General features: G+C 32.4%; 3 protein-coding genes across 6 annotated transcripts in view; 1 reads left to right on the forward strand and 2 right to left on the reverse strand.

Annotated features, from left to right (window-relative positions):
• The first annotated feature begins 21,137 nt into the window (after positions 1 to 21,137).
• Positions 21,138 to 41,353, forward strand: LOC114177863 (protein CHROMATIN REMODELING 4). 4 transcript variants are annotated; one of them, XM_028063447.1, is made up of 13 exons: positions 21,138 to 21,559; positions 22,247 to 22,295; positions 22,625 to 22,684; positions 23,850 to 24,099; positions 28,738 to 28,839; positions 28,942 to 29,712; positions 30,421 to 30,528; positions 30,650 to 33,427; positions 34,204 to 34,361; positions 37,028 to 37,142; positions 37,583 to 37,665; positions 38,411 to 39,044; positions 39,152 to 41,353. In XM_028063447.1, exons 4-13 carry the CDS (start codon positions 23,866 to 23,868, stop codon positions 41,177 to 41,179), a joined length of 7,011 nt encoding a protein of 2,336 aa, XP_027919248.1. In that variant the 5' UTR covers positions 21,138 to 21,559; positions 22,247 to 22,295; positions 22,625 to 22,684; positions 23,850 to 23,865; the 3' UTR covers positions 41,180 to 41,353. The 4 variants fall into 4 exon arrangements, with proteins under 4 accessions (XP_027919248.1, XP_027919249.1, XP_027919250.1 ...); XM_028063448.1 differs by lacking the exon at positions 22,625 to 22,684; XM_028063449.1 differs by lacking the exon at positions 22,247 to 22,295.
• A 17,790-nt stretch (positions 41,354 to 59,143) lies between these two features.
• LOC114179896 lies at positions 59,144 to 59,782 on the reverse strand. Its single transcript, XM_028066386.1, has one exon. It carries the CDS (start codon positions 59,680 to 59,682, stop codon positions 59,275 to 59,277), a length of 408 nt encoding a protein of 135 aa, XP_027922187.1. The 5' UTR covers positions 59,683 to 59,782; the 3' UTR covers positions 59,144 to 59,274.
• Positions 59,783 to 71,820: 12,038 nt separating this feature from the next.
• LOC114177968 (potassium transporter 10-like) overlaps positions 71,821 to 72,089 on the reverse strand; it is a 13,990-nt gene continuing 13,721 nt past the window's right edge. The window contains exon 9 of the mRNA XM_028063595.1: positions 71,821 to 72,089. This exon is cut by the window's right edge and continues 918 nt beyond it. Coding sequence (XP_027919396.1) covers positions 71,965 to 72,089 — 125 coding nt within the window. The 3' untranslated portion in view covers positions 71,821 to 71,964.

Consider the following 72,089-nt stretch of genomic DNA (forward strand, 5'->3'; position numbering starts at 1 on the left):
CCAAGATTTGTGGTTTCCTTTCAAAATTCTCCTCAGAATAGTAGAAAAAGACCTATTAACAACTTCAGTTTTCCTATTAGTTTGTGGGTGACATGAAATAGAAAAATTAAGTTTAGTTCCCAACCTTGACCAAAGAGTTTTCCAAAAGTAGTTAAGGAACTTAGTATCTCGATTAGAAACTATGGTGTGTGGTATACCATGAAGCTTGACCATATCTCTAAAGAAAAGCCTATTGATGTTGCTAGTATCATCCACTATGTGGCAGGACATAAAATATGCCATTTTTCTTAAACGATCCACCACCATGAAAATGGAATCAAAACCCCTTGGAGTTCTTAGGAGTCCTAAGACAAAATCCATACTTATATCCTCCCAAGGGGTTGACTTAACATGCAAGGGGGTGTACAATCATGAGGCATTGTCATAGATTTTTATTATAAATATGAAATACATCTATGACAATGTCTTTGGACATCCTTCCTCATATTGGGCCAAAATAATTTTTCTTTAAAGAGATCTAAGGTTTTCTCTACCCCAAAATAACACCTTAATCCCCCTTCATGTGTTTCTTGAATGATGAGTTTTCTATGTGAACCTTGGGGTATACAAATTCTTCCTTCTTTAAACAAATAATCATTATTCACATAGAAACCCCCTTGTGCTCTTTCTAAACACTCAACATAAGCGGAGGAAAACTCAGAATCTTGTTCATATTTAGGATGTGATCAAATCCAAGAATTTGGGCTCCAAATTTTGAAAATAAGGTGTGCCTTCAAGACTAGGCATCAACCACTACATTACTTTTGCCATTCTTATATTTTATCACATACATAAAAATTGTTCTAAGAATTACATCCACTTAGCATGTGTTTTGTTGATCTTATGTTGACTCTTCAAGTATTTAAGTGACTCATGATCATAATGAATGACAAACTCCTTGGACACTAGATAGTGTTCCCAAGTTTGAAGGGTCCTAACTAAAGCATCTAATTCCTTATCATAGGTGGGATAGTTGAGGGGGGCACCATTGAGTTTTTCACTAAAGTAAGCAATGAGATGCCCTCCTTGCAACAACATAACACCTAAACCAACATCAGATGCATCACATTCTAACTCAAAAGTTTTTGAAAAGTCAGGTAGCGTTAGAAGGGGAACATTGGTAAGTTTTTCATTGAGTTGCTGGAAAATCACATCTTTCTTGACCAATTCATTGAGGGGTGAGGCCAAACTATAGAAGCTAGGAACAAATATCCTATAAAAGCTTGTCAAATTATGAAAGCTCCTAACTTCTCCAACATTTTTAGGGGTAGGCCATTCTTGGATGGCCATGATTTTCTCAGGGTCAACATGAACCCAATTTTTATTAACAATAAAACCTAAAAACACTACATTTTCCATACAAAAAGTGCATTTGTCAACACTTGATGTCGAAATAACAACTACATCTTTCAAAGTTGAAATAACAACTCTAAGTGCTTGATGTGATCATGCAAATCATGACTATACACTAAAATATCATCAAAATAAACAACGAAAAACTTTCCTATACAATCCTCTAGAGTATGATCCATAAGCCTCATGAATGTCCTAGGTGCACTAGTATGGCCAAAAGGGTGTCACCAACCATTCATACAATCCAAATTTGGTCTTAAAAGCGATTTTCCACACATCACCTTCTCTGATTCGAATTTGGTGATAATCACTCTTTAGATCAATCTTAGAAAATATGGTGGACCCATGCAACTCATCAAACATATCATGAAGTCTAGGAATTGGGTGCCTATACTTAATAGTAATATTATTGATGACTCTGCAATCACAACTCATTCTCCACTTTCCATCTTTCTTAGGTACTAAGAGGACAAACACAATACAAGGACTAAGACTCTTCTGAACCCAACCCTTCTCCAATAACTTTTTAAATTAAGACTCTATCTCTTTAGTTTATTGGGGATTATTCCTATAGGTTGGTCTATTGGGAATACTTGCCCCAAACAATAGATCAAATTGATGCTCTATTCCACTCAGAGGTGAAAGTCCTTTTTGGCCTTCCTTGAGAAAAACATCTTCAAATTCTTTCAAAAAATTTTCTAACTTGGGAGATAGTTTCTTTGGTTCTAGAGATGTGAAAATGCATGTGAGTGTTCCTTTACACTGTTGGAGGTGTGGAGGTTGTTCAACTAAGAGAATTCTTTACAAAATTTTATGATTCAAAATGTTTTCCTTATGAATGACCGTGGGGGAAGGAACACCAAGCTCTCACACCTCATTTTCACTTTTATCTATTTATAGGAGAGATTGAGGACTTTTTTATCCTCTTTTCTCTATTCTTTCAATTCTTTTCTCATTTGAATTTGATCCTCTACCACTTGAGATGGTGATAAAGGATGCGAAACAAATTTCCTATCCTTATAGGTGAAGGTGATTTCATTGGTAAGACTATTGTGCATGGTTTTCTTATCAAATTGTTAATGTCTTCACAAAAAAAACATGCAAACTTCCATAGATACTACATCACATAACACACTATCTTCATACTTCTATATAGAAAGCTTGACCTTCACTTGATGTTTGACTGCCAAATCCCCATTTTTATTAAGCAAATGTAATTTGTAAGGTTTTGGATGGAGAATGACAATCAAAGTCAACTTGTCAACCAACTTGGTATTATAGTAGTTGCAACATAGACCACTATCAACAATGAGAGAACAAGTATTTTCTAAAATTTTACATCTTCTATGAAAGATGATCTTTCTTCATGTTGGCTCTTTTGGACTGGGTTGGTTGTTAAGAATCCTTCTAAACATGAGAAGCTCTCCTTCACAAAGGTAGGTAATTTCCTTAGACTCATCATTAGACTCCTCACTACAAGTCTCACTCTCACTTTCTTACTCATTTTATCTACTATATTGCTAAACACCCTTCAAGATCATGGTCTTTTTAGTGGGGCATTGGGATGCAATGTGACCACTACCAAGACATTTAAAGCATTTAATATCACTAGTGCGAGTGTGTGTGTGTAGATGTGTCTTCCCTTGGTTTTTCATTTTCTTTTTCTTTCAAACTTTTGGAGGGTCCATCTTTCACTTGTTTACCCTCCCTCTTAAAATCTTTCTTGGCATAAGGGCTAAAGTAGTCATTTCAAAAACTTGTCCTTAAAATTTGTTACTTTACCTTTATGCAAAGTTGAACAAGTCATTAAGATATTGGTAGGGCAACAATTCTACTCTATCTCTTATCTCAAGATTTAAGCCATTAAGAAACCTTGCAATGTTTGTATCCTCAGACTCCTTAATCCCAACCCTCATCATGTTCAACTCCATATTTTGCATACATTCTTCCACTTTCATTTTATTTTGATGGTGTCTTTGGAGCTTGTCCATTAGCTCCGTATGATAATAGGAGGGAATATGTCTCCTCCTAAGAGCACTTTTAAGTTCATTCCAATATTTGACTTCGAGAGAATTATTGATTCTCCTTTCCTTTTATAGGGTAGCCCACCAATACATAACATTGCTTTGGAAGCTAAGGATACTTTTCTCTCCTCACTTATTTAATGGCAAGGAAAGAGTTGTTCAACCTTCATTTACCAATCTAAATAATCTTCAACATCTTTGTTTCCATAGAAGTGAAAGAGGTCTAATCTAATTATTCTTGGTTCCCTATGCTCTCTTCTTTCTCTTCTTAATGGAGGAGGTTGGTAGAAGTTATCCACTAGTCTATTATCTTCTTCTTCTTCATACTGTGTGACTAGTGTATGAGTACGGGAGTGCATGTGATGACTCCTATCACTCATTCTTTCATGTAACATCTCTATATGCCTTGTTCCTCTCCTTTCCTTCTCTAGAATTTGATAATACTTATCTCTTTCTTGTTTTTCTCTTTCTCTAGCAAGTATCTAATCTTCTTTCCAATGTAAAAGTCTTTTCATATAAAAAGTAAGTTGTTTCCAATTTATTTCCTCTTCTCTTGAAACACCAATACCTTGGAAAGAAGAAGGTTGAGACATTTTGTTTTTGATTTTGGTCTTTCAAAAGAATATCAAAGAAGAAGTGGATAACAAAAGACTTTAGTTATCTTCTAGGAAAGAGAGGTGAATCACTTGGATTGCTTAAATACCAAGCCTTTACTAGCCAAGGAAACTTGAAGCTTTTGTACAAAACTTCTTGGATGAAATTAGATCAAAGACTTTTAAGACTCGCACTAAACTATAAAGCAATAAATAAAGCAAGAAAATAGAAGACTATATTCCGCCTAATGGTATAATTAAAAGAAACTTGGAACCTTCAAAACTCCACCAAATAAAAGCATTTCACTATTGTATAAAAGTGGTTCTAATTAGGAGATGAGATTGAGTACCAAAGCCTCCCCCAAGACACCTAATTAGGTTGCGAGAACAAGAAGAAAAACATTACAATTTTACAACTCAAAGTAAATACAATTAAAATCTACTAAAAATAAATTGCGTCAAGTCTTTGCTCCCTTTTTTGCTTTTAGTTTTGGTCCTCAGAGGGTGCATCAGTCTTGCATTTTCTCTTGTGGATTTCACCAAAAAGAAGACTCCTTTTACAGCTAGATACTTCCACTTTATAGGATGCTACCTTGAGAAGTTAGATCACCTAAAAAATAAAGTATTCACCAAGTATAGTAACCAAACCAAAAAGAGGACATGAAATTAAAGTAAGAAAAGCACAAAATTAAGAATGCTAAACTCAAAAATAGTGAATCTATGACATACTCAAATGAATACCAAGGAATTTACAAACTAGAAATAAGCTAAACAAACTAGATAAGCACTCAAAAGAACTACCTAAAGAATGACAATAGAATGGATTAAAATAAATAAATAAATAAACTAGAATCAAACTTGAGTACTTCTTGTCTTTACAAGCTTATGAGCCTATGGTGCGCTAGGCAACTCATTTAGCATTAAGCTAAGACATATGAAGCCTCCAACATTGGCACAAATAATAGCCCAATTTATGCAAGAAGAAGTAATTCAAACAATAAAACTTTCAAAACTCAAGTGATAGTATTGATTCTAGTGTACTTCTTTTCCCACTTTCTTTTGATATTTTCTTGTGATTCTTTTTGGCACTTTCTTATACTCTTTTTATGCTTTTTTTTTCTTTTTTATATGAATTTTACAACAACACTCTTTCCACCCAAATCAAAATCACCACTACACTAGGCTTGATCATATGCATTTTTAATGAAAACAAGAAGCACAAGTGAGAAGGAAACTTAAAGAATCAAAAGGAGATTATGAAACTCAATGAGACACAAAAGAAACTTAAGACTAGGATGTTGCTAAGATCTAACTAGCACACAAAACTCAATGGAAGAAATTAAAAAGCAAATAAAGCTCAAACTATTATGGTGATGTTAAATAATCACAAAGAAAATTCGTACTGGAAATTAAGATAAACAAGGTTATCTAGATATGCAGATGCATTTTTAAAGCTCTAAGAGAGAAGAGAGATTCAATTTTAAGCATTAAATCTGCAAATTTATGCACACATCATCATACCAATGATAACAACACAACTTTAAAGCAAAATAAAAGCTAAACAAAGAAGTAATGAAATTGATGGTCTAAACATGACTCTAGACACAACATATGGATCGCAAAATTAAAATAGAATCAAATACAAGAAGAAATAACCGAACAACAACATAAAATACTCAAGAAAATTGAAAATAAATTCAGTAGAACTCAAAAAGAACACATAAGCACTCAAATAAGGTTCAAGATGAAGCAAATGGAGTTAAACCAAAAGAAGAAGACATGAATAATCAAATCAATCGGTACAAACTCACAAGAACAAGTAAAACAAGTGATGAAAACTCAAAAATGTGAAGAAATGAAGAAGAAGCACTTATCTCTTGTTGAACCGAGAGCAACCAAGGCAAATGATACCATATGATGGATTCTCCTTTACTCCAATGAAGGTGACGCTTTGAATGAAGACTCCATAGAGGAAGAATGGACGCGAAAGCATGAAGGATGAAGGCTTGAAGTGTTTGGTTTAGTATAGGTGATGAGATCTTAAGAGAGGTGAGGTCAACTTTCAAGGAAGGAAGCTAGAGAAGACTAGCAAGGAGACTACTCTAGAGTGAGCTCAAGTAAGAGAGAATGTGCACACGTGTTGACAGTAATTCACTACTAAATTTTAAGCTGAAAAAATGCATTCATTAACCCTTCTATTTGTAGGCTAAAAGGAAAGTTATGAGTCTTTAAAAAGAGGAGGGAAAAAGGAGTTTAGAAAGTTGAAAATTGGAGCCAAAAAGAAGCTTGTAGGAGGTGTGACTTACCACCTAAGCAAGTTACACTTGTCATGCTTGGAGGCATTAACTCTCATCCTTGGTGAGCAAGCTTGTGAAGCTTTTAGAGTGCTCTAGTTTATGCGCTCCACTCTGCTCAAATTATGCCTAACTCCCTTTTTGGTCCAAAATGTTTCTAAAGTGCAATTTCCTCAAAGGCAAAATACATGGCCCAAATAAAACCCTATTCTAATGGGCCAAAAATACAAAGCCCAAAATTAAAACCTAATCTAGTTTTTACAATTAAAGTGCCTTAGGCTAGGTCTTCACATCCTCCTTGGCCCATGTGAATGTCATGTTAGGCCTTCCATGCTTAGAGAGGCTCAATCTTCTCGTATCCTCCTAGCCATAACTCTTGTTGTAGGTTCCTTGGCTAGAGGTATCTCATCAACAGAGGTTAGTGAAATACTAAAAAAAAGGATCCCAATTTTTAAAGAGTTTCTATATGTGTTCTAGAGGAGGTGCTAGGACTACCCCGTAGAAGAAGTTCATTATTGACTTGATTTTTAAAGCATGATTAGTGTTAATAGCTCCTTATAGGATGGCTCCTATCGAGTTGGTGTAGTTGAAGAGGTAGGTAGAGAAGCTATTAGAGAAACAATTGTATGTCAAGTTATTAAAGTGTGAGTTTGGCTAAAAGAGGTGCAATTCTTAGGACATGAGGTTTATGATGAGTGAAGGTAGTGTTGATGGGAGAGTCCTAAGGCTATCACTGAAAAGAAAAGTTTTAGGGGTCTTGATGGTTACTATAGAAGGTTGGGGGAGAGTTTCTCAATGTGGTATCTTCTTTGACACAATTTACACAAAAGGATTATTCCTTTATGTGGATATAGAGGTGTGAAGAAAGTTTTAGGAAGTGGAAGAAGAGGTTGATCAACATTAAAGCGCTAATTATACCTGATACAGGGAAGCCTTTTGAGGTTTACAATGACACATCACATCTTAGGTTGGGGAGTGTGTTAATGTTGGAGAAAAAGGTGGTGGCTTACGCTTCTCAGCATTTGAAAGTTCATGAGAAAATTTATCCTACTCTTGAGCTTGAGCTTGTTGCAATAGTGTTTTCTTTAAAACAATGGAAGCATTTTATTTACCGTGCTCAATTTAAGGTGTTTAATGATCATAAAGAGCTTGAAGTATTTGATTGAATTGAGGATGTTAGGCATAAGGCAAGGGAGGTGAATAGATTTCCTTAAATACTTTGACTCCAAGATATTGTGTTTCCTTATAAATGAAAATAAGGTAATAGATGCTTTAAGAAAAAAGAGTGTTCAAGTTGCAGGTTTGGTGATGAAGGAGTTCAAAATTTCTGTAGAGAAGTTCAAAGGGATGATTTTAGGGGTGAATCTAGGGAGGACTCACATTAGTTGTAATTGTTTGACTATATGAGTTCCTTAAAATGGTTAAGGAAAGGAAATCAAAGGATCCTAGTTAGGTATTAATCAAGATTAGTAATTTCCAGTTAAAGGAAGATGGAGTTTTCAGGTTCAAGGGAAGAGTTATGTTTTTATGGATGATGAGTTAAAAAAAGATGTTGTTGAGTTATGGTTACATGTTCATGTGCCAAAAAGTGAAGATGAAGCATTAGAAATTGAGTAGTTGTTGCAGCAGTTGGAGGTTCTAGTTGGAAGTGGGATAACATTTCTAAGAATGTTATTACTTTCTTGTCCAGGACAGTTTAGGGGGAGACATAATGTCATATGGATGATCATGTGGAAAGAAGCATCCAAACTCTAAAGGTAAAGTTGAGGAATTGTTCGTTGAAGTAGGGGCTAGGCCATTTTAACTGATCAATCCTAGACCACATAGCACAAAGGCAAATATTTAAGTTGGTTAGGGTGTAGGGAATGGTAGGTCGAATGAATCTAGGTCAAAATTGTAATAGGAAATGAGGAAAATGTATCCTTATCTTTCTATATATATATATATATATATATATATATATATATATATATATATATATATATATATATATATATATATAAGGTTACTTAATAGACTGTAATTATTTTAATAATTTAAATGGGAACAAGGATATGACAAGGATAGGTATTTTGGAAGGTATGGAAACGAGGACGGGTGGATATGTACATCCCCATCCTCATGTTCATACCCAATTGAAAAAGTTGGGCACTGGGTTTGACTTCATTTATGCAAAGAAAGGTTTCCCAAACATAAGTCTAAACATATCCCCCGAGAAGATGGTCTCTTTCAAGTCCTTAGGAGAGTCTATAATAATGCATATCAGTTGGACTTACTTGAGGATTACAAAGTACATACCACCTTGAATGTAACTAACCTTATTCCTTTTGTTGTAGGTGGTTCAAAGGAAGAGTTAGACCCTCTAGATTTGGGGTCAAATCCTTCTCAAAAGGAAAAGGGTGATGACTTATGCGCAACTAGAATCCCAACCAAAGGTCCTATCACTAGATGCATGGTAAGGAAGATCCAAGAAGGTTGGGAAGACATTGAGGCAAACAAGCCTAATGGGCCTTGTAATGAATAAATTGGGCTTGTAATTAGGTTTGGATCATATGAGATTACCTAAGGTTTTAATTAGGTTTCCAAGGTCCAGTTACACCTTAGGTTGTCCATTTTAGCCAAAGGAGCTCTCACATTTAACATAATTTGCACATGTTGCAAAGCTTGTAAAGTGAGTGCCACGTGGCATTTAATCCACGAAGTGCAGAACTTGATTAAAAGCACATGGGAGAATTCAATTTGAATTCTCCCTCCCTTTTTACTCGCCCAAATGGAGCTCTTTCTCCTTTAAACTAGACCCTCACCCCTTGTAAATTCACTCTTGAATGCTTAATGAAACTCTTTCATATCACCCCATAAATTTCTTCTTTGAGAGCCACCTATCTAGAGCTACTCCTAGAGCTTCCTCTAACCCCCTTCCTCTAGAATTGGCCTAACCTTTCTAGAGAAACTTCACCATATACCATTCCAAAAACCAACACTAAATCATCTCTTTCTTTTCTTCCGTTGATCCATCCCCTACCATTCCATGAAGCATATAGAGTCATCATGAGTGAGGAAAGAAAAGTGTCATTGGCCACCCTTAAATTTCAAGGATACGTCGTGTATGAATGGACATCCATAGAAAGTGAGAGAAGAATCAACAATACTTCCTTTATGCAATTTTGGAATGATCTTAAAAGTGTTCTCAAGAGGAGACACATTCCCTCCTACTATCAAAGGGGGCTTACACTACGCCAAAATTGTCAATAGACGGTGCTTTTTTTGTTCATAGATAACGCTTTTTAAGCGCTCTCTATTGGAGCGGTATCTATTAATAGAGAGCGCTTACAAAAAAGCGTTATCTAATGACATTCAATAGACAACGCTTTTCTAAATAAGCGCTTTGTATGTGTATTTCAATAGATAGTGCTTTGATCAACAAACGCTCTCTAGTGGTTGCGTTTTTTTTATATAATTTATTTTAATTTTCATTCATTCCTTCTTATTTTAGTGTTATATCTGCATAAAATTTCTATGGCAGTTATCACAATCAATCAAAAGTCTAACAAAATGTGATTCATAAAAATATGCATGCATTGCTAGGCAAGTTTTCCTTTCAAGATAGTAAACAAACTACTATAATAAACTTATACAAAAAATGCCTAGCAACCAATATCAAATCAAACATCTAACCCAAATAACCAACCAATATCAAACCACAAAAGTAACAAAATTTATACAAGCTTGACCTAACACACTAATTCCATGGTATAAATGAACCTAAGTCTTGGAATATTCCACAACCAATTGATCCTGCAATAAAAAAAGTTATACTTATCACCAACTAGATACAATATTAAAATGAAATGTACAAATTCAAATTAAATCATAGTCTTATAAGGATACAAACATAACATACCAACCTATAATAAGTATTGACTAATGAGATAAATACATCAATCTTCCTAACATCAATAATTTGATTGTTAAAATATTGTTGACATCTGCAACTAGGAAAATACTACAACAAAGAAAAATAAAATCAAATTAGCCAATTAAAACTACACTACAAATATATATATATATATATATATATATATATATATATATAATCAAGATAAAGATAAATTATTTCCATTAGAATTATTCCTCTTTCACAATATGTGATAAGTTTACATTGTTATAATTGGAGGCAGAGAATTCTCTTCAGGGAATCAATCATAAAATCAACCTTCCATGAAAATGGAGCTCCAACAGAATATAACCTAAATAAAATTCATCATTTCAATGCACCAAAGAACAACACAACTAAATAGGGAGAAACGAAAAGGCTTCAAGGAGATGAAAGGTGAAAACGAAAACAATGCAAAAACTTAACAATACTTCAATAAAATAATACCCAAGTTGTTCTAATGTGCAGAAATATCAAAATCCCCTAGTGGTACTACTTTAAAGTGTGGAAAAATGTAAAAGAGGAGTGGGTGCCTCTATGGTCACCGTACAAGCTTTCAAAACGTGAAAACAACTAAGAGGGGAAGAAGAGGGGCTACCATAAGAAAATGAAACTTAAATATTATGGTCACATGAATTCTACCACTCAATATTACAAAAATGCCATTATTGCTTTAGAATTACAAAAATGCCACTTTGGGCTCAAAATGTTGGCCCAATGACATGGACAAGCTAATTGACATGACATAGATGTGACAATGATGTGAGAATGACGTGAAAACTCTCTCTTCATCTCAAGATTTATGTCCAAGTTTCAAAATTGCTTTACCCAAAATATCTAAAAATAATTACAAGCAAAAATTAGACCAAATAATCCCAAATTAATTAAAATTCGGAATAGTGGCCCAATAAAACCCAATAGATGAAAATGCATTAAATATAGACAATTAAGCACTAAACATCCAACAAGTTGGGCACAAAAAAGGTAGAAAAATAAAGGAAAATAATGACTCATCATGAACTATAATCTTATAGGAAAAAGACTTATGTATTAGTTAAGATGAAAAGCAAGACTGAAATGAATCTTGTATTGAGAAAGAAAGGCACTTCAAGAAACAACCTAAGGCAAACGCAACATGACCAATGAAAATGGTTGTTACGGAGAGTCATGCAGATTTAAGGATAGATCCTTTTTAAGAGGGAAGGGATAATGGCAAACACCCTATCCATGACCAAGTGAATACATAAAGATTGGTCTTTGATTGAGTTGAGTGGGGTGAAGCTTTTATTATCATGGGCTAAGACCAATTGTAAGCAATTAGAACAAGTTTATTTTTGGGCCTTATATTTAGGCCAAGTAGTGTGGGATGTTTGGGCCTTGCTTTGGGCTTTGAGCTTAGTAGTGTAATTTTAGACTTGAGAGTTTAGGCCGAAAGTGTGTCTAGGTTAAAGTAATTTGCTTAGGGTTTCAATTGGGATAATTTAGGCCAAGAGAAACCCTAGGCCAAATGTTTAGAGTAGAAGACGTGCTCTCGCTCTCATTTTGCACATGTTGCAATGAAAAAAGCACGAGTGTGCCATATGGCAAGTCACCCTTGAGGCATGGCTCCTTTGAAGCCAATTTTAAAAAGTTCAAATTTGAATTCTCCCTTTCCTTTTTACATCCCTAGTTTTAGTTCCTAGGCCTATAAATAAAGACATCCACCTCTTGTAAATGGACTTTGAGAATAAGAAATGTTGTCAAATTGTCCACTTACTTGTCTTGAAGGTCACCTTAGGTTAGTCTTCTCTTTCTATACTACTCTAAGCTTTCTTCCTTAGGAGTTGGTGTGACCTCAGTCTAGGAAAACACTAAATCACTAAACCATATCCTTCGTTCTCTCATTTTTACTTCATGCTTCCATAATTCCAGAGCACTTCATCATCATCCATGCAAGGACCAACTAAAAGAAGGATATCACATCATAAATTCACAAGCACATGAGAAATTTAACACAAATCTAATGAGGCACATAATTTATTATAATCCTTTTAAACATCAATAAAGGAAGCTTCACTATGAAAAATAGATTAAGGATTATGTGTCTTGAAAAAAAAAATTACGGTTGCTAAACCAATAAGGTGGTGAATTGGTTTTGAAAACTTTTTTGAAAAGAAAAACCCTTTCTTAAACTCTTTTTAAAACAAGTCATACGGAATCAAGATCGATAATAAATGAATACATAAAATCAGTACAACAATAATAACATGTAAAAGATTGAGAAAGAATAAGAAAGAATATATCATACATCTATTCATAGGTATTCAAGAGGAAACATCAAACAACTCTCGAAAAAGTTTCAAGAGAACAATTATTCAACCCTTGAATAATGAAAAGGAAACAATCTAGAATTAACCCAATAACACAACTATAAAAACATATTATCAAATCCATAACAATAGTCACAATAGGAAATTTTGTACCAAAACACATCCTTTATAATTCTTTGGCAAAATCAAGAGAAGGTTGAAAATGTTTCTTGAAAATTCTTGGATGCACTCTTGAAGCAAATGAAAACAACTTAGTTTAATCTCTCTAATTGTTTTTAATTGTGCTTTGAAAAGTATGGTATGTTGTATCTCATGTTGAATCAAACTTTCAATTTATAGAAGTTTTGAACAACTATTTAAAAACGTATTCAAATACATTTAATCAATTATCTTAAGTTACTAATAGATTATTCTCATAAAATTCTTAGCCAGTTAATTGGTTATTTTGTTTTTCATTTGTTTCTTAAAAAATTTAAGACCATATTAATTGAATATTAATTATGTTAACATATCATTCTTAGAGCCTAACTAAGAACTTGATTATATATTTTTTGTTTTAATACATTATTAAAACCAATAATCGATTTTCCTAGGAACATATTAGAAACAAATTAATTGATTATATAAAATTTTGATCACTTAAAACAAACTTTAAATCTTTTTCAACATGATTTAACATTTCAAAAACAAGTTTTATTATGGTTAAGGATAAAATTAAGTTGTGTACTAAAATAGACATCTTTTGATTTACCTTGTATGTAAAACTCACAAAGACATGCAATGAAAGGTATAACAAACAATACATCTTTAACATGAAACCAACTTCTCTAAGATAGGACTTTATTCTTCAATTTCAACATCATGAAGAATATTTTACCTTTATGTGCATAGTAAATAATCTTAAAAGGACTTAGAATATAACTCATATACTAGATGTCTTAGATAGCAAACAAAATCCTTCATTATTGTATTAACAAAATTAGGGTTATACATTACCAAGAGGAGATGAATGGATGATTTTAAACTTTTCTTTGTCGTTTAAGATAGCTTGAAAAACTTTTCTTGAAACAAATAATTCAAGGGGTTATATTTTTGCAGAATACAAATATATTAAAAAAATATATTAAATTTTACTAGTTCAGCAACAACCCATTTCTACATACAATATCAATCTACTCCACCTTAGTTTTTTTTATGAAAATAATATTAATAATTAATAGTAATAATTGCGATGATGATGATGATAAAAATAATAAAATTAATAATAATAATAATAATAATAATAATAATAATAATAATGATGATGATGATGATGATGATCATGATGGGGGCGAAGATAATAATAATTATAAAAATAATGAAAGTGATAGTAAATAATAGGTATAATTACTTATTTGGTCCCCTAATTTTTTGGTTTAGTTCAATTTTGTCTCCTTATTATTGGTTGGTTCAATTTAATATCCAAATTATTTAGAAGAGTTCAATTTGGTCCTCTATGTTAAGTTGGAATTAACCCCATGTCCTTACAGGACACATATCAAGCTGTAGAATTTTTAATTTTTTTAATTTTTAATTTTTTTCTAAAAATTTATAATCTGTCACGTGTCAGTTTACAATCATGACACGTGACAATGGTAATAGTTTTCAATTTAGTCTTTTATTTAAATTTTTGATTCAATTTAATACCCCTATTTTTTAAAATGATCCAATTTTATCCTCTCTAATTTAAGACCAAATTAGTAAATAAGCTTAATTACAACTTATATATACGTGTTACATTAATTTTTTTTTAATATAAGCATCAAATCACTTCACCTAAATATTCAAATTATTTTATTTTTTACATTTTTAGCTTTGTAATTTTTTACACTAAAATTTTTTTACACTTGTAAAAAATAAAATAATTTGAATATTTAGTTATAGTAATTTGATGTATAAATTCAAAACAATTATTTTAACATGTATATATAAGTTATAATTAAACTTATTTACAATTTTGGTCTCAAATTGGAAAGGACAAAATTGGATCATTTTAAAGTATTGAGGTACTAAATTGAACCAAAAATTTAAATAGAGGACTAAATTGAAAAAAAAAAAACTATTATCACTGCCATGTGTCATGACTATAAACTGTCACATGACGTTACAGTAACCTGACACGTGACAGTTTATAAATTTTTAGAAAAAAAATAAAAATTAAAGAAAATAAAATTTTTGTGGCTTGACACGTGTCCTGTTAGGACACGGTGTTAACTCCAACTTAATGAAGATGACCAAATTGAACCCTTCTAAATAATTGGGGTACTAAATTGAACCAACCATAATAAGGGGATCAAATTGAATTAAACCAAAAAATTAGAAGACCAAATCAGTAATTATACATAAATTATAAAATTTTAAAATAAATTTGAAGGGAAACTAAAATAATTAAGATCATAATATATAAATTAAATATATTAATTGTATTAGTTATTATATGATTTTTTTTAGATTTTATTATGTCACGTTACCTAAGATATCTTACAATTTTTACTTCAATGCAATGGTCTTACAAAATTCAAATTCTAATTAAGGTTTTAGTTGTCTATTGACAAAGAAATATGCTTTTAATACATTTTTTTTTTATGATCTAAGATCTTACTTCAAATCCAATTTTTTGTCTTGTCTCCTTATTCCAATGGGAAGGTCATATCATGTTTTAATCTTTTAATCCATGCAAAGATGTCATGGTATTCTTTACAATAGATAATTTTAAGTAATTAATAATTAATTAATTATTAAACATTTTCCAAAAATCATCTTGATCGTGAGATTCATTACATGAGATTTTAATTTACATTTTTTATCCTATGGTGTGACATTACATTTAAGATCTCAGTGGTATTTTTACTCTAATGGATATATCTTACAAGACTCTCACTCGAATTAATATTTCTTTTTTCTTATACAGTAGTTGATGATCTTAAGAGAGGTTTTTTTTATTCTTACAATTTAGGATTTTGTTTAATATCCACTTTTAAATTTAAATTTTACATTACGTGTATATACTTCAATAGGTCTCTTATCATACACATGTGGACTATCTATCTCGTTCCTTAGGAGATACAACCCAAAAGAGGACGAAAAGTCATTCGTCCTCATACGTAAAGTACACATCCTCGTTTTAAGACACAAAATACTTGTCCTCGCCCTATATATGAAGTACACATCCTCACCCCAACACACGAAGTACCCGTCCTATCCTAAGACATAGAGTACCCGTCCTCGCCCTATACATGAAATACTCGTCCTCGCCGTATACATGAAGTACTCAACCTCACCCTAGCACATGAAGTACTTGTCCCCGTCCTAAGACACAAAGTACTCATCCTCGCCTTATACATGAAGTACTCTTCCTCACCCTAACACATGAAATACCTGTCCTCGTCCCTTCCCAAGGCACTAAGGTCCTATGAAGACGACATGTACCCAAACTAGGTAACCAATTAGGCAATGGCGAATTTTGACTAAGAGTTTTGAAGGGGCTAGAATAATATAATTTTTTGATCATTTGATTGGACCATTAGTATAACAATTTAAAAAATGACTCTTCTATAAAACAATTGGATTGTTAAATTGGATTATTAGTATAATGCTTTAAATACTTTAAAAGATGTGAAGAAATATAATTTAATTGGTTTTCATCTTCACATGTAGCTTCCCTTTTACTACTCCTACAAAATAAATTCATTATTTTATTCTTCATCGATATGTTTTTTTTTTAAATATACTAAAAAATAATTTATCATAATCTAATAAAATATTGAGAGACATAAGTATTAGAAGAAAAATATATTATAATCAAGTCACAATTAAAAATCGGTTATAAAAAAACATATAATACATGTTATGTTTTCTTCTATTATCATAAAAAGTAAGTATACAAAAGGCTCATGAGATAAAAAATATTTTTAATAACTATTAAAGTAATATTTCATTATCAAGTAAGACAAGAGAGAGTTACATTTTCTTTCTTCGAGAAATGAAGGAAACAGATGAGAAATGAGAGCAAACATAATGAGTACGTGTCTAACTTCATTTTTCTTCAAAAATAAAAACATATGATAGTGAGAGATGAGTACAATTTTGTCAAAATTTTAAAAGGCAATGACAGAAGAAAATAAAAATATTTTAATAAATGTTTGATTTAATTACTCTTTTGGTTATTGTTTCCAAAAATGTAAGTTGATCTTTCCGTTCAAGTACTTTCAATTTGGTGGCAATTTGATATTTTTAGATGAAAACAGATACCAGAAGACTAATTAAGTATTTTTTTAATTATTTATTATTTATTAATATTAAATATTGTATTTTATAAAATAAATAAAGAGACACAATTTAATTATCATCAATTTTTAAAATATACTATTTATAATTTTAAAATTTTCAAAATTTTTAAAAATTAAAAAAATGGATATATAATTTTGAAAAAAATCAAAAATATTTGGGGGGGGGCTACGCCCCTCCCTGCTCCTATGAGGCTCCGCCTATGCAATTAGGTCAAGTTAGTCTAATCATCCATAGGGGAGGATAACCACAAGTTAGGCAATTTATTGTAATTATCAGGTAAGTAAGATTGCTAAGTCAAAGCCCAATCATGGAAGGCCTATAAACCCCACTATAAAAAGGCACATTTTACGAAGTGTATTTTTCACATTACCATTCTGACATTAGAGCCTAGTATCTCAGACTGACTTTAGCATTAGAGTGTCTTTTACAAGCATCTTTCGCCTCTTGCTACGCTCGAGTTAAGGACAAGATACCCTTAAAGAGAGAACCTCAAAGACCAAGAAAATGACTTTAGAGACTCCGTAAGATATATATTGTCCCGGTAAGAACAACAAGTATTTTTTGATCATATTATGTCACATCACTTTTAAAACTTCTTTAAAAATCTTATTACAATAGAAGTCACATAAAACTCATACTCTAATTAATGTAATTTTACTAATTTCGTTATTGATGTTTTTTAGGAGAATTTTTTATTTTATTTTGTTCTAATTTTACTAATATTTATTTTAAGATTCAAGATCTAAAATTTTATTTGATGTCACCATACTTAAAAAAAAATGTCTCATAAAACTTAAGTCATAATTTTATGAACATGTGTAACATAAATTTTTTATGAAGGAATATATACGTTATTAAAACAAGAGTTTAAAAATGAAAAAATACGTTATAAAAATAAAATTAATTAATGAAATAGTTAATGTATGATATATAATATTAATGCTTAAACTTGATCATAAATATAGAAGTTATGGTAAGAAAAGGTTAATTTAATACAATAATAATAACAATAATAATAACAATAATAATTAAAGTGTTGATTTATGTTCATTCAATGACTAAAAATCATTAATATTTTAGAAATAAATAATTTGAAAAGGTATTTAGATTTTTTCAAAAAAAATTGTAGAAAATAATTAAAAATATGGATAATTTTTAATATGCATACCCTTGACATAAAAATGAACTATGTCATGACAAATGAATCTCTGCTCAAATATATTGTTTGAACTTATTTCAAATTTGATGGAAATTTTCTCTATTGATTGAATATGATTATGAATTTGAATAATGCTAAATTTTGTGGTGTTTACATTTGTTTTTCAAATTTAATTTTTAATAATTTTTTTTTAAATTAAAATAATTATTTGATCAAGTTGACCATTTTTTTAATTTAATAATTTCTTTCAATTTGACTTTTTTTAAATTTAACAATCTTTTAATTATAAAACTATCTATAAAATAAATAAAAATTATTTAGTATAAAATTATAAAAATTACTTTTACTTTTTCATAATTCGAATAACAACAATAAAAATAAAAATAATTTTATTATTTTTTATTATCATAAGATAAACACAAATGCGATACACACTTAATGTGTGTGTTTTTACTAGTTAGAAATAAAACCAATCATCTTAATGCATGTGTTTTTACTAGTTTGAAATAAAATCAATCATCTTTGTAAAAGAAAACTGATTTAATTATAACAAAAAACTATACAATAATATAGTATAAATTAAGTATGATTTTAGCTATTGAATTTTGACGCAAAATTATAATTCGTTAATGTTCGAAACTTTGATATATGTTGGTTCTAAAACTTAAAAAATGAATAAATATAATTTTTTAATTCAACTACGTTATATTTTTTGACGTGTGACATGTGAAATAGTGTAAAGAACTTAAAAGCTAGCTAGCAATAAACGTTTGGAAACCAAAATGTATTACAGGGACGAATCCTAATATTATGTCAAATATGAAAGATTAAATACATATTTAACCCTATATAATAATTATAATAATAATTATAATAGATAATAATAACGGTAATTATTGTAATATTAAATAATTATAAAAAATAATAATAATAATATTTAAATTATTAACTGTTAAACTTTTTTGTGATATTGAAACGGTTGTCTTTACACGGTGATGATAATGATAATATGATAGCAATAAAAGTAACAAATGAAATAATAACATCTTATGTCGAATGGTAGATAAAAAGAAAGTATGTATTTTTTCAAACTACTTTCTAAACATTTTTTTTAAGATAAAAATCTATTTCACTAATAAAATAAAATAGAATAACTATATAACAAACAAATGCGATTTTAATATTTAAAGAGAAAGGTGAAACTTTTGTTTTTGAAGGATTTAACAAATTGTAAATTCTACATGCAATTTAATAAAGATTTTTGTTTCCTTTGACCTTATTTAAAAAAACATGAAGGAGAATTTAACAATTTAACGGGTTGCTATTTCATTATTACCTTATTTGTGGTTTACTTTGGCATGATAAAAATTCAATAAAAAACATAATTTATAACCACTAAAAATGGAATTAAATCTTATAACCATTTATTGGTCCACACTTTTTCTATATCTTCTTTCTTTTGTATTTTTATATTCATTCACCAACTTTCTAAATTCCATTATCAAAGGAAATTATCCAAAATAGAAAATATTTTTATTGTATAATTATAATAATATTTTAAAGTAAAAATTAACATATTTTACAACTATTCTTTATACATATTTTGTTTTCTTTTTATTTCTGTTTTTGATGAAAATTTACAAATTTTCCTATTTTATAATTATAATATTACAAATTTATAAATTTTTTATGCATAAATTTTTTGTGATTTTGAGTATATTTTTATATTTTATAATCATATACCTACGTGGATTCCACTAGTCAACTACGAATTTTATTAGTTGTTGTTGATATTATAGTATTCAAGATTATTAAGGAAAACAAAATCGGACATAAATTCGATATTGTGAATATTTCAAATCTCAGTACAATTCACTGTTTAACAAATATTTTTTAGACATTATTAGATTAATCATTTAGGAGAAGAATAGATCTTTGGAAGGATCTGAAAATATTTATATTTCTGTTTGCATTCTATACAGAGTTCCACAATGCTTTTGTTTTGTTTGGCCTTACCATCAATAACCTACTAAATAAAAATAAGAAAAACAATTTACAATTTAATGTTATTATTATTATTTTTTAATTTTTCCCTAATTCTCTTTTATATTGACAAAACTATTAAATGAAAATTTTAATTATGCATTAATTTCTTTTTTAATTATCGATTTAATAATATTCTAAATTAAGTTAGAAGGGCAATAAAGATAATAAGACGTGTAAATTTATTTTTTCGCCACTTTTAAATTTTTATGTTCATGATTATTGATTCTTTAAGGAATATTAAATTTTGGAAATTATTAGATTTATCTTTTGAGGAAGAAAATATATCTTTAAGAACATATTTCTAATATATTCTGTAAATTTTGTAATATTTAACATATTTCCAACAGATTAAATTCCACATTTAGTGAAAAAAACATGACATAAATGATTGCATTATTTTGCCGATAGACACGAGTAGTTCCACTAATACCAAAGATTGTGATTAAATTAAACGTTAAATAAGTGACAGTGATATTTACATTCAACAGTAAAAGCAGTTGTTACAGAGAAAAAAACGAGGTTGAAAAACACAATCTCGAAATAGTTGTTGTTGGATTCAGAAACTCAATTAAGTGTTGAAGTGCTGGTTAGCATAGGTATTAATTGACAGTTTGAAATAAATTTTCCTCATAAATTAATAAAACAGCGACATTATAAATGAACAGGCACAAACAATTCATGAAGAAACGAAACAAAAAAACAGTTACTTTTGATCAACTAACCTAGTAGTTTCTAATTTAAGATTGAGAGAGACATGCTGTTAATAAATAATCTTATGAGATATCTTAAATTAGAGATAATTCTGTTTATCTGGAATAAGATAAAATAATTTTACTGATATTTTTGAAGGATCTTCAATTTCGAAAATTTTAACTAACTTTCAAGTGGTCTTTGGCTGGGTCCCTGAGTTCATATTTGGTGAAGGAAAAAAGGAGTGTGAGGGAGGGAAAAGTTGAGGAAAATTTGAGGGAAAATGATTATGAGAAAAGTGATAATGCAGAGAATGAGATATAGGAAGCAAGAGAAGGGAATGTGATGAGGAGAAGAAGCAGAAAGAGATTGTGTTGTGAGGGGAAGAAGGAGAATGCAAGAAGAAAGGCAAAGGCTCGTGGTGGTGCCACGTGGCATGGTTGGAGTGGAAGAGTGGTTTGGGGTTTCAACAAAAGAGCAAGAGAGAGAGCACAACAACTCTCTCTCTCTCCTGCCATGTCAGAGAGTAACCCCGTCCTATGACCCCGGCGAATCCGTATTTGTGTGTCTTTCTCTCTCTACATGACAACATCAACAAACAACAACAACAGCTATCTCTTTTTCTCTCTCTATTTATTCATTTGTCTGCCCTCTTTCTCTCTCTCTTTCCTCGTATCTCTCATCTCCTTGCATCCATGCCCTAATACCTTCTCTCCCTATTCTCCACTTTCCCTTTTCCTTCTCATGCAATCCTGGCCCGTGCTGCTATTTGATCCGTAGCCCAGCCTGGTATGCTTCTCAATTTTCCATCTTTGCTCTTCATTTGTGGTTTTGGCTCGAATTTGGCTTCTGGGGTTTTGTGTTTGCCTCTTGTTGATGTTCAATTTCAGTTGGGTCTTTTGGTTTTGTGTTAGTTGAGTCCCTTGATTTTCAAGCTACTTGGCCTGTGATTGTGGTTCACGCTTGCAGATTTTCTTGGTTCAATGAGCAGGATTGTTACTTGGATTTTGTGCTGCTTTCTGACTCCACTTGTTCCTCCAAGGGACTTGAGGGTTTTTGTGTGAGTTGAATGTGCGGAATGCTTCACCGTTTGTTGGGTGTGGATTGGCGGCTTTTGTGGTGTTTCTTGTTTGTGATGTGCTGGGACATACTCTGACTTCTTGTTCATTATGTATGTGCTGCTTGTTTTACTTTTGATGGAGATTGTGTATGATTATTCAGATTCATCATGATTAATAGTTTTTACGTGATAGTAGTCTGTCTGTGCTAATTGAATGATCTGATCTTGTTTTGATTGAGGAATGAATGTAGATATCAATTGAGTTGCGAATCTACAGAAGCTGAGGAAATTTTTCGTTGTGTAGTCTTTATATTCATTTTTAGGGGCAATGGCGTGTTTTATTCTTGGATGTCTTTTTCGCTTGTAATGAATGTGGTTGTGCATTGGGGACTACCGAATGCTAACATTTGTGACAGGATTGGCGGAAGGGATTGATTCGATGTTTCTAACTTTCCTCAGTAGAAGGTAATGCTGTTATTCATGTTAATCTATCCTTGAATAAGCGTTTCGTTCAAATATTTCTGAGTCATAAATGTTAAACAAATGGCTTTTGTTTGATATTTTTCTGGGGCAGTGGGGGATAGAGTTTATTTGTTTGGTCCTGAAATGTTCATTCCTAAATGTAAAAAGGCTTGCTTGGTTTTGTGATGTTGTAAATTATCATTCTTATGCGACTTTTTGCTTTGATTTGGCATTGTTACATCATGTACCGCTACTTGGCCTTTTTAATTACTACATTCTTTGATACGCCTTGCTACCTGATGTTAACATGATTTCCAACCACACGCTCACAGATTATTGTTCAAGGCAATCGATTTTGCATTGACTGGACTCATTGCCTTAGCAATCGGCAGGTTAGAAATCGTTTTTCTATCAACAGCAATAATGTTATTCGCTTCAACTATCCCGGTTTCAGTTTTACCTAAGGCCTATCTCAAGATTTAAGTAGGCTAGATTTTCCAAATTTGTTAGATCTTGGAATAAGTCACACATCAGATGACAGGATTTGCATATAATTTCTTGTATTGTTGGTGAATCTTGGATACGATACGATTGCATTTACTATAATCAAAGCCCATCTATTTTGGCTAATGTCTCAAACATGAGTTGAAGCTTCAAATTTTTTGGACTGATTCCCATTTAGCTACCATCAAACCTTTCCTTTTGAGGCAAAAAATTCTTATTATGCTGGTTTTGTTTTCAAAGAGGATGCTTTGTTCAACCAGCTGATGGATTCTTGATCAGAGACAGTTTTTGGTGATTGCAGTTGTGGGAAAGAAGAATAGATTGAAATGCAGACTTGATATTTTGAATTCTGCTGAGTGATTACGAAATGTGGTGTCATATTCTCTCTTGAATCCTTTTTGCATGCTTCCCATGTTGAGTGATATTACGAGATCATGAAAAGTGTCTATGATAAGAGGAATAGAAAAGGAGGACTACATAAATCTTTTAAAAAGGTTGAATGCATGTTAGTTGTTTGTAGTGTTATGTCAAAGTTCTTATTAAGGGGACATCTTTGAAAGATCATCAGAGAGATAGGCATGTTATGCTACATTTTTCATGTTCTTAGTCTCATGTTTTTATCTCTCTCTCTTGGTGTAGTTTTCAGTTTTTTAGGATTTCTTATCCACTTGCTTTTATATCTCTCCTTTATTTCTTAATAAATTATTTGTTTATCTAAATAAAGTACAATGGCGGTTTATACTTTGAATATATTAGAAGAATGTTTCATTAATTGGGAACACATCTGGATTTTTTTTTTTTCTAATGGTTGAACTTTACTTATAATATTACGATAAACACTGTTGATTACCAGGACTAATTTAATTTTTAGTTATTGCTCAAAATTATTTTCTGTTTTATTTCCATGTCATTTGCTTGTGGTACTTTATGTAATTGTTTTCTGTGCACTCTGTTAATGAGCAGGTATGTTTAATGCTGTTTTATAAGCTATAATGCTTTGAATTTTCATTTTTCTCATGACATGCTGATGGTCAAAGTAGATTGCTTATGCAGGATGCATCTTTGAACAATGAAGGAAAACAAATCATCAGCGCCTAAAATGCTGAACAGGAACTGGGTTTTAAAGCGTAAGCGGAGAAAGCTTCCTTTTGGACTAGATCAGTCCTCTGGTAAAGACCAATCCAATAGTAAAGAAGAAAATTCACTAACATCTGAATCTTCTAGAAATGCTTCAGCTAAACGTTCGCTAAAGACTGAAGTACCTACCGGTCAAATTTCATCTAAAAAGAAAGGAAATGATGGGGTAAGTTAACTTTTTGAGTCCACTTTATTTATTGCATTAGGCAAAAAGAGGGGATGTTGGAAACCCAACTTATGAAGAGTAAAATGGTCTTTAGTATTGTCATTAAGCATATCATGGCTTGTCCAATGTAACTTGTGACAATGTCTTTATTGTTTTTGGATAGAATAGGAATTTTATTGATGAGAATGGGTAATTGCAACAGTCAGGAAACAATCCTTGAAAAGGAGACCAGAAGAACAAAATATAGAGCAGTAGATGTAAGAAATACCTCACATCTATGTAGACATGTTATTAAACTCGGACTGGACTGGCTGGGTTCGACTAGTTTAACTGGAAACTGGACTTGTAGGTGATCTGGTCATTATATGTTAAAACCGTGGTGGTCATTCTGTATTTTAGGAAGTTTTATATTTCATCCTTGTCATAATTTTATTCTTTATCACCGTTGTATCTCACTATTAAGACTAGGTTGATGTATTTAGAAACAATCCCATAATGACAGGGATTTGTCTCCTTAGAATTATCTGCCCATATTTCCTAAACTAACCAGCAGCAGGTTATAGGTCTAGTGACCTCATAATTGACATGGATTTTTGTTTGTCCTTTGGCAACCAATCGAACTTTACAGCGATCAATGTTCATCAGGTCCTGATTTAAGAGTGTACAACCCTTAACACCAAACAATTGATTTACCATTAGTATAGGAACCAATTCCCTAATACCATTACTTTGAAGGTCTCACATCTCATCAATCATTACTTATTGCCACTCTGGTTGAGATAAAGCTTCACTTGGATACTTAGAAACATGAATGGAGACAAACAAGTATATTGTATGGGGGAAACCCTATGATAACTAAGCTTTGTATAGCAGGAAAATGATTATTGATAAAACGAGTACCTTTTCAAATAACAATTGGCCAATCATTTTCAGATGGACCAAATTTGGTATGGGAGATGGCTTCGGGAAAATATTAGCATGACCTCCACTATATCATTATCTGTTGAATATGGATCCCATACTGAAATATCAATAGGTCATGAACGATGTTAATATACCTGAAGTGGTTTAGGAGAAGCATCTCGAGTTATGGTAGAGTCATTCGGTGTTGATGAAGGAAGGTTGATGGTAGTGGGAAGGTGACTACATATGTCATCATTATAATGAATAGTTGTATAATATGGAACAAACTCATAGAAAGAGACACCAACAGACACAATACCTATGGATATATTCAGAGAAACATCGATACCCTTTTTGAGAGTGATGATATCCTACGAAGACACTTGACTGACTAAGGAGAAAGTTTTTGAGGTTATATGTGGAAACAAAAACAGGTTGAGGAAGATTGTATAGAGGCAAATAAGGAAAAAGGATAGAGTGGGGTACCTGATCATTAAGGACAAATGATGGCATCCGATTAATGAGATGACATTTTTGTAAGGACAACATCCCCTAAAAAAATGGTGTGGAAGATGACTATGAAGAAGCATTCAAGTAGTTTAAATAAAATGTCTTTTTTTGTGTTTAGCTACTTCATTTGGTTAAGTTGTATGAGGTCATGAAATTTGATGATGGGTACCATTGGATTTCATGAATTGATGAAATTGGTTAGAAAAATATTCACGAGCATATTCACTACTAAAAGCACGTATGGGTATACCAAATTGTGTTTTGATTTCATTAGATGACATTTGAAATATAGAAAACAGCTTTGGTTGACACTTCATTAAACAAATCCAAGCACATTTCAAATAATCATCACTAAATGTAACAAAATATTTAAAACCTAAAGGGGTAATAGTATGAGAGGGACCCCAAATAGCAGGGTGAACTAAAGAAAAAGAATGCAAAACTTACTTATTAATACTAGATCTTTTTTCAAAACAGCGTTTGGGACTTTATTAAGACAAATATTTTGTATTTTCAATGTAGTTTAAATGAAAATGGTTTCTGACCTAGATTGATCCGGAGATATAGATATTTGAAGGAAATTGATTGTGACTTTCTCAAAATGTATAAGGCTAACATGATTGTAGGCTATTTATTTTAATTGAGGATATTATGGTATTATGCTAGTTTTTTATTTATGCCGTCCTTTTGAGAGCTAGATTTTATTATAATTTAAAACTTAAAAATGTAGAGTGTCATAGGGTTGTGTTGGGCTTTTATTTTATTTATCCTTTCCTTTTTGGTAGCAAATGCTTTATTATAATAAATAGTGGTTGTAACCCTTGGGCTAATTTGAGTGCTAATTTTGAGAATTTGAATATTTCCTAGTGCATCATTTGCTGTATGCGTTTTCTATTTTGTCTGGGTCTAGACAATTGTTGCTACGTTCCTTTGTTCTCATCTTTGGTGTGTCAACTTCACCATTGAGGGGCTTTCTAGATTCTGATGTCCAAAGAGGGGGTAAGTAATGATATTATTGCTTGTAATTAAAAAAAAAAAAGTGTTAGGTTTAGCTTGTCTAAAAATAAAACTTTGACGTTGATGTGTATGTGTTACTGATAGGCTGCAAATGAGCTAATAATTTAGCTCATTTATTGATTACCTATACTAACCAAGAGATTAGAGTTCAACCCAGATACACATAATTCTTCATACTCTAATTATTTGCATGGTATGAAAGCAATATTTTTCTGTGGCATACTCTTGCACTATTCCTCTTTGAAAACTATCGAACTCTCTTTCATGGTTTTCTTTTGATGGTTCTTACTTTCCCATTGTGAACTAATTCTAGCCACTGGAACCCTTATTTTTTTTTACCTCCAATATACAGCTGTTCGGAGTTTTTTCCTCAATTAATTAGTTGTTAAGCTTGTTTTTCTCTCCTTTCATGAGTGTTTGGCTACTTCTATTCCTCATGATTTGACTTCTGCACCCACACCTAATGGGTGTTTTATTCATTCTGAATGATCCAACAATCTTGTTTGCTTGGCTCAAATTACTCAACTACTGGAAGATCGCTGCCTATTTTCCTCTAATGTGTCACCACATGTGAGTTGCTGAAATCTGACCAATCATTCCCCACTAGTGCATAAGGGAGTGTGAGGCATGTTCTCCAGCTGGTTCTTCCATAGACTAGCCCAAAATCATTGTTCCAGATAATCCTCTACCCATATGTAGTTCAGCCTACTCAATTTACTTTGAGGTGCAGGAGGCAGTGCAGTCCAAGCGTGATAGTGTGATTCATCTGCTGAATGTGACAGCACCTCCATCATCTTGGTCATTGAGTACAGCTAAAAGCTCATTCAAACTGCTGCTCCTTCTGATAAAAGATGCCTTTGAGACCTGGGACGCTAAATTTAGAATTTCTCTTCAGAGTTCAGACTGCTTCTAAAACTGTTAAGAATCCTGCCACCTGTCATGCATTTCCATGCAAGCATCTTTTTGAAGTGGGTGCTGATGACTTCTCTCCGGTATCAGCAAGCCTAGCTTTAAGTCTACCCACTACACTGTTTTCTTACTGCCGAATTTACTCTCTGAAGCTGGCCATGGATGCATTTTGACATCTTTGTATGGAAACATGCCAAACTCATTTATAGCCTTGTTAGCATTGGGGTATGATTACACAGAACTTGAATTAGCCTTACATTGGATGAAGCACCTTCAGGTCAAAACTAATGCCCAAGTGTACGCCTTCAACAGTATTTTCTTTCTCCATTTGAATTTAGCATTTTCATTTTATTTTTTTATTGGCATTCATGAGACCACTGAAGCTACTTCTGACCATTGTCTAGTCTCACATCAGAAAAATAAAGATCTGGATATAACCTACAGTACCACTACCTGAAGCCTACTAGCAGACTTATTTACCTTGTCACAGGCTGATAAAAAAAAGCTAGTCACAGATACCCTGATACAATTAGCCACACTACGTTTTCCGTTGACTGGTAGCTTAGCAGATTTGGTTAAGATGTATGTGTCAATGTTATGCATTTATTTGATATTGATTAGGAATTACGTGGAAAAATATTTGAAGCAGAAGTATATTCTGCTTCCTCTTATCTGGGAAAGCTGTCCTTGTCCTTTGGAATTGAGCTTATGGGTTCTCCAAGGTTTCTTGGTCTAATTATATGCAGGGCCTACATTGACGAATTTCTCCATAGACATTTGTAGGAAAAGAAATGAAGAAGGATAAATTTAAACAAGTCCTTCACAATTTAAATAATTTGTGGAAGCTCTCCCATATTGGCTATTCCAAAATCATATTTTCACTTATGCAAAGTTAGTTTTAGCTTATAGAGAAGTTTACTTATTTTTTCTTCTCCTAAAAGCATATAGAGAAGTTTAACCAGATCGGTCCATAGTGCCATAGCGTGCTTGCTTTCCTCATGTTATTTTGCTTGTCTAATCTTTCTTGTTACCTTTTAGAGCATGTATTGTTATTTCCGTCTTTGTACTATCATTCTCACATAACCTCTTCTGGTAAAATATTTTTGGGATATATACAATGGTATTGGATTTGGATGTTATTGTCTTCTCAGTAATATCCTTTCATTGTATTGTGCTATCCTCAGTCTCCAATTTCCTTACTTCTTTTCTTAAATAATATTTTATTTATTATATGAAGAATATTTTGTTATTATTTCCATTTGGCTGCTCTAACAAAATATAATAAAACCTATGATCCAGTATTACTATGAATGCGTGATCTGTGATGTTGGTGGCAACTTATTGTGCTGTGATAGCTGTCCTCGCACATATCATTTACAATGTCTTGATCCCCCTCTTAAGGTATGTTCGAGTCTGGTTTCATGCCGTGCTTTCGTTCAACTACAAAGTTTTGATTCTTGGGATTTTTGAATCTGAAACCATTTGGGATTTTATCTCTTGAAGCGCATCCCTAATGGGAAGTGGCAATGTCCAAGTTGCTTTGAAGGAAAGGATCAACTAAAGCCCATAAACCACCTGGATCCAATTTCAAAACGAGCAAGGACAAAGACTGTCCCTGCAAAATCAAAAGGCCAAGTCAACTCACTTAACCTTGAAAAAGTATCTGGACTTTTTGGAAGCAAACTTATTTCAAAGAAAAGGTCCTCAAGCAAAGGGAAATCTATTTCAACCGTGGGAGTCAAATTTTTTGGAAAGAAATTGTTGTCTTCCTCAGTTGATGAAACTGGTAGCGACAAACCTATTGATGCGTCTCTTGGGAGTCCTATGGAAGGAACTTCGTCATGTGTGGATGCTGATGAAAAGAAATCAAGCATGTCCCCAACAGACTCCCCTGTAGACAGGAAGTCAACTTCACCAGCCAAGGTAGTTTTATCGCCGTCTAAAATTACTGATTTAGAAGCAAATGATGAACAACTGGAGGGTAAGACTTCTTCACCTTGCAATAAGATTCCTTTAAGGAAACCACTCGTTCTTGCTATTGCTGCTAGTGGAGAGGACGTGAGAAAAAGGAAGAACAAAGTTAACGATAATACTAGTCAAAAAAAGCAGAAGACTGAAAAGGGCAAAAAAATTGTCAATCCTTCTTCTACAAAGTCCAAGTCTGGGAATAATAAAGTACACAAGAAGCAGAAGTCTATAACCCATAGCATTTCTGCATCTATACCAAAAGAGGATGTTGGAAACAAGAATTCTCAAGCCCAGCAGAAAGATGAGGTACCTGTTCCTCCTCTATTAAACACTTTTATTTACTTGTTAGTTTAAATATGGATATCATTTTAATAATAATAACAGTGACTAAATCCTGTCATAATAATATTGACATTTTTATTTATGGAGTAAAAGTGTTTGTATATTTATTACCAACTTAACATATTTGATCTGATATATATTATATTTCAAATTTCCACTTTATCCCAAAATATGTTGAGTTTGAGCATTTTGTTTTTTTCTGCTGACATCAATTCTTGACCATGGTATACTAATATTAAATAGTGCTGTTAAAGCATGACTACTTTAAATTATCACATTGGTTTAGTGGCACTATATAGTTTACGAATCTTCTGGAAATTAATTACAGATACTTGTTCCGTTTAGACACTTGTTCTGTGAGCAAAATTTAGGTGTATTACACACTGCAGAAAAATAAGAAAAATGAGGCACACGTGTTTCTCAAAGTATGCAAGGTTTTGCTACAATGGGTTGGAATTAGTTGGCTGTAGCTGTGTGTTTTATAGGTACCAGAGCAGCATGACATGGTATAGTATGTTAGTCTGTTATTTGAATGTATTAATTCTACATTCTCATCCTTGATTTATATTAAATATACTGTCTAAAATATGCTTAGTAATAGTATTATAATTGTTGAGATTCTATTACATTTTTATTACACCGTAGGCATGATTTGTTTTCTCCTGGATGCAGAAGTTTTCTCGAGTAATGAAAGACACATCAAATGACCTGGATAAAGCACAAAATCTTGTAGACGAAACTTTGATGCACGAAGATAGTGCAGTTGTTGAGTCTCTGCAGGTAGCCTTCTGAAAAGATCTTGTCTCTGATGATTTGCATTTTTTGTGTTTAAGAAAATACCTCACCCAGCACCTTTTGTGTGATTATCATAACTCACTCTACTTGCCTATCCATCTCACAGGTTGATCGGGTTCTAGGGTGTCGAATTCATGGTGAGAATACAAATTCATTACATAATTTGTCTTTGAACGTTGAGGGTGGCTCGCCTTCTGGTGATCTGGTCATATCAGAAAATCAGTCCAGGCTTTTAGAGGATAATTCTACTTGTGCTAATGATTTGGATGCGGAGTCAACTGAAAATCATGTTGATGATCATCAAAATGTTGCCAAGAGTTCTGATGAAGAAGGAATGTTGATAAACACTAATAGAGTGGAAACAATTCATGTATATCGAAGATCAGTAACAAAAGAAAGTAAAAAAGGAAATCCTATTGATTCATCGAGTAAAGCCACTGATGATTTAGGTTCCTGTGCCAGGGACGGTATAGATCAAGATGATTCTGCTGTATCTGCTGAACAATTGCAAAAACCAAATGACAAGCTTGAGACAGAGGAGAGCATTAATGTTGCTTTAGAAAGCAAGGATAACAGCGAGCTTCCAAAGAATTGTGAAAGACATGTCTCTCTTGAAACAGATCAAAAGGAAATGAATGTGGAGAAGGGGATGAGTGGCAATATTGATGATAAAGCTCAGGATGCTAATGCAATTGATTGTGCTTGTCCAAATAGAGAGGAGGTTTTCTATGAATTTTTTGTTAAATGGGTAGGAAAGTCTCATATTCATAATAGTTGGATTTCTGAATCCCAGTTAAAAGTTCTTGCAAAGAGAAAACTAGAAAATTATAAGGCAAAGTATGGGATGGCAATAATTAATATTTGTGAGGAGCGCTGGAAGCAGCCTCAGCGGGTGCTAGCCCTTCAAACTTCCAAACATGGAACATCTGAAGCATTTGTAAAGTGGAGTGGACTGCCTTATGATGAATGCACTTGGGAAAGTTTAGATGAACCAGTGCTTCAAAATTCTTCTCATTTGATTACACTTTTTAATAAGCTCGAAACTCTCACGTTGGAAAAGGATTCATCAAAGGAAAATTCAACTAGGAGAAACAATGACCATCAAAATGATATTTTCAATCTTACAGAGCAACCCAAGGATTTGAAAGGTGGTTCTTTGTTTCCTCATCAGCTTGAGGCACTGAACTGGTTGCGCAAATGCTGGTATAAGTCCAAAAATGTGATACTTGCCGATGAGATGGGACTTGGGAAAACAGTATCTGCTATTGCTTTTCTTTCATCTTTGTATTTTGAATTCAAAGTTTCACTTCCTTGCTTGGTTTTGGTACCACTGTCTACAATGCCTAATTGGCTTGCTGAATTTGCACTATGGGCTCCAGATGTGAATGTTGTTGAATATCATGGCTGTGCTAAGGCTAGAGCCATGATTCGCCAGTATGAATGGCATGCTAATGATCCAAGTGGATTGAGTAAGAAAACTGAAGCCTATAAATTTAATGTGCTTTTAACTACGTATGAAATGGTTCTTGCTGATTATTCCCATTTACGTGGAGTTCCTTGGGAAGTTCTTGTTGTTGATGAGGGTCATCGACTGAAGAATTCTGGAAGTAAGCTTTTCAGTTTGCTAAATACATTCTCTTTCCAACACCGTGTACTGTTGACAGGTACCCCTCTCCAGAACAACCTTGGCGAGATGTACAACTTGCTTAACTTCTTGCAGCCAGCTTCATTTCCTTCTCTATCTTCTTTTGAGGAGAAATTTAATGATCTTACGACTGCAGAGAAAGTTGATGAATTGAAAAAACTTGTTGCTCCTCACATGCTTCGTAGACTTAAAAAGGATGCCATGCAAAATATCCCTCCCAAGACTGAAAGAATGGTTCCTGTTGAGTTGTCATCCATCCAAGCTGAATATTATCGTGCAATGCTTACAAAGAATTATCAGATATTGCGGAATATTGGGAAAGGGGTTGCCCAACAATCAATGCTGAACATTGTGATGCAATTGAGGAAGGTCTGTAATCATCCATACCTCATACCAGGAACTGAGCCTGAATCTGGTTCTGTCGAGTTCCTTCATGAAATGAGAATAAAGGCTTCAGCTAAGTTGACTCTTCTACATTCTATGCTAAAGATTTTACACAGGGAAGGTCACAGAGTTCTTATTTTCTCTCAAATGACCAAGCTTCTTGACATCCTCGAGGATTATTTAACTATAGAATTTGGGCCTAAAACATATGAGAGAGTAGATGGATCTGTTTCTGTAGCTGATCGCCAGACAGCAATTGCACGCTTTAACCAAGACAAAAGTCGATTTGTTTTCTTGTTATCCACTCGCTCTTGTGGACTTGGAATAAATTTGGCAACCGCTGACACTGTCATCATCTATGATTCTGATTTCAACCCCCATGCAGATATCCAAGCAATGAATCGAGCACATAGAATTGGACAATCTAATAGGCTTTTGGTCTACCGGCTTGTGGTTCGTGCTAGTGTTGAAGAGCGCATCTTGCAGCTTGCTAAGAAGAAATTGATGCTTGACCAGCTTTTTGTAAATAAGTCTGGATCACAAAAAGAAGTAGAAGATATTCTAAAGTGGGGAACTGAGGAGCTCTTCAACGATTCTCCAGGACTGAACGGGAAGGACATGAGTGAAAATAACAATAGTAGCAAAGATGAGCCTGTAGCAGATGTAGAACATAAGCATCGGAAGAGGACTGGTGGTCTGGGAGATGTATACAAGGATAAGTGTACTGATAGCAATAGCAAGATTTTGTGGGATGAAAATGCTATTTTAAAATTGCTTGACCGTTCAAACCTCCAAGATGGTTCAACTGATAATGCTGAAGGGGATTCTGAGAATGATATGCTGGGTTCAGTGAAGGTGAGATAATTGATTAACTCTAGTTGATAAAATATTTTTCTTTGGACTTTCAGTTGAAGCTAGAATATTACCAATGGGGCAATAAACTTAGTCATGTGGCAGGCCTTTTGAGCTTTCTTGAATCCTGTTTTGCTTGTTTGTTGTTTTAGACATGGACATACTCCCTTGTCCTGTGTTTTTGTTTCTCTTGGGGAGTTTTATTCTTTTCCCTTTCTTAGGTTAGGTACCTTTGCTTTATAAAAGCTTCTTTGTAGTTTGTGTGCTTATATGGTCATTGAAGTTTTCCTGTTGTCACTAATGGTTATACTTGACCCTATATATGGTTTTTTAGTTGTCTATAGGATTAACATGTAAACAATCAATACTAAGAATTTGCTGATGCTTCTGTCCCGTGTACTTAATTCTATGGAAATTCATTCCATTTATTTTTAATGATACATGTTTCTTTCTCTAAGGGCAAGCCTTGGTGAAATGGTAAGGTTGCTGCCTTCTGACCTGGTTATCATGTGTTTAAATCCTATAAATAATCTATCTACTTGTGCGAGTCAGGCTGTGCATGTCTACACTCCCCAAACTGCACTTGTTGGGAGCCTCATGCACTGTGTTGCCATTTTCTGCAAGTTTATTTCTCTCATAAACTTGATTCTATCACGTTAATTGCATGATTAAGTCCTCCATTTTGATTTTTCTTAAATTGTGTCATTGTGCTCTTATGGTTAGATATAATTGAGTGTTTAAACTCTGCCCCTATTGTGACTTCAAAATTTCTTATTTAGGCCCTTGAGTGGAATGATGAACCAACTGAAGAGCATGTAGTGGGTGAATCTCCTCCTGATGGGACTGATGACACGTGTCCACAAAATTCTGAGAAGAGAGAGGATAACACAGTGAATGTCAATGAAGAAAATGAATGGGACAAACTACTGCGTGTGAGGTAAGTAGCGTTATTGTCTCTGTTAAAATTATGATTGTTATTGTAATGTACGACTTCTATAATGCTGCTTTTTGGGTATATGTAACTAGACCAAGAGTTGAGTGCTATAGGATATAACGTTTTCTTGTATTGTATTCGTTTTTGTATATATATAATACACATCAGCTAAGATACTCACTGATTTTTATCATATCCTAATTCAAGTTGGTATCAAGGGCCCTATCTATCTTCTCTTATCATCAGACAACCATTGTCCACTGTTTCCGGCTGTCATCCACCACTGTTTTGTCCAGCAAAAGTCAAGGTTAAGTGTGCCTTGAGTGGCAGGACCCAACCCCCAGTGGTCACTACACCAAAAGCTTCATGACAGACTGGCATATGCTGATCTCTGTCAGCCCGTCAGTAGGCTTGTGTGTCCTGTGAGCTGCCTTTGCAATGTCAGGATCACACTGGACCACTGCTTGGATAGTTAGTCAGATCTCACTCCTCACGACTTTGGGTTTTTCCCTGTCTCAAATCTGTTTGTGGCTCTGTCTCTATAATAGCTTCTACTATTTCTTCTCGTTCCTTTGGGCCAATCCTAATGGCCATGGCCAAACTCAACATGAAGAACTACTTATCTTGGTCCACCTCCATTGAGTTGTGTTTCCTTGCTCAAGGATACCATGACCATTTGGAAAAGGAAGTCAGTGGTTTCCTCACTGAAGATAAATCTTAGTGGTAAAAACTGGAGTTCCAACTATTTGTTGTTTTTTGGTAGTCAGTTGAACAAGATGTCTTAGAAATACTCAATTCCTTTAAGAGATGCTCTTCTTTTTGGAATAAGATACAAAATATTTTTGCTAATGACATTCAATATCTCTTTGGTATGACTCAAAAGAGTTGTCCCTCTTATGCAGACCAATCATGATATGATCTCACATATAGCAAAGGCTTGGGCTACATTAGAAGAACTAAAGAGATTTCTCATGGCTAATTCATATGAGGATGTTAGAATATAATCAGCGGTTACATATTTCTAGATATGATATACATAATCCTATAGAGGATATGAACAAAATACTTGATAAGTTATACATAATCCTAATTTTGAGAAGTCTACACTTAGATTTTGACCGCATTATATAACTTTAGATGGTGATTAGATTCCTTCATTAGACAACTTAGTAACTAGACTTCTTCGGGTTACATTGTTAAAAGATATAAATTCAAGTGTAGTTATTGAAACATCTATAATGGTAGCACCACGTGGAAAAGGAGGAGGTAATAGTAACTGAAGAGGACATGGTGGCTGGAGTCGATGTCCTGAATGCATATATTGCAAAAGAATAGGTGATACCTAAGAAAGTTGCTACTCCTTGCATGGTTTCTTGGACAAGTTAACCCATTTGCCTAAATCTGAAAACGGAGAGTCCAAGGTTTTTGATGAGGAGTAACAAGAGTATGAGTATTTCTCTATCAATCATTCATATATTTGAGTACCAAGTACAAGGAAAACATGATAGGTCATCATTTTCAAAGCAAATTGAGAAAGATGTAACCTAGTTTTCTCTACCATTCATTCAAATATTTGGGGACCTAGCCATGTCATATCTTATGGTTTATATATTTTTTAACCTTTATTGATGATTTATTCTATTGTTCTTGAGTTTATTTAATGAAAGGCATACCTGAACTTTTGTCCTTATTCATGTCCTTATTAATGAGATTAAGAACCAATTTGAAAAAATAATTGAAATATTTTGGAGTGATAATGCTAAAAAAATGTCCTTTTATTGACCTTTTTTTCTTTCTTATCCTTACAAGGTATTTTGTGTCAGTTCACTTGTCCACGCATACCTCAACAAAATGACATTGCATAGAGGAAGAATATACATCTCATTGTTACTGTACACTCTCACTGCTAATTTTTAATAAACAGAATGCCCTCTTTCTCTTTCGAAAATCAAATTCCTCACTTCATTATTTTTCCAAATTTTCCTTTATTTCATGTCTCTCCTAGAGTGTTTGGTTCTATTTATTTGTGATAATGTCTCTCAAAGGCTATTAAATGTGTTTTTATGGAATATTTTCGGCTTAAAAAAGGATCTCAATGCTATTCTCCAACTACCAAAAGATCCTATATGTCAATTGATTTTACCGTTTTTAAAGACACCTTTTTTCTCATCCTCAGTGGAACTCCTGCTTCTATTCAAGATGTCCTTCCCGTTCCAAAATTTGGAGGAATTTCTGAATTTAAATGAAATTAGTCTAATTGACGGCCTTTTGTAACTTAGAATAATATTTTAAAATCTCTGAAAACACAGGTCCTTGGCTACACTCAGGTCTTGGTTATATGAAGTGGCACATTTCTCACGCATACATAAATTGCAGATCATTGTAAACTAAAAAAGGCTTTAGGCACCCATGTAAATCCTAACTACAATTCTAACATAGTAGCAGAATTATTATTTATAAGAATCTAAAGCAGCAAACAATGAACTCTTGAGCACATGATATTAAAGGAGCTATGCTTATTAGAAGCCACTTTTTTAATTTTTATCTCTACAAGTGATGATAGTACATTTATTTAAATTCATGGTCATGCATTTGACGACATAGTTAGCTATCAAGTGATGTGACCAACATGTTTTAGCTTAAACTTTTTGTCTTAACTTGGTTTGTAGGTGGGAGAAATATCAAAATGAAGAGGAAGCAGCTCTTGGTCGAGGGAAGCGGCAGAGGAAAGCTGTTTCTTATAGGGAAGTATATGCTCCACATCCAAGTGAAACAATGAGTGAGGTGATTTGCTTTGATTCTACTACTCACCAGTATAACGTACAACTTTACGAGATAAACATTTTTTAATTATGTATTTGGTTCTGAATATTAGTGATGGGAGATGAAGTTTTGTTTCTCATACTTCTTAAAATATCATCCCATGTGTTTTATCAGATATATAAAGCTAATAAAACTTAAATGTTGGCTTAGTTGGGTTTTGGACTTTTGGCAATTTTTCCTGAAATTCAATAATGAAATATTAAAATAAGATGAAAAAAAGTAGGAAGTCAAAGTTTGTTTTTTTAAATAATTAAATGCAAATAAAAAGATGTTTTAACTAATGAAATTTTCTTCTGTCAATCAGTTTTATATCTTTAGCTCATGTATGTTTAGTTTAACTCTTTTAGAAACTCTGTTGGTCTATTTTTTAAACTTTTCTAATGGTGTGCTTGTTCAACCAGAGTGGCGGTGAAGAGGAAAAAGAGCCAGAACCAGAGCCTGAGCGTGAATATACACCAGCAGGACGGGCCCATAAGACCAAATAGTATGACTTGTTTCTTGAACTTTCTGAATTACTTCACAGTTATTGAATACTGTTAAAGGAAATGTATACATGTTCATCTTCCAATCTATTATCATCATTCCTCTAGCCCCTCTTTTTATAAAATTTTGAAATGGGTGTCTGTCATTGGTACTGTTAGTTTGTCTGTATGACCTCTTTTTGGTGTAATACATAGGATGCTTTCAAGGGTGTGTTTCTTTTGACAGTGTGCGGGTGATTACAATGCATTATTCTATTTAGAAGTTTGTTTTCCTGTGTGCGCTAATAAATTGTCGAGGAGTTCCTCCTTGTTTGTTTTCCTTCTTTTTTTCTCTATAAAGTAGATGTTGAATGCATATAGTTTTTTTTCCCTCTTTTTCTTTTCATGGAGTTGTTTAATTCATATGTAAATATAAGCCTCCAATACCTTAATTTTATCTTCTGGAAAAGATATACCTAGAGCTTTAAGCAAGTCCTACATGCAGCCTGATTAATTGTTTATGGTAGTTTGAACACCCATGCTTTAATTTCCTCTAAACAATTTATAGTCTATTGGTGTTCCCTCTTCAGAACTATCTCTACTGATGTGATTATTTAATTGTGGTTCAAGTATTTTAATCCGTTATTTTCAAACTAGCGGACCAAGATATCATTTCCTCCAGCAGTGATAGATTCTGTATACCAATAGTAAGCTTTTATGATTAAATGGGCTTCCGATGCTGAATATTCACTTACTATTGTTTTACAGTGTTAAACTCCGAGCTCGGCAAAAGGATCTACTTGCGCGAAGAAAGGCGATTAAAGAAGCAAATCCTGAGGGTCTTCTAAGTAATGAGTTAATCTCACATTCTCCAGCCATTGCCAAAGGTGGGGATCTAGCGGCTGGACCAACACACTCAGTTCAAGAGTTGCCTTCTATAAACTTAGAGGACAGCAAATACACACAACTTTCAGAAGCTCAGAATAGCAACACGGACTTATCAAGGATTGACAAGCTTTCCAAACATAAAATGAGCAGTCACTTTGATGCTTCTGTCAGTAACCTAAGCCGTTCTCTCCCTGATATTTTTCTTCCAAGTCATCCTAAGGGGGGACTGACCATGACAAACAATATGTCCACCAACAATTTATTGCCCGTACTGGGGCTTTGTGCTCCCAATGCAAAACAAATAGAGTCATCAGAAGCCAATACTTCAAAGTTAAATTGGAGACAAAATAGACATGGATCCAGACAAGAGTTTCCATTCAGTCTTGCATCAATGGATGCTGAGGTGAGAAGTAAGGAAATGGCAGCAAATACCAAGCTGGCAGATGCATCTTCCGAAAATTTACACCCAAGTTTCAAAAACAGCATCCCTGATAACAGTCTCCCATTTGTTCCAGTATGCTCTCTTTATACTTGTGTGGATTTCATTGTCAATTGTAGTTGGCATTACGGATGTGTCTTTATGATTTGTACCCTTTCGTTCTTTTTGTTTTTATTTTGCAGTTTCCACCCTCTGTGCAAGGAAAGGAATCTGATGCATTTGAGAATTCAGGTGCTAGATTCTCTCATTTTCAGGAGAAGATGGCGTTGCCAAACCTGCCATTTGATGAAAGGTTGCTGGCCAGGTTTCCACTTACAACCAAGAACATACCAAATTCACATCTGGACCTTTTGCCTAATTTGTCTATAGGAGGAAGACTTGAATCTTTGAATGGATCTATGCAAGACCTTCCGTCAATGCCAGCATTGCCTAATTTCAAAATACCCCCTGAAGATTTATTCAGATATAATCAGCAAGACAGGGATGTACCCCCTACTTTGGGTTTGGGACAAAGGTCAACCACGTTCTCATCTTTCCCAGAGAACCATAGGAAGGTGCTTGAAAACATAATGATGAGAACCGGATCTGCATCAAGTAATTTATTGAAAAAGAAGTCAAAATCCGATGGCTGGTCTGAAGATGAGCTTGATTCCCTATGGATTGGTGTTCGTAGGCACGGAAGAGGTAATTGGGATGCTATGCTCCGAGATCCCAAGTTAAAGTTTTCAAAGTATAAAACATCGGAGGATTTATCCGTGAGGTGGGAAGAGGAACAGGTAAAAGTCTTTCAGGGACCACCTTTTCCTACGCAAAGATCCTCGAAGATGACAAAATCTACCAAATCAGCACATTTTCCAATCTCTGATGGCATGATGGAAAGGGCCTTGCATGGGAGCAAATTTCTCTTGCCACCAAAATTTCATAATCATCTGACTGACATGAAACTAGGGATAGGTGATTCTGCATCTAGTCTGTCACATTTTAGTGCATTGGACCGACCTAGTATGCAAAATGATCACTTTGCATCTCTTCCATCTTGGAGTTATGATAAAAACAGATCTAAATTTCCTGAAGGTGCTTCGGCTGAAACATCCGATAGACCAGGTACTTCTTCGAGTGTACTGACTGAAAGACCGTTTCTATTCAATTCTTTTGGAACCAGTACCTTGGGCTCTTTAGGTTTGAATTGCTCAGGCAGCATTGATGCACAGCAGAAGGAGGATGACCAAGGAAACACCAAGCGTGGAAAGTTGCCCATACTTCTAGATGGATCACCAAATGATATGCGCGATAATCATGTTAATATAGGTAATGGCGAATCTACTAGCTCTGGATTGTTATCTAACCCCATAAGATCTGATCTTTTGCACTCAAAAGTAGAGGAAGTGGGTGGAAGCAGTTCTTCAAAAGACAAGCTTCCCCACTGGTTACGAGAAGCTGTTAGCTCCCCCGCAAAACTTCCCAATCCTGAACTGCCACCCACAGTATCAGCCATTGCTCATTCAGTTCGTCTGTTATATGGGGAAGATAAGCCTACAATTCCTCCATTTGTGATTCCTGGACCACCTCCTTCCGTACCAAAGGACCCCAGGTGTAGTGTCAAAAAGAAAAAGAAGAGAAGATCACACAAGTTCAATCGGGGTCTTCCAGATTTTGCTGGAAACAGCAGGGACTTGCATAGCAGCCACCATGTTGATAATGGTGCCTCAAGCTCAATTCCTTCGGGCCCGCCATTGCCTCTACTTTCTCAGACAGGACCTCTAGGACCTCAGCAGATTGAATCTGACCTTAACTTGCCTCCTCTAAATTTGAAAGTGGCAAACTCGTCACACTCTTCGAAAAAAGCAATTTCAGGGATGTCTCCATCTCCTGAAGTGCTTCAATTGGTTGCATCCTGTGTTGCTCCCGGCCCCCATCTTCCACCGATCACCACCGGTGCTTCAAACTTTCTTGACAGCAAGCATCCATTGCCAAGGCCTGTTGGAAGGGCCAAATTCAAAGACTCAGAAGGTGCCTTCAGAAACAAGAATCCCAGGCAGGTTTCACCAAAAATTTGGTGTCCACCTCAAGAACAAGAAGTACATGACCTTGACAGTGGAGATTCCAGCAAGACTCAGTCGGATCCCTCTCGGGTTGAACGGCCCGATGAAGTGGAGGTGTCATCTGAGGGAACTGTCTCAGACCATGCTGTGAGAGATCAGGAAACATAACTGTAGTATTTTGGATAAAAAATGAAACCAATTCTTTCTTGCTGCTGAAGCCTTTTCACCAATGCGCTAGAATTTTTGTAGGTATGACAGTGAGTGAACTAGCAAATATAGGATTGTTGAGAACATGTAAAGTTTTTTCTCCAAGTGAAATGAAATATAGTGTTGCTTGCTGGATATTGTGTCTTCCCTCTTTGTCTAGCATGGCATTTTTTCTCTTAATTCGAACCAGATATAAATATAGTAATTCACTATTACAATGCTAGTACTTCATTGCTTCCTAAGAATGGACTAAGTCGCATGATGGAAGCAGCAACATTAGTATGGTTCTGCAGTGACATGGTAAATATTACTGGGTTCATCAACATGAATCCTTCTTTGACCAAGAATTCAGTTCCATTAATGTTCGATCAGAATTTAAAAACAGTTACTTTCTATATTTAGTGATATAGATTTTTTGTTTGAAAACTAATGATCTAGAAATATTTTTAACTTGTTATTTGTGACTGTCTGATTGATTTGACTTGATCATGAAGAAACTTTCTGAATTATGTTTCCCAGATGGGAATTAAGCACGTGAAGGGTTGGACTATATTTGAAACTCCCTGGGTCCTAAACCCATATTTATTATGAAATAATAATTATTTATCGGGGGATGATTCACGCATATTTAGGTTGGGATAACTTTTTAATTTTAATTTTTTTAATATGAAAAAAGTACTTTAAAAATTATTGTAGATAATTTATGTTTAATTTTTTATTCAATTGATAATGAAGTTAATATTCCATTCGGTCTGTGTTGAAAAAGTGTTTCTTTTATGCAAATTTCTGTAGTTTTAGTTTGGAAAAATTATGCTAAAATGACAGTAATTGAAATTGTTAACATAGCTTTATAAGCAATATACACTTTTAAAATATAATTAAGTTTTCTTATATAATTATGTCAATTCATATGTCCCACACTAAAAATCAATAAAATATTAATCCAGAAGAGTCAGCCAAAAAATATAAAGCTAACAAATTTGGCGTAAAATCAAAGATTCTAAAATTTTCATTAATGGGACATACAATGGCATGCAATTGCGTCAGCCACTTGGTTTGTTCCATGATAAATTTCCTTTTACCAATTTATGGTGCATTTTTAATTTCAACATACAAAAAGGTTTTTGACACTCTTAACAGAGATTTTTATTTTGCAAGTTTTGCATCAGTTTGATTTCTATCGAAATTTTTATTTTGGTCAATGGTAAAATTTGTAGATGAGTTAGATTAGGGGATTCAGTATACCTTATTTTCTTTTGTCTTGTAGTGGAAGTTCTTAGTAGTGCCATTGCTATACTGTGTCACAGCAACATAGTTTTGATCCCTATTGCAGGACCTTGTGGAATGAGTTTTCCTACCCATATTTTATGTTTATGATTTTATCATTTTTTGTAGGGTTACCAAGTATAACTTGCAAGCATCTTTTCCAATCCTATGAAGGTGGTATTTGTCAGCAAGTCAATATATATAAAAACAAAAAGGTTTTATATAGGAAGAAAGTTGCGGCTGATACTTAGTTTCTCTAAAGGTTTGATTGGATCAGAAACTTTATTTGGATTAAAAACCATGGAGTCTTGGATCAAAAACTTTATTTGGACAATCAATGTTAACTTTGATCACTAATTTTTGGAAGCAATCTTGCCTATCTATCAAGGATGGTGTTTTGGCATTAAATCTAGCATTATGGTCAAAAGGGTTAACTTTTTCTTTTCTGAATAAATGGTTGATTGTTCCTAAAGTTGATTGACTTGGGATTCCTAGTTATTTTCACAAGAAGTTGGTGGCTAAGTTACACTTTTTATCAAACAAACAATTTCCTATACTTGATTTAGTTAGTTCGAAGACTTACTTTTCACTCTTGCAATCTCTAATTTAGTCATAAAATTGCTTATAATCTTGTTTTGTTCAACCTAGCACAATGAATGATTTAGTAGGTTGGAGCAAACTTATTCCTTCTTCTATCTCTTTTCTTATTTAGCGTACTTTTCATAACAGGTTAACATTGGATGATAACATCATCAAGCGTGGTATGATCATTTGTTTTTTGTTGGAAGAAAAGAAAATATATAAAAGGTGAATTTTTGTTTTAAAACTTTTCGTAAACAACTAATATGTCTTAGAAACCTTTTATTGAATCTATTAGTTAAGAAGATTTTTGTTTTATGAAAATTGAGAAATATATCAAGAAGGAAATATAAGAGACGAGGGATAAGAATAATAAAAAAAGACTTTTAAATTTGTTTGAATATACCTACTTCTACGTCTAATTACAATAACCTCAACATTTGTTTACTCTATCTTGATAATTCATATTACAGAGACACTTTAGTTTGCATGCAAAACATTTAATTACACAAGATATAAATTAAAATATCTTGAACACATCTTAAGAGATATCACATGTGAGAATCCAATAAATAATTATAATGATTTTTGAATTATTAAAGAACCAAACATATTTCAAAGTTAAGTAGATATTTTTCATTTTTAATCATTTTAAATTGGAGCCAATTTTTTTTAGTGTTTATAATTAAAGAAAAGAGAAATGGAAGAGAGAAACACCCACGATCCCTCTTGCATGTGGGTTTTTTGGTTGCATGTACTTTCTTATCGTCTAAACAAATCTAACTTTATGGGATCATAAAATCATATTTGATGGTTGATGGGGCTTTTGTTGTGTAGATATAACAATCTTTTGTTTTGAAGTTGTATAAAGAAAAAACATTGCTAAGAATCTTCCTTTAAGGTAAGATAAACTATTCATTTAGTTTGTTATTTTTAATTAGAAAAATGCTAATCGTAAAAAATGGAAAATTGAGAGAAAGTTCAATTGAATGAAATTTTGAGGTTTTAGGTGTTATGTTGTGTTTTGCGTGGAAAACAATTTTGGGTATTGGAATGTTGTAGAGTGATGAAAGGCTTAAATTGTTGGCCTGGAAAATTTTGCTGAAGAATGAATAAAAGTCATGTTTTATGAGTCTTGAGTAATGTGTCAACGTAGAGTAGAAATGGTAATGAAAGGGTGGGTTATGACTAGATTTTTGTTTCTAAAACAAATTAGAATTAAGTATATATGATGAAATTAGATCTCTAGATGTTAAATATGTATTATATTAATAAACTTTTATGTGTCTTGACTTATTGATCAGATTTATAATTAATTTTTATGAAATTGTGATGAATGTAATTTTGTATATAATATTTGGTGTGGAGGAATGCATTGAAATTGATATTGTCATTTGAATCTAGGCTAAGATGGATTGATAGTAGTGTTATTGTGCTGGGGAACTTGGAAAGATTAAAAATGTTGGGAGGGGTAAATTGTTTTGTGGGTTGATATTGTTAATGTGAGGAGGTTTGTAAGACAATGGTTAGAGGTTAGAGACACTGGTAAATCTTGGATAAAAAATTTGGAGGTGTTAAATTATACGTTTTTTAAATTTATTTTGTTTAACTATAAAAATTTTAGAAAATTGTTTTTCATTGTATTTAATTATTAGATTCACATGAAATTCTTAAGGTTTGATTGATGCATTTTTTTTTTATATCTATCACAAGTCTTTCTCTTGAAAAGGGAAAAATCAATTATTTTACTCATTATTATAAATTCTTCTAATATAAATTCATTACTCATCATCTATTTAAAAAAAAAAGATAAATTTATCACATTCAAGTGATACACAATAGACAAATTTATCACATACAAGAATAAAACAAATTGTTTTATAGAAAAAGTAGAAATTTAATTTATTCAAAAGAAAAAATTGATCGATTCAAAATATTTCTTAACTTTTTCAATTTAACCTTGATACAATTTTATTTTAAAAATAACCATGCATAAAGTTTAAAAAAGAAAATAAAAAAATTAATATAAATAATATAAAAATAATTTAAAATGCATATAAAAAATTAAATAAAAAAAATTAGGGGAGCCATGGCTCCCTATGTCATATATAAGGTCCATCATTGGTTAGAGGAACAAGTTATAAAATTGAAGAATGAATGTGATTTTGGTGACTTTATGATATATTGATTACATTGTGTCTAGCTTATTTGAATGTTGCTGGTATAGTACTTTGATTTCAATTCTAATAATCGTTTTACTTGAATGTTATCATGGAACATTTTTTAAGTAAAACTTTACCAATGTATAAAAGTTATCAGAGTGAGGATAGATATTGTTTTATGACTTGTGTAAACTGTTTTTAAGTGTTAGAAGAGGTTGAGAAACATCCTAAGTTGTTGACATGCGTAGCCTGGATGGTGTGTTACTTGAAGATTTGATGAAGCTTTGTTGAAGTAACTTGAAGCCATTGCTTTGGAATCATGCCTACATTGATGAAGTTATGGATATTTGATGTTGCTCAAGTTGATCAAACCTTATATGCATGCCCTCTATATGGATCAATCATGGGGAAAAGATTATAATTCACTTTGTAGACCATTTAGTATTTATTAGATGTATATGGTCTTTATTGTGCCTTTTAATCTATTGAAATATTTTTCAACAGGTTAAAATGTGTCTTTTAATTTATTGAATGGATTTTTAACAGATTAAAATGTTGAATGGATTTTTAATAGATTAAAAGGTTAGCTGCAGTGTCTTAAACTATGACTTATTGAATCAGTTGATTTATTTTTTAATCGACTGATTTCACTTAAGTTAAGTGAAATCCACCAATTGATTTGAAAATCAATCTGTTAAATTTCGTAACAGTTTGACTATAAGAGATGTATTTTTTGAAAGAGAGGTAAGAAGACCATTTTAGAACGCAAAATCATTCTGGAAACTTGGTAATTCTCTCTCTTTCGTGAGCATACAAATTGTAGCTGGTGAAGATTGATCAATTCTTGGAGCTTTTGGCTCCGTGTTTGAAGCTTGGAGAAGGTGGTTGTGGTAGGCAGGGTTGTGCTACCATTGAGGTTTGATGTTTCTCAAGCTTTGTGTGTGTTCCTAGTGGTTTTTCAGGTATGCAAGAGGTGTCTTGTTGTGCTGGTATGATTCTTGTGTGATTCAAGAGTCTTTTGTGTGTGATTTTGCATATTTTGAAAGTGTAAGGGTGTAAACTTTGTAAATATTTTGAAATAGTGCAAAGTCAGGCTCAGGTTGCCTTGACCAGCTAGATGTAGCTCAGGTTTGAGTGAACCAGTATAAAAATCTTATGCATTACTCTTTTCTCTAACCTTTCTCTCTCGCATTATCATTTAAAGTTTAAAGAATTGTGATCTAAATCATCTTTTTGACAATCTTGAGTGTTTTGGCATCATCTGCAGCATTGATCATGTTTGTATAACTCATTGGAACCTGTCTTGACTAATCTTTTATATTGATCTTGCTTTAAATCAGGAATCTGTATTTTTGCATTTTTTCCAGTATTTTAGTTGACTATTTTTGTGATTCAATCAATTGATTATATCAGTACTACATCAGTTTAATAAAATCAATCGACTAACTCTGTTTTTGATCAGTTGAAAGTGTACAATCAAGAGGTGTTTGCATCCTTACTTGTTGGTTGAGTTAATTCAATAAAAGATAGTTTTTAGCCTTTAAAAGTTACCTAAATTTTTTAACTAGCCAATTCAACCCCCTTCCCCCCTTCTTCGATTTCAACCATTTCAAAACTTACATAAGCTAGTTGAAATAACTTAAATTGCACTAAATTGAGTTTTGCATGCTAACATAGGAATGTTTGTGAAAATTTGTGTGATATTAGTAGTCCAATTAGTTATTTCCAAAAGAGTGGCACTTAACGACAACTCTAAATACAAATATTGTAAATGATTAACTTTAAAACCTTGCTTGAAGTAATGATGTGTGGTTGAGTCCTAGTAGTTATTTTCACGGGAAAATACTAATGTTTAGGGTGTCAAAATGTATTCAATGAGACTTTGGATGTGAGACTATCTTGACTCAACTAGTGTTTAACTCCACATGACAGACAATATGATACGAATATGAAAGAGAATCATACTTAGGGAACTAATGGGGTTAACCCTGTCATGACTTGGTTTGGAGACATTGGTCTTGGGTGATGGAATATCAATGACGGTTTTGGTAGCAAGCATGACAGTTGTAGAGTTTTACGAGTCCATTTAATACACTAGTCTTTCGGAAGCAGAGTCTAGAATTATTTTTGTTGTTTGAGTCACTGGGCTGAGCCATGTGGCTTGATACCTGATATATAATTTGATGAATGTGAATTGTGTGTGTCTTAGGGACTGAATTTTGTTAACTAAGATGTTTGGATAGAACAATGTGGTTTGACATTGGATAATACATGTTTGAGATTGGAAATTTTGTGAGTTTTTATGTTGGACTTTAAAGAGAAGGTTCACTTTATGAGTAATTGAGAAGTAGAGATATAGAGAAATGAGGAAGAATTTTTGATACAAGGCTTTGAAGATATAAATAGGAGCACTTCTAGTCTTCTAGGATGAATATGTATTTAGTAGGCATAACTGAAACTCTAAATTGTTATTGTGTTTGGTTTATAATGACCCTAATTAACACAATTGGATGTTATATATATATATATATATATATATATATATATATATATATATATATATATATATATATATCATTAGTTATATCAGATTGTTAAGTATATACATATTTAAGAAAAATTTAGGATGATACATCACCAAATATAGAAACAATTTACTGAAAAAGTATTTTTAAGAAAATTGAATCTATTAAATTTAATGATAATTGATTATAATGTTCTTCATTATATCTGAAAAAAAGAAAATTAAATTTGATTATTTCAACATCCAATCAATTAAATTAAATACAAACCATCTTTATGAAACATTAGATTACATCTTCACTTAGTTGATTATTTTTCTCTTAATTGATTTTAGAAACATAACAATAACAAGTTAACTATTTTTTTTGTTATAATTAATTAATATATACGTGTTTCGGAATAAATTGAAAGATAATGGATTGATATTAAAGATAATCAGTTATGCAACTTCTAAGTGATGTTTAAATCAATGCTTATGATGAATGTCATGTAAATTCTAACATAATCATTTATGAATGAATGAACCATGCTCATTTGTACATGAAAGTTATAATCACTTAATATTTTGGTTCATAATCAACATACATAAAAGTAAAATTAAATCTTCAAGCATCAACACTATTGATTTAGTTTATCAATGATCTCCTCTTTTTTTTTTCCTTTTTTTTTGTGATGAATAACTTCATACAACTTAGCACAACTTTCATGTAAGGCAATATGTAAAACAAATCTACATTTTTGCACCTTTGGTTATTATAAAAAGAAGAAGAAAACATAGGAAATTTTTAGAAAACATATATTTATTGATAATTAAACAAATTACATTCATTAATATAAGAATGAAGTACTGTCATAAAAAACAAAAACTGAGAATAAACTAAGTAGAGTAACAAAAATAAGCAACAAGAACACAAAACAAAGAAAAAAGCATGAGCATTAATTTCATTACTTTTGATCTTTCGTTTTATATGTGTTTTTCTAAGCTCCTATGCATGACAATTTTTGCAATTTATTTAACTTCCATCACCACAAACTTCTATTCTTTTCGTATCCAAAAGTTTAACACTTACTAAAAATTACTTCCCCAAATCTTTAAACCTAAATGCCACATCAATACTATTAGAATAAGCCCATGTTTTAAGCCCTTTTACTTGTCACTTCTAGGGTTAGTTTTGTGTGTGTATATATATCACACCTCATGTAACATTTTATACATACTCAATAATACACCATCCCATTCTTTATATATTTCTTTGTTTTCTACATAGTTTCAAGAGTCCCAAACATCCATGATTGAGAAAAGATATTTGTAGTAGTTTCTCTTTTCTAAACCCTTAGCCCTAAGTCTCTTTCGCAACTTTTATAATTGAGAAGAGATTCTTACAGTAGTTCTTATTTTCTAAACCCTTGGCCCTAAGCCTTAAGCCTATTTCGCAAATTTTATGATTGAGAAGAAATTCTTGCAGTAGTTCCTCTTTCCTGAACCCTAACCCCTAACCCTCTTTCGCAAATTTTCAGGCATTTGACCAGGTATTTGCAATCCTCTAGTATTGGGATCATATTCTGTTTTTGTTCATTGCTTCCGCTGTGTGGTTCACATTTCTGTTTTGTACTCATTTTTTTATGACAATTGGTAAAGATGATTCTTTTCAGTCTATTAATGTGCAATTGAATGGTAAGAATTATTCCTACTGGAGTTATGTTATGAAAAGATTTTATCTTGAAAAGTCCATGTGGGGTTATGTTTCAAGTGTTAAGGCAAAACCAATTGACACCAAAGTTGATAATTATGCTATCACTTGGGTCAATAATTCTATCACACACTTGATTGATGCTCAATTGGGAAAATATGATACTTCAAAGGATGTATGGGATCACTTATCTCGACTGTATAATTTTGACAAACAATATCAACTTGAGACAAATATTTGTGCATTGAAGCAAAATGACATGAACATTCATGACTTTTATTCTACCATGACAACCCCATGGGATCAACTTGCCTTCACTGAGCCTGCAAAATTGAGTGCTTTTACACTATATATTATTCGTAGGGAATCACAACATTTGGTTATATTTCTTATGGCCTTATGTAGTGATTTTGAAAGTTTGTGTGGTTCAATTTTGCATCGTAACCCTCGTCTTCTATTGATGATGTTGTTATTATTAGTAGAGGAAATTAGACTTTATACTCATAATGATCACAAGACTAGTCCTTCTTCCACTCCATCTAATGAATATCACCCTAAAGGGCTTTTCAGCTTGGGTCATGACCAGGCCCATTTATCTTTACATGTGTTTGTTTTTAATGAAATAAATGTTTGTTTTGGGCCTTGAATCTTTGGGCCATTAATATCTTTATGTCTACAAAATTGGGCTCTTTTTAAATGCAGCCCAATGAGCATCAATGCTGCCAACATCTTCAGCCATAATAAACATGAGTGGGCCACAAATAACCTTTTCTCCATCCAGCATCATACGTGAGTTGGCACTAGGCCTGAAGCCGAATTAAATGTACAACCAGCGCATCTCAAGTGACCCAGGGTGCATTCTAATTCAGCAAGCCCATGTCTTCTATTGGGCCTCCTTTTGTTTCTAGCAGTGCCTATGAAGACAACAACCATCTTTGGGCCAACAACGCATTCCAGTCTTCCCCAATTAAAGGATCAAGTTCGTCAGCTAGGGTTCCTTCTTTCTCGATCTATTTAGTTGTTAGGGTTTCGTTCCCACAAAAGGGTCGTTATCCTTTCTATCATTAGGATTTTGTTGTTAGACGATTTTCGCTTCCTTTCTTCCTTTCTCTTCTGTTAAACACTTTCACAGCCGCCTTTCATCTATAAAAGGTAGACCGATCGTTTGTAATGTTTTCAACTTTGATGATTGAATGAAATCACAGCTTGCACATTCTCGTCTTAGTTCACTTTCTCGTTGAGAGATTCAACCTAGGGTTGCATCTACCAAGTTTCTGAACTCCACCGAAGGAGCTTGGTGAGACCATCACCATTTCAAGCCTTTTGTTGTCTTCGTTCGATCATATCTGAAGAATCGAGATCTGGAAGCTTCGTGAGGATTTCCACCGTCAAAATGCGAGTCCAACGAGTTTCTGCGAGCTTTCGCTCATCACCATTTATTTTTGTAGCTTCAAATAGGTCTTCTACTATAGCTCAATAGAAACAACATGCTGGTAAAATTGCTTTTGACGAGTGTTCTTAATGCAAATAGAAGAATCATTGGAAATCTTAGTGTCCTCTGTTGATAAACAAAGTTACACCTTGTAAGACCCAAGAAATTTAAATAATTAAATAAATAATTATTTAATAAATACAAATAGTGAGAATCTTTATGACATAATGTTAAGGTTTATGATGTGGAATAGTACTAGTTTAAGTGGTTGAGAGTACTTGATTCTGTTAAGAGGACTTGGGTTTAAGTCCCGTGTATGTCATTTGTGTGATATTTTGATTGCTTAATATTTTAATAATATGTTTGATTATGTTGACTGATAATATAATCCTAAATGTATAAGAATTATCATGAAACATGAATTGGATGAATGGTTGTGCATTGGCTTGGTAATTACATGGTGATGGGTTCGAACCTTGGATAAAGTAAATTCATAACATCTTATTTTTTTTATGATGCCTTGAGGGACGAAGTTGAGTAGATGAAGAGTTGAATGTAAGTACTATGAACCTGAACACAAATGAAACTTAATAAGACATTAAGGACCCAATCAAACCATTGATTCAAACTTAATTTTGTTTTAATTTAATTTAATTCGTTTTAGGGCTAGAGAAAGAGGGAGAAGAAGAGAATTTCATGTGGCTTCCAACTAGGCAGTTTAGAACCCTAAAAAATTGAGTGAGGAGAGTGGGAGACGGCGGGAAGAAGGTCTCAAGAGTGGAGTTCACTGTTGGAGCGAAGAAGAATGATATTGGAGCAATTTTAGTGTGATTTCCAAGTTAGGAGAGCTTTACTATGTGTTTTCTTATGGATTGTATGATTTTGGACTAATTTATATGTCCGTGGTCCTTGAATCTTGTTAAAAATGTGTAAACTGTTTGTGTTTTTGGAAAATTCTAGAAACCGCCTAGCGGCATTGAAGACCTGTTAGGCGATTTAAGCTCCATAACCAATTTTTCTGGGTTTTCTCTATGAATCGGCTGGCGACTACCTGTTGTTCACCAGGCGACTTGGGTTGCCCAGTTCATGGTCTATTGTGGTTTTTGTGATATTTGAGAAGCTTGAATTTATTCTTTATGTATGTGAATGTGAATTTAAATGTGGATATTTGCCTGCGAGTGAATTTTTATATGAAATTAGTATGAATCATGAATAATTGGGGGTTAGGGTTAATGTTGGGGTTAGGGATCAATAAACGTGATCTTGGTTCATGATTTGTGATATGTTTCATGAAAATAATCTTAAATCGAACAAGCATAAACAATATAGGATTTTGAACATTAAAATTATGTCAAAATGCGTGCTAGAATTGGTGATTGGGGGTTCAAGGGTTCTCGTAGGTACAGAAAAATCTGGGATTTTCCCAGAATGGTATGCACCGTTTGACGGCAGTTCATGTGCTACCACCAGGTGACACATCAATGCAGATGAGAAATTTGTTTATATTTTAGTGTTGCATGTTCTTGTGTGATTATCTAGAAATTATGTGCGTAATACTGTGTAATTGGGCATAGGGTGTGAGGATAAAATTTAAGTATGTAACTAAGTTAAATATATGCATGAATGTGTGATGATTTGGAGTATGTAACTAAGTTATATTTTACCGTTTTTATGCATATTTGACAGCACCCATTGAGGGTTTTACGTTTGGAATTCGTTTTCTTGCTTGGGTAGTTCGTTTTGTGAGTTTTATTGACTTGGAACAATACCCATTCATGGGGTTTTCGCATTTATATATGACAACACCGTTTTGCATTCCATTTAAGCTTTGAAATCTCTATTTTTGCTCTTGAATTGCGTTTTTCAGATTTCATAAAATAGGGTTCTTGATTCTGTTTTGTTATTGGAGTTTTGAAGTGTTTGATTGTTCATTTTCCATGTATAGCTAAGTTTTTCGTATTGGTTCCTTGAAGAAACTGAATTGAAACCATGAGGTTGATGTTTTGCAATGCACTCCAATTCCCAATTTCTCTTCATCCTATTCAATTTCGTAGCTTTTGAAATGGAATTTGTGATGCTTAATTGTGGGTTCATATTTTGCAAAATTTCAGAATCCTTGTCATGCTTAGTGAGTTCGGGTTTTGGCCACAGTTGCTTAATCTGTGTGTGTGTGTGAAATTGAAAGAAGGATGTGTGCTATGCTTAATGGCATAATGAAACTGTGTTAATTTTCGCATAGTTGATTAATTCAGATTTCATGAGAGTAAATTGGATAAGAGACTTGATTTAGTAACCTGTGATTGGTTGATTTTCAGTGGAATCAAGGGACCAGTACGTTTTGAATTGTGTGTTTAATTCAGTTTTGATTAGAATTTAGCAAACTTGTGTGAATCTGCCAAAACCCCCCTATGTTTTATTGTTGTGTTCATCTGGAAAATTCGCTTTGAATGAAAATATTGGTCGTTGGGAGACGACTTGGTTCACTTTCATGTACTGCATTTAATATGTTTTAATTTGGTGGGGTACGGCCTCTATCAACCATGCATTAAGGAATTACCTTGATAATTAAATGATCGCATGACATAAATTGTGAAACCATGAATGTGTTGAAGTGTGATTCAGGCATATGAGTATGACTGGATAGTTGACATTGTGTTATAAATTACATATTGAATGTTTGAGGTCTTTTAGGATCTATCTAAAATGCCAAAACTAGTAGCATTTGTGATACTGGTATGGCGCCTAGCGACGCGAGACGAGCTGTCAAGCGATAGAGATCCAAACAATGGCAAGGGCCATTGGAATCGCGTAGCACCTGGCGGCAGGGGTGATCCCGCCAGGCGAAATTGGACTGATAGAGGTACTGGAAGGCGCTTGTCGCTTGGCGGCGTGTGGGTTCTGCCAGGCGGTCTGGAACCAAGCAACGCTAGGAGACGGGTGTGATGCACCAAGCGGTTGTGGGTGCAAAGTTGAATCGCGTGGAGGATTCTACATAGCTTCGGAGGGAGGTCTTGATGTGATGCTTTGTTGGGGGCCCAGTTACGAGTGTAACTTGTATTTGGGTAACATGTGGCTACTCAAGATTGTAGCTTGGTGGTTTTGGAAGTCCAGTAGAATGTGCAAGATCATGGCTCGTACAAATGGGTTCCAGAAGATTTCCCTCATCGGTAATATTTGACGAGTTTGGTAGTCTTGGGATAATTACAGACTACGGTTCGTATTGAGAACTCCACTTGGTGTTACGGATTGTTGTAGTGACAAGATTATTCCCACGTGTGGACTATAGGTGGTGGCCTATAGTCGGATGGGCGAGTAAACACTCGTGGCAGCAAGGATCGATCAATGTAATCTACCTTCAACTCTTCATCTTCCTACATATCACAAAAATTCTAAAAAGAAAACTAACATACTTTTGCTCTAGCCAAGGTTCGAACTCATTACTTTTAATTTCCAAACCAACACTCCAAACCATACAAAATATCACATTTATCTTTCCATACACATGCAAAACAAAGATTACAAAAATAATTACACCCACATAACATGTCCTAAAATAAATACAGAAAAAAAAAACTATAACACATCAAATGCATATGGTAGAAATCAAGCACATGACCTCTAACACATAACAAGGCTCTAACCAACTATAATACTCTTCACTTTCGTATATACTATTATTTATTAATTTAAACAATATCTCCCACACCCAGACTACCTTTATTGAAATTTTAATTATTTTCCTAGGTCTTACACATGTGACATTTCATCAACTTGGTAGGGGATATCATCTTCCACCTCATTTTACTCAATGCGACCCCTAGGCTTAGTTTATATTGCAACACACCAACCACATTTGTCGATGCTCCGAAATGCTAGATATGGGACATATAAACTTGTCTAACATTATTTTGCTAGAATGAATAGATCAAATGATCGATATCTTCAACTCATTTCAAGTTTGACAATGTTATACCTAAGATCCACTCTTTTACCACTTATAGAAGGATTAAACCATTCACAATAAATCACAACTACTCTCTTTGAAGAAGTACAAATGTTGTACACTAACTCATATATTTTGTGAATTATCCCATAAAAATCATCATAACTGCCCTTTGTAAGGCCCTTGATGTACACACCATAATTAATTGTCTTCTTTCCTTTGGACCACGCATAATATGAAATTTGTACCCATTGACAAAGTACGTATGTCATTCTTTGACGCATCTCATGAGCTAATTTTTCAAATCACTTAACTCTTGATTTTTGGGACTTAATGGTACGTTATAAACCTATGAAATTGTCACAATGAAGAGTTACACCAACTTTGATAGCAACAATTTGTTTAATTAATTGGACCATTCATACTTGATGTTAGAACTGATGAGGGAACTTTGAGTGTATTCGAGCAGAGGCAGTTCCTTCAAGTACTTCCTTAGCCACAAAGAATGAGCTGTTAGATATGAATACAATTAGTGAGTATAAAAATTTCTTGATAGGTTGTAGAGAATGGGATTAGAACATACTCAAAGTACGATTGAACTTCAACACAATTGATTAACACATGCACATGAGCAAAGTTGAATTCAACATCAGTTAACCCATGAGTCAACTCCTTGTATGCATGACGACCAACTTGTCGAAACACTGGATCTATCCAGATAGAGTGTCTTCGTCGATAGTCACATGTTTCACTTTGTCATTATGTTTCATTCCTAACATTGTTAAGCGACATATAAAGTTTTTGAAATAATGAGAACATAACTATGTTGTCTCACAAGATGCAAGTAAGTTCCACAAATTGATTCTTTCACTTTCACTTTGTTTTTTATTGAACATTTTGACTACTATGATGTATGTCGATTTATGGAAGTTGCAAATGTTGACTTAGATGCACAACAGTGAGGAGCTTTGAATTTGTTTCGGGAAAAAAACTTATTTTGTAAATGACCTTGTTTTAGAGAAAGGTTATTATAAAGTAATGTACATTTTGATTTATGGCTTTTTGAATTTTACTCTTAAATTGTTTGAATAATTAAATGAAAGTTTTTTGTTATATATATATATATATATATATATATATATATATATATATATATATATATATATATATATATATATATATATATATATATATATATATATATATATATATATATATATATATATATATATATATATATATCCTCTTGAGTTATTGGATACCATTCAGCAGAAGGATACATATATAACGCACTGGAATAGTATTAATTAATTTAAATATAAGAAAAAAATAATCAGATTTATATTATTGAAATAAAATATTTGAAAATGATATAACTGAATATAATATATACCCAATTCATACATCACATGTTTTTTTTATTACATTTTAGTTAAAATACATCCATGTATAAAAGGGTTCATCGTTGTTAAAAATTAATTAACTTCTTTACTTAAAAGAATACAAGAGTTTGCTTATATATTAAGAGATTAATTGTCACAATTAAAAATGTGGATAAAATGTCTTAAATTGCACTTATATTCAATGATATGATGTTTCTTCCAATTCCCAAATTTCCACTGCGATGATATAAACAAATATAAACTAATTAAGAGAATCACAGTATTGCATAATATAACACACATCCACTGAGTTTTCTTGATTAAGAAAATAATAGATTTAACTTTTTATAAAGAAAGTTAATTTAGTGAATGTAAAGGTAGCATGTGAATTAATGTGGAGAAGAGCTCATTGTCAGAGATTTATTATCGTAGCTGCAGACATCACTAGCTATACACATTGTGCCAAACCATCTTTAATCTTTAAATAAAAACTATAAAAATAAAAAATAAAAACTACAAGTGGTCTAGTGCAACTTCTAATAATCTCACTAGTCTGTGGGAATTATTTAAAGACATTAGATTAAGGAGAAATCAATAAAGTAGCATGGGATTAAGAAACCTAATTTATATTACTAATTTATAAGTTAGTTTAACTAACACAAAAAACATATTTATAAATATTTCAAGTATATTAATATTTTATAAACTATAAACTACTTTAACTAGATTTTAGATCGTAACTTGGTCAATTTTCATTCATTAATATTTTTTTATTAGTTTTAGTTTCTATATTATTATTATTATTATTTTGAATTATTACCTAGATCATAAGATTATCTTATTTACTAATTTTGCTTAATATAAAAATGTATTTAAGAATATTGAATAGTTGTGTTAAGTTTTTTGTTGTTGTGAAATTCAAATAAAAAAAAAAATTAACATTACATAATGGAAATTATAAAAAAGAAACTCAATGTGACATTAGTATGAATTTATAAATAAAATAAATTTCAACTTTTAAACCCAAATAAAAATTTTAATTTAATTAAGTCATCGAAACAATTAATTTAAATAAAACGACTTATTCAAATAAAAAAAATCTTGATTTAAAAAGTACAAATTTTATTTATATGATAAAAAATATGTAATTGTATATTTTTCTATTATTTTACAATTTATCAACTTGTTTTCTAATTAGTTTCATTAAATATTTTTTAATTCAAGAAGTTAAAATTTAAAATTTTAGAATTCATAAATCGAGTCTTATTAGCTAAAAGTCATTTGAATTACCTCTTATTTATAAAGTCTAAAACTCTTTCCTAACTTAAGAAACTAGGAGGAAAAAAAATAACCATAGTTTGGACTGAGTAGACTTGAATAGGTAGGTACCTTGAGAATAGTTTTAAAGTAATTGTGTTGTGGTTATGGATTTTGCTGTCACCTGTATCTTTGTGCATGGAATCATATTAAGAAATCAAAAACTAAACAGACATACAAACTTATATAATTAATGACTATGGTGGTGCTGAATTTGTTGACCCTAAAAACAATATCGATCCACGATATATAAAAAAGAAAATAAGTTTTACAATCTATTTTTCCCTTTTCTCTTTCCATTATATAATTTATTTTTATCCTCTGTCATTCTCTTCTTAACCCATTTTTCCTTTGTTGTAATAAAATATCCTTTTAAATGCATAAATTGAAATATTTAATTAACTAGAAAGAGAAAAAGAAAAGAGAGTGTGATAGGTAAAACCTAGAAGAGGCATGTGTGTTGGATGTAATTTTGTTGACCATTTTTTTGCGGAGTTTTGTCTGGTAACTTCTCTGATAACCTATGTGTGGTTGGAGAAAGTAGCTCAACTGCACATGGCTACCCATAGTTCAAGAAACACTTCTCTCTCTAAAATACTTCATAACAATGCCTTCTCAACTTCACCGATGCTAGTAACTGCAACATCCCCATGCTTCATTCTGCATTTAATACTGCTATGTCTTCCTACGTTCAATCACTCCACTTCATTTTTCAACTCCTGTTCTTGTCCACAATTTTTTACTTTTTTCTTTTGATTGTACAAATATATGTGTTATTCATTATTAAGAAATATATCATTTTTGTCCATCTTTCATTTATACAACGTAAGTTAATCTATTCCATTTTTACATTTTTCGTATAAGAAAAACTTAAATGTGTTTAAAAAAAAAAAGAAAATTTGTCTACAAAATTGTCTACTAAATTACCACCTAATATGTATAAATAAGAATAATGATAATTTACCTATTAAATTTTGATAATTTTTTTTATAATATAACGTGTCATATTTAAGTTATTTTGAAAGATTGAGTACAAGAAAAATTAAAAAATAAAAAATCATTTAAAATTCATATCTAAAATTGAAAAAAAATTGTCAAAATTTAATAATCACATAATATTTTTCTATAAATAATAAATAATGAAGTCTAATAGTTTTACATGAAAATCGAATTTAAAAGTAATTTAAAAATAATTAATTATACTTTTTGGCATAAAGATAGGTTGTGTTGTGATGAATATATGCACAGAATATTTTATCATCGAATAATAGGTAACGTATTACATCGTTTGACTTTATTCCAGAGAATAAATCCATATGGTATGAATATTTTTTAATCCTATTTAAAATAATCGTATGGCGCAAGCTCCAAGGCTTTGTTTTTCAGTTAATCTTTATAGTTTCTTCCTTCCTTCGTTCTCTTTGACCATGTATATTCATTGTTCAAGTTCCAGACAGAAGAAAAGATTTAAATAGAAAGATTCGTTAATTTATTTATTAATTAGTATGAAATTTAAATGAATTTGTAGTAGTAACATGCCATGTTGACGACACAGCAAAATCAAAACCATGAAAATCAACATCTCAAGATATTACCGATGAATATGTTCGAAGATTAACGAAACTAACGATAAGATAACTGATATCATTTACGAACAAAGCTCATAGACATTAGAATTTAGATCCCTACAATACCCATCGTTATCATTGGAAAGAGGGTTTGAGAAAGAAAAAAAAAAAGTGAAGAGATTGATTGTGGCGGTTAATGGGAGTTCCCAGATTGTAGATGAAGAACGGGGCATGAAGAAGTTGTTCTTGGAGTTCCCACGAACCTGGAAGAGAAAGCGTAGAACTTGTAGTAATCTTCATCCATTAAGCTGCCACATCCAGTGGAATCAAAGTTCAAGGAATAGCTCAACGGATCGTAGCGGCATTGGAACGAACCTTGTCGACTCGCACTTCTCGGTCGCAGTGTGCGCCCTCGCCTCTTCAGTTTCCTCATCAGTTTCGTCACCAAACAACAACAGTAGCATGCCGAAACCATGGATTTCGCTGCCACAGTGGTGGTGGTGGTGGTGGCGGCGGCGGCGCTGGTGGAGGTGCCAGATTCATTCTGCATCTTCATGCTGCTGTTCTTTTCAGAGCTTAAAGGCCACATTTTCTGTGTCATATAAACTTGTATATATCTGAATGTTCAATGTTCTTGTTGTTGATGATGGTGAATGATAGAGTGAAGTAAGTGAGTGATTTCAATTTGGATGAAAATGAGACCGGTGTGGATTCTGCATTAATGTGAATCATATATCATTCTCTTATAGGACCATTCTTTCACTGTTGGAACAACTTTTATAATATATATATATATATGTACAGTACCATCACATGACCTTATATAATAACACTGGAGAAACTTGATTTGCGTTTGAAAATTTTTATAAAAGTGTGGAAAAGAGATATATGATTAATGTGTGATAGAAAGAGGTATAAAAAAGAAATTATGAATATGAATAATTGTGAAATAAAATAAAGAAAAGTAGTAAAGGGAAGAATAATAGGAATATGACTGCAATATACATCAGCCACGTGATGAGTATAATTTGATTAGATTCAGTTATGTATGGATGGAAATGTAGTATTTGATTTATGCATAAGAAAAATGATTACATCTGATTTGATGACAAATAATAATGAGGCAAGGTGATGGACTGATGGCAGAGCAAAAGCAGTAGTATATGTCATGCATCAATGCTTTTGTCTTGTTTTTTCCAGTTTTCTTTGTACCTCTCTGCAGCTAAATATATATACAATATCTTCTGCTTTTCTTTTTTCTTTTCTTTTTTACTTTTTTTTAATCTACAATTTTTAAATGATTTTACAGTACAAAGTTATTAAATTGCCAATTTTAAATAATTTTAATAATGCTTTGAAAATATTGTGTGCGTAAAGCTTGGATTATCTCTTCACAGCTCTGCAATTTTTCTCCAAGCTTTGTTATTTTGTTCACTTTCACACCCAAAGATTCAAAATAAGTAATTTTTGGTCTTTGTAATTTTTATCAGTGGAGTACTTTTAAACTAATATAATATAATCTTAGGTTTAATAAAAATGAATTTTTAAATTATAGAAATAAAAAATGAATTATAGCACAGTAGCAAGTGGCACGTGGGTGAGTGAGTGTAGAGTAGAGAGAAATAGTAGTTTAAGTGGAGTGCCTCGTTAATGCAAAAGTATTAGTGGGTCCCACTCTTCACCTTAACTATCACTTCAACCTTTTTCATACAAAACTATTCTTACAGTGGCTTTTCAGTGTTCCATAGATTCAGTTTTGGTAGTCTTAATTAATTAATTTATTTATTTACGCTTTATTTTGTTAATGGAAGGGTCAAGCTTTGACAAGGCCACTCTTTTATGATCACTGCATCATTCTCGCATGTGCAGCCAAAAAGTTAATGATGTTAATCATTTCATCATATGTTTTTTCAAATGCTAAATTATCCTACGTATCTATAAATCACATATTTCAACACTATTACACACAATAAATAATACATCTTCTTTACACTCTAATTAAATTATCAACAACTTGTTTTCATATCAAATAAATATTAAAGAGAACACTTTGCAGGTTCTCCGAACAACATTTTACAATTTTCTAACATTTTTTTAATTTTTTTTTCTAAGTTAGAAGATTTATTTTTTTTATAAAAATACATTATAAAATTAACATTTGTTTTATAATTCAATATATACGACCCTTCTCTTCACTCAACAAATTCTTTTTAGTGATAAATTAAAGTTTCCAAATTTATATAAAATAAGTTTGAAGTGGAAAAATATGTTCATGTTTGTGATCTTAAAATGATTTTAAGAATAGACATATTTTGTTTTCATTATTCCATTTCTTCCTTAGATGAATAATTTTGATAATTTTCATAAATTATTTTGAGAATTTCAAAAGTTCTTATATTTGAGTGTACTTTTAAGCATCAAATAAGTCCAATTTTATTTTATGGTAATATATAATCTTAAATCGATGCTTATATTTATGACAACACCACTAACATATTCTTTTAAATTTGAAAGTTATTCATTTGATGATTTAATATACTTAATAGTTACTATAAATAATTATTATGAAGTGTTTTGTAAACCAATTTAAACTATCTTAAATTATCAAATTAAGAGTATAAGCATGACATCTTACTTGAAAAAAACTTCCATCACATTATAAATCTCTTTGAACACAGAGGTAATTTTTTAAAATATCTTGTAAGGTATTGTTAGCATAAGCATTAACAAAGCTAATGGAGAAAATTTTCTTGCCAATGCATTAGGCGATCAAATACAATACTTTTTCGTTTAACATCCTTGTGTGGTAATTTCTGTTGGAAATATTTAACATAATTTAAAAAAAAATTATCTTAGTGTAACATTCCAATTTTAGCAACTTAAAATAGGGTGTTTTATCATAGTGTTCAAAACAGATACTCTAGTATACAAAATATGATAATACAGTCTTATAGATGATAGGACTATAAAAATATATCATTTATACACTTAAATTAAACTAATAATCTCTATACATAAATTGACTCATGCTAAAGTTCTCACTGAAACCTTCTATCAACCTAAAAGATGACTCCTCATCCTTTAGAGGTGCCCTCAGAAACTGCAACCACATCTGCTCCCATCGAATAGGTGATCATCGTAAAAGAACAACAAACAACACAAGACAAAAACATAGAATAAGGGTAAGCTAATGTGCAAAAGAGATATTCATACATATATATTAGACAAGCAGTTGACACTAAACTCAATTATCCGGATCATGAGCTTGATATAAAATTCTAAGGAAGTCCGCACCTGTGATGGTTTCTAAACTCTACAGAGTTTTAGAGAAAAGGGGTTATCATCCAGCCACTCACAAGGTTAATCTCATTATGCCTTAGGCCCAATACGCCTGAAGACTAGGATCTTCTGCCACTCTCACCACATAATTCATTATACTCTATATGAGTGTGAACGATTATCAGAATTCATAATACTTTCCTATCTAGAGATCTCATATACACTAAAAACACCATCACCAAGAATTTCCCTTGAAACTTTTTAAACATCACCACTACATGTGTTCACACATCAATCCATATCATCTACCAATCACTCATAGAAAATTTCAAAACTTCCAAATTTAAAGAAACCAATATCTTGTTGGGCTAAAAGTACATTTTTGCCCACCGATACACTACTCGCCCAACGAGTTTATCACTTGAGCTCTAGGGAAGGTTTTCCCAAATATTCGCCCAGCGAATATTTCCTCACCCAACGAGTTAAAAGTTAGTGAACCCCTAACTTGAAACTCATCCAATGAGTAAATGTTTGCCCAGCAGGTTTGCATAACTCTACAAAATCAGATTTCTGCATAATTCTACAGTTCTAAGGGCATTTCTAAATTTTTCTTGGACCTTCACAGATACCAAGCACAAATCATAATCAAGTTTACCCCAAACATTCTTACCAATTGACCTTAATTACAATCTTAAACAACAACATTTCCAAATAACATCATTTAGAACTTAGATTCCTTAGCTTTCCCACATCACATACTATTTAACAACTCAGATACCAAAATCAATCACAGCACAACTACAAGATTTATTATTCTATCATGTTTATATAAATTAAAATAGTGAAATTAGCTTCCCTTACATGTTATCCTACTTAAACTGTTTTATAAACGCTAAACATCTCTAACTCCATAGATGTTCTATCTATACATAGAAACATCACAAGAATGGTCAAGACATACCTTATGATCATTGATCAGTAGAGACTCATACTAATGATTAAAACGTCACATGCAAGCAGAAGAGGGATCACATGCAACAAAAAGAGAAATAAACCAAAAAGAGGGTGAAAACCCAACTTACGTGAATGGAGAAACCGATCGATCCAACTTGAAGAGTTCGCCAAGAGGATCAATCTTGCGGTCTCAGTTCTTCAATCAAACAAACAAAGCGACAAAACTCCTAAGGAGAAGTCAGAGAACTTTAGAAAAGTGGTTTCTAGAGAGATTGTGTGTTTAAAAATAATGAAACTCATTATAACAATTCTATTTATACTAAAACCTGTTAATATTAAAATAATCGAGTCTCACTATTTTTAAATCACTACCACTCTTAAAATACCATTTTCTGGGTTTTACACTTACTGTTACTAATGTTTTTATAAACTATTAATTTTATGGGTAAATACTATTTAGGGATGAATGATTTTTAATTTTATATCGAATTACTATCATATTTATTATAATTCACTCCTATTTACTCCTTTATACCTATAAACACCACTATACACAACAAACACACCAGTTCATAAAAAGTGTTTTTAAGTTTTTTTCTCTATATCATCTTTTAAAACATTGATGTTCATAATGTTTAGAGATCTTTCGATACAATAGATCAATCTGATGAGTTACTGTATCTTGGGAGAGAAGCGCATAATATTTTGTTCTTCTTGTTGTAGTGGGGACATTCTCTATCTAAGGATAACACTTTGCGTGCCTCAACCTAGGCTGGCTATTTCTACTTCTTTCCCTCCATTTACTTTTATCTTGTATTGTTACTTATTTTTTGTTATAAAAATTGTTGGGTATGATCAATATTCTTTTATCCATATATCTGTCTTATTATTATTATTATTATTATTATTATTATTATTATTATTATTATTATTATTATTATTGTGGTTGTTGTTATTATTATTATTGTTGTTGTTGTTATTTACCCTTTTTATTAATTTTATAACATTCTTAGAGAGAAAGGTCTATTAAATTTGTTTTCATTGTTCCTTATATTGAAAAAGTCAGAGATAATATGAGTTATGGAAGAAAAGAGAACCATGTTTGAAATATTTTAAAGTGTGTGGGTGTCTTTCAAAAGATAATATATCTCTTAATAAGAAACAAAATTCCCGATTTTTTATCTTGAAGTTAGTGAAATTTCTTACAATACTATTATGAAATCTATAAATGTTTCCTTTAAAGGATAAATTGACTAAAATTATTTATGATACCTCTAGTAATATTTTGTCATTTAGTGATAATATTATTTGTGATTGTGATCTAGTTATGGCATTCAATATATTAAATTTCTTGAGATTATTGAAGGATATATTAATGCAAATTGGATTTTGATTTTGGTGACACTAAATCAACTATTGGGTATTTTTTACTTTGGGTGGATATGTAGTATCATGGAAATATGCTAAGCAAATGGTTGTTTCATGATCTACCATGGAAGCTAAGATTATTTCTCTAGATATTGCTATTGCTGAGGCAAATTTTTTTCTTTAAATTTGCTATATGATTTACCATTAGTAAATAAGCATATCCTATTATAATGCATTGTGACACTCAAGTTGCTATATTTAAAGACTCTAACAAAAATTTCAATGAAGAAGAAGGCATGCGTGAGTGAGACATAAATTTATTAGAAACGTAATTACTCATGGTATTATTTTTCTTGACTTTTAGTCAGAAAAAATATTGTGGATCTACTTACCAAAGGGTTGATGCATCAACAAATACTCAAGTCATTGAGGGGAATGAGACTAAAGCTTATAAATTAGTTGCAACAATGAACACCCATCTCCACATGAATGAAAATCCCATGGAATGGAGTTCAATGGGTAATAACGAAGTGGTGAACTAAAGTGCACCAACTTATTTGATTAAATTTTATATCTCATTCCTATAGCGAGGTGTACTATAAATTGTGACAATAATAAGGTGGAGGTATTTGCATTATTATGCTTACTTTTTAAAATATATTTTAATATACCTAATAACAATTATTGTAGGGGTGTGAGTCATAAATTATCCCTTTGGTGGTTTATCTAATAAGTGTTATGGTGGGGACACCGTTATGAGACAAGTCTTTGAATGACACTCATGAAACAAGATACATGTAAAAAGGTCATAACATGCAACCATTGATTAGAACCTAAAAGGAATACTAATATTGTATGTGTTATTTACTAAAACCCAATTATAGCAGATGTAGCTATTAAGTATTTGCATTTTTTTCAAGTGGAAGTTTATAAGCACTAGGTGTAAGTGATGAGTATATATTTATGCCCTCTTTTACTGTTTAATTTTGATTTTTTAATTAAATTTTATTCTTAAAAGGTTAATTTAATTGGGATATCTGATAATCAAGCTATTTGAGCTTGTGAGATAAAAATATCTTAAAAAGTGTTTTTTTAGTTGCATAAATTATGTTTGGATATTCTAATGTTTGTTCATGCATATGAAGTTAAGACTAAGCTCATTTAAGGTGTGAAAATAATTTGATTAAAGTTACAAAACACCTTCAAATAAAGCTAAAATCAACAAGTTTCAAAAAAATTACTTATGCACCCTTTGTATTACTCATATACTCCCATTTTTCAAATGGGCCACCCAAAAACCTATTATGCACCCTCTAATACATTTATTTTCACCCTTCTTACCACTCACTAAATCAGCTTAACCAGATCATGCCATGTGGCAATTCACCCCTTTCAAATATGTCCAACCACATGTTAACACGTGATAACATCCTAACTCACAAATTAGACCAATCAAGTGCTACCATGTCATCATCTTCAACCTTCCATCCTTCCCCACAGCCAGAAACCCTAGGCGGATTCTAAAACTACACCATTGACGTCTAGCCACTAGTAGCCACGCCAATGTCGCCAGAGCAATGCCAAAATCTGCAGTTCATCGTGAGCAATGCCAGATAGAATCTACAGTTCATTGCGAGCAACTAATCTACAACAAAACATGAAACAACACCACATATGCCGAAATCACGCCACTTCACACAATCCACCACACAACCTGCACACATTTGGTTGGAGAAGGCATGAACCATGCCTCTAACCATCGCGACACACCACCATCGAGAGGGGCTAATATGCAAATATTGTTATATTTGGATTTATCTGTAAATTTGGACTACAAGATTGCAAATAGTGATTTGGAAAATTAATGCAAAATTTGTTGGTGATAATTTATCATATATTTGTAAGTAAATAACTTATTTAATTACATAAGAAATTATCAACCAATTATATTTGTCAAATAGTTTTGAAACTGCTATACCTTTCCAAATATTTTTAGATATTCATAACCACTATAAAGATAAATGATATTTGTGATTATTTTAAAAGATATTTAACAAAAAAGCCAAATTCAAGCCCAATGAAGTCCTATATAAAGAGACCAAAAGGAAGCAAAAAAGAAAGTTCTGAACATAAAAGTTTAAGAACCCTTTAGGGGGCCTAATTTCGTCCTCTCTCTCCATCCTCTCATCTTTTATTTTGATGTTAGTTTGATTTCATGGAAGACTAAGTTTCAAGGGCGGGTTCCATTGTAATTTCGTTATGGATTTTGAGGTTTAGAATGAAATAATTGGTTTATTCTTTTTATTATTGTTGTGATTTATATTTTTTTGTCTTTTATCTCTTAATTAAGTAAAAGTAATGATTCTTAAATTGTAGCAAGTTAGCATTATGTTAATCTACATGCATGTTGATCAAATGAGTCTAAGGATTTTTAATTTTAATTGAGAATATATTTTGATTAAAGTTAGAAAATTTCATGTGATTAAATGAGTTTTTGCCGATAATTAAGAATGTACTTTGTAAAACATGCATTTTATACTAGGGTCATGAGCCTTACTTGTTGGACTTTGGTTTAGTTGGCTTAATTACCTACTAATCATAATGAGTCACTTAACCTAATTTTACCTCATCTGGGATGATTATATTGACTTGGCAAAGCAGTCTATCCGAGTACATGTCATCCTACAAGGTCAACATGTACTCGACCTGCACAAGGTGGGTTCCACAAGTATGTGATCTCAGTAGCTTCCCAAACTGTATACTCTAGGGGTACCTTAGCTAGATAGTTCCATCAATCCCTAGGACGTGTAATGTGGGGATATCCTGTTTGTGTACAACACATTACCCATGTACCTAAACTTGCCCAAAAATTTCATTTCATATTAATTGATACATACTCAAGATGCTCTTGACTAATACTCCTTGAGTGACTCAACCATTTCTTATTTCAAATACTTGCACAAGCACAATATTTCTAATTTTCTTTCTTTAATTTTTAAATAGTCAAAACAAAAGAAAAGGAAATGATATGCTTTAATCTCGTACAATTTTCATACTAAATATTCTGCGTCAAATTTTACTTAAATATTCTAGAAAAATAAATTTTATTTTAAAAGCATCATTTAAAAAAAATTCAAATAATCAATTCAAAATAAATTTTAAATTTAAAAAAAAATATTCAATAATAATAAGTCTGATTATATAATATTTTAAAATAATTTTCATAAAAATGTCATTTTTAAATACACTACAAGAAAAATCTAAAATAATAACTAATTTTAGTGACTAAAAATAATTAATTACTGTGTAATTGTCATTTGATATATATAGTAAAGTTTTTATTTTTTGACATGTTTTAAATTATAAAACATTATCATATTATGAAATAACAAGTGTTTGATGTATAATTATCTTAAAATCTTAACTTATTGATCAATTACGATCTTATACATGTGTCAAGATGAAGCATTTCTATTAAGCTTTAGCAAATAAAATATAATCTTGTAACATCCCAACAAGTTCCAACAAATCATACAGATATTTTATATTCTCATATCACTCATTCTTTATAGTGAAGAGTGACAACCACCAAAAGAAAATTATTTATTAAATAAAAATTAAAAATTAAATCATAATTTTGAATATCCATCTTTTTCTGATATAGAAATTGATCTTATAAGCAAAATGTTAACATTATAGTCATATTCGGTCAAAATAGTCTACCTGGAAAAAAATTAGGGTTTTTTTTTTTCAACAAAAAGATATAAAAAATAAATACGTCATAATTATAATATAAGTAAAAATCATATACTATATATATCTATAACAAATTAATCTCTACATTCTAGCTGAAAATTAAAAAACCAGATTAAAAAAGCAAGAGTATGATTGCAAGGAAAAATAAAGACTTTATTATTGTTACAATGTTAAGTGTTGCAGACACAAAAATGTATTACTTCTTTTAGATAAAGATCAAAATTAAATTTTATAGCTTAACAAAAATTGAATTACCGTTTAAAAGAACAAGAAACTCCTAATTATTATACAATAACAAATTAGAAATTTTATTCAAAATTAACCTATAAAAAGAGTCCAAATCATACAAAAGATCATAAAATAACAAAATAAAAATGGGCCGGGTCTTGATCAAAGCAGCCGAAAGGAGCAGGTTGCACAAAATGTTTAGAAACACTTATTTAATGAGAAATTTGGATTGTCTATGGAATATTTTTTTTCTATTTTACTGCGTCTTTAAAATACAGAGATAGACATTGATTTTGAAAATTTAAAATATATTAAAAAAGATTTAATATACCAACATTTATGTATTTTTTAGAAGAAAAAACTCAACAAAAAATCAACACCGGATAAAATGAGCTATTGATTTATGCAATTACAAAATAATTGCAGGCAAATTGCCCATAAATATTTGACATATTGTACTTTTAATATAATAGAAAATTACAATTTTATAACAAAAACTATACTCTATATTTGATGTAAGCCCCTTTTTCTATTCCTAAGGGTTGGGCCTGGCCTTTTCGTGGGTCTGGCCTTTTCGTAGGCCCAAAGTCAGTCCCTTTGTAGGACCCTAATACCCTGCCAAACCTTCACACTTCCCATTTGTCTCAATTTCAGAAAGCAGTTCCCCTCCCTTAAACACCTTTGTCTCCAAAAAGGGCTCTGTTAGGGCATAAGTCCTTTTCCTTACCAGCTAGCTCAAATATGCTACGTACTCTTGGGTAAGTTGAACCTTAAGGTTTTAGATCTGTTTTCCTCTTCTTTTCACAATTTAAGTGTGTTGATCTGGTTAGGGTTTAGTCTCATACCTTGGTTTGTCTTCGCTCTATGTTTCAACTCATTGCTCTAGCCTTGGAGTTGAGGTACTCCTTAGTTGTGGGTCTGTTGCATTTGTTAGCATCTAAGCAAGGTAAGGGAAGCTATTTTTCTTTGTCTTTCGTTGTAGCTGCTTGTTTTTCCTTCTGTTGTTGCATAAAATGAGTTGGAAAATGTTTGTGCTTGTGTGAGATCAAAAGTAAGATGATTGGTTTGATTGTTTCTGGGTTGCATGCATAGAACAGTGGGGGAGAACTGGTATTCTCGCCCAAGCGAGCTCGTCTCGCCTAGGCGAGAATAGCAGAAGCTCGCCCAAGATTCTGCCTCGAGCGCTCGCCCAGGCGGCCAGTTCACGTTTTGAGCGACACCCTGTCTCGCTCAGGCAAGAAGGCCTCGCCTAAGCGAGAGCTTGTGAAATCTCCCAGGGGCCACTGTTGTAGTCTCGCCTAAGTGAGAGCCCACAACTTGAGCGAGGCAAGCTTCCTCGCCTGAGCGAGGCTAGTGCGTGGTGCGTGTTGTCACTGTTTTCTGGACTGCTTGGATGATTTGTTACATGTCTTGTTTAGATTATTCTTCCTAAATAAGATGTATGTGAGTATGCTTGGGTGTTTGAATTTTATGAACGAAATTGGCATGCTTGGTATGAGATTGATCATGGAATTGTGGAGTTGTGATATTTTAACATGAGAAGTGGATGAATGAAATAAATGAGGTGGGAATTGTATGAGAAACATGATTCAGATTGTGAGATAGGCGTAATTCCATGAGTCTCGTGGGGAGATCTCATGGTGGTGTGTAGTGTATATATTAAGATAAGGATTCATGTAAGGATCGCATCCCGAAACTCTAAAGGGTTAGTGAGTCTCATGTAGAGCAAACTGACCCAAGTGGTGAGAGTAGCGGGAGGCCCTAGTCTCTGGCAGGATAATGACCTTAGACGCTTTAAGGCTAACCTTGTGTGTGGTAGGGTGAAACCCATTGGCAATAGCTCTGCAGAGCAGTAGAGGCCACCACAAGTGCACGCGTCCAGTGAATCCGATCCTAGTATATGTATCCAGATAATTGAGTCATAGTGTCTTGCTTGGTTGCTATTACATGAATTGATGCCACTTTGATGTATGCCTGAGAACTGTTTTAAGTACTTGTTTGCTATAATATGTTAAATTCATCTTTCACTAGCTTACCCTTTCATCTTTTGTTTATGTTCTTGTCTCGCTTTCTCTTTTGCAATGATCACCTTGTTGGTAGGAGCAGATGGAGGAAATGTTGAAGGAAGATCTGACGGTGGCAGTGGTGGAGTTTAGATGGCTTGTTGTGTGTGGCTCTTAGGAGCAGTTTTAGGACTCTATTGCCTTTGTAATCCCTTGTTGTACGAACCGTCTCTTTTACAAAACAGTTAACTCTTAGATTCATGTTTGCTTATGGCATGGTGAAATGCCTAAGTTCCTATCTAAATACATTTGATGGATGACTGTAATTGTGGATCCCGTTAAGTGTACCATTCATCTCGTGTGCTCCTTATTTTAATTGTTGTGATGTTTTATTTAGTAAATTATTCTATTTAAATGAGATGTCACATTTGACATATTTTACTTTTAATATAATAAAAAAACGATAATTTTATAATAAATATTGTATTATTTTTTATTTTGTAAATTAAAAATTCTTAATAAATCTTTTTTCATATTAAACTTAATTTTTTTAACAAATATGTGATAATTATTAAATAGTATATACATATTCATATCTCAACCACCAACAAAATTCAAACAAAACTTACAAAATTAAAAATTTTGTACTAGGATTATAACTTTTTTTTTCTATCATACTAAAAACAAAAACAATTATCTACTCGATCTTATTTAATATGCAGAAACCACACTACACCAGAACGTTGGCTTTCAGTTTTAACTTTATGTGACGATAGCCATGGAGAAAACTTAGATTCCAAACAACAAAAGTTTTGTTCTACTTGTGTCCTCCTTGCTTTAAAAAGCATCACCAATGTATTTGGAAAAAGTTTTGTAAACTCTACCAAACATTCCCATAATTTGCAGGTTGTTTATTTCATCTTACCTAACCTCTGAAGTGGGAACTGTTAACTGAAACCACTAGTAGAGAAAATAAAGAAAATTTCAAATGATATTTGCTGGTTAGATGTAATTTACTTTAAACATTCATGTTTCCTATCTATTAGGTTGTATGAAATGGAAGAAGAATAAACCACCAAGTTTTAACAGAAAAATGAGTTGAAAATCAAGTTAGCCATCTGGGACCAAAAGTTTCAAATTTTAAGAGATAATTGCCAAAAAAATCATTCTTCTAAGTCAATTCCTCCGAACTGAAACATTGATTACCATAAGCAAAGTGTTGTTGTTCTTATGCTACCCTTAGCTCAACTTCGCAAACAAAAAAATGGCAATCACAGAAAAACAGGAGCTATTTACTATACATAGAAAATTTGACCAACGTTTAAGAGACTCTCATGAGGAACATTGAAGATCACACTATTTTCCCTGCATATCTTCCTAAGAAATGCATATATATAATCAACAGCTATTTTCTTGTAGA

This window comes from Vigna unguiculata, chromosome 3 (assembly GCF_004118075.2).
Source record: "Vigna unguiculata cultivar IT97K-499-35 chromosome 3, ASM411807v1, whole genome shotgun sequence".
Classification (NCBI taxonomy): Eukaryota; Viridiplantae; Streptophyta; class Magnoliopsida; order Fabales; family Fabaceae; genus Vigna; species Vigna unguiculata.

Coding starts and splice junctions, on each gene's coding strand:
- LOC114177863 (XM_028063447.1), top strand. CDS start 23,866: ATGAAGGAAAACAAATCATCAGCGCCTAAAATGCTGAACAGGAACTGG. Junction 24,100..28,737: donor AAAAGAAAGGAAATGATGGG/GTAAGTTAACTT, acceptor CCTATGATCCAG/TATTACTATGAATGCGTGAT. Junction 29,713..30,420: donor AAGCCCAGCAGAAAGATGAG/GTACCTGTTCCT, acceptor TCCTGGATGCAG/AAGTTTTCTCGAGTAATGAA.
- LOC114179896 (XM_028066386.1), bottom strand. CDS start 59,682: ATGACACAGAAAATGTGGCCTTTAAGCTCTGAAAAGAACAGCAGCATG.